The sequence below is a fragment of the Hibiscus syriacus genome, unplaced genomic scaffold (genome assembly GCF_006381635.1).
Source record: "Hibiscus syriacus cultivar Baekdansim isolate YM2019G1 unplaced genomic scaffold, ASM638163v2 tig00002840_pilon, whole genome shotgun sequence".
Classification (NCBI taxonomy): domain Eukaryota; kingdom Viridiplantae; phylum Streptophyta; class Magnoliopsida; order Malvales; family Malvaceae; genus Hibiscus; species Hibiscus syriacus.
This window is the reverse complement of record NW_024061947.1, coordinates 3,424,823-3,496,911: the sequence shown is the minus strand read 5'-3', so window position 1 is coordinate 3,496,911 and position 72,089 is coordinate 3,424,823. Positions and strand designations below refer to the sequence as shown.

Genomic DNA, 72,089 nt, shown 5'->3' with positions numbered 1-72,089 from the left:
ACCCTTCTTAACCTATAAAACAGTTTAATAACCAATTCTTTTGATTCCCTTGTTTAGTAAAAGAAGTGGGGGAAAGTTTTCAAGCAAGGGATAAGGAGAAACTCACATTGGGTTAAGCCTTTGACATCCCTAGCAGCTTAGAATCATTAGGTAACTCACTTTTATCTTATCTATACCACATGTAGTTCATTAGGCAAGATTTGGGTATGTGCATAAGCTTGAAGTATGATCATGGTATATTGCATTGTTTGAGTGTTTTCAATATGCTCACAGACTTTTTATGACCCCTAATATCAAATAAAACAATTAAACATTAGTTGGGGACCTCAAATTAGGGTAGAAAAATTGAATTTTTCGTGCCAAAATAGGGCACCCCGTAGCAATGGTATCAATATTGTAAGAACAATATCAATATTGTTCTTCAGCCAAGCAGAAAATAGGAAGTTTTAGAAGGATAGTATCGATATTAATTCATAGAGTATCGATACCACGGTCGGAGTATTGATACCGAGATATTTTTCAAAACATCGAACCGAAATTTGGTATCGATACTCAGTCAAGTATCGATAACTCATCACCATAGTATTGATACTCATCCTAGGGTATCAATACTGCCTTAATCTAAAAGCCACATCAGTCAGGGGTATCGCTACCAACATGTGGGTATCGATAACAAAGGTCTGGTAGCGATACTGAATGGTTAATATCGGTACCCACGAACATATTTGGATAAATAATCCAAGTGTTAAGGGATCAGACTCGAGGTACCTATATACTCAGAATAACCTCAAATAAGACTTCAAGTGATAACAATAACTAATATCGTAATAATAGAAACAATAACAGCTAGGTTATATAAAACTAGCCTTGTTTGATGCTCGAGAAACAGTCAGGACACCCAAGTTCCTCCTTAGCAGAATACGACAGTCAATTGATATCTAAGTTAGTGCCAAGGCATTTCAGTAGCCGACTGGGCGCAGATGCCCCAAGACTCGACAAAGTAAGTAGGTGGGTGTACTTTTCCGATGCAGATTTCGGATCTCACCCTGATGTACTGTGAGTATACAGGCAGTGTTAGAGGGGCGTGAGCTCCGAGATGCAGATCCCTCAGCTGCATCATGATGCTAGCCACAGTTAGCAGTTCAGTAGTTGCATGTTTCAGACCTGTTCCACTAGCCGATTCATTTAATGAATACATGTAGTATAATACAATTATTAGTGGGACACTGCGCTCATAAGCTCAACATTCGAATGTGTTTCTGTACGCAGGTTATTAGGGGCAGTACATGGGGAGTTATCGTCACTAGACATTCCAATACAACAGTTTCAGACCAGCAGAAACCATCAGAGTATGCCTCAAGTCATCAGCAGTACATGGGGAGTTATGTATTTTCAATCATAACTTTGGTTTATACTTGGTACTATATTTATTTTGGATGCTCCCCATCATTTTTAAACTCATATTATATCCACGTTTTATTTTTATTACTATGGATGATCTACTTTCAGTGATTTATAATGCAATTTTAAAGAAAAATTTTGGGTCACTATTTCGATAGTCCTGTGTGACATTGTAATCCATAGATCTTCGGGTCGAACTGGATTAGGGTGTTATAATTGTACTTCAGGAATCATCGACGAATAAAGCAACAAGCAATGAAACGGTGATGGGAAGCAATCAGAGAAAAAAATAAAGCAATATAGAACAGTAGACATCAAATTTGAACAATAACGAGAAGAGAAGCTAAATAGACAAACGAAAATAATGCAACAGAAATTGGTGACTGCAACAATGACGGATCTAGTTAATAAGTTTGCATATGATTGCGATTGCGGTTGAGAATGCCAATCATCAAGGAAGAAAATGACATCAAGATAATCGGAAATGAGCAGTAGTGACAGAAGGAACAACGTTTATCAGATCGAAAAACATGCAACAAAAAAATTGTGGCCAAACTGGGATAAATGGAGCGAAAAAAATGAGTTCAAGATCTTTAACGAATGATACCATGTGAGAAAGTTTCCATTGATGGCATGGAATGAAGAACGACCGTGGCCAGAGTGCGTGAAGAAGTGAAGAGTGGCGGTGGTTGTATTTGGGGTTTAGTTTGTAAACAGAGAATGGAAATGTGGGGATTTATTATTGGTAAAAAAATGATTACAATGCTTGGTTCAAAACCCTCTTCTCAGCCATGCTTTATAATTATATAACCCAAATTACCATCAAATATTAACTAATTACGACTAACAAACTTCCAACTAATTATAGTTACTTCTATCTATATTCGAACACTACGTGGTTTGCTATTATTCAACTAGAGCGCCTTGATGATTTTCTCCATATGGACATGGTCGATTGGATTCGAACCAATTTCGACAATACCAGGTCTTTCCTGATCAATGCCGAGGACTGGGATATGTTCTTTGGTTCGATCCTTTCATGTCTTTGGACTCTGAGAAATAAACTTATTTTTGAGTCGGATGCTGTTGATGGGGAGATTGTTATTTATCGTGGGCACAAGCTATGGATGGAAGCTCGACATGCTGATGCTAAACTAAAATCAAACCATCAAGCTATATCACGATCTCAGCGTGACTCTATTCATTTGAGATTGTCCCCAGAAAGTTGGTTGAAATCAATGCTGATAGTGCTAGTAATCCATCATCAGGTCTATCCGCTTGTGGAGGGGTTCTACGTGATTGTATCTTAACTGATTGACGGGTTTCTTTAAGGCTCTTGGTCGGTGTTCGGTGCTGAATGCAGAGTTCTAGGGTATTTATGAAAGCTTGACAATAGCTTGGGAGTTAAGATTGCAAAATATCATTGTTGAAACTGATTGTCGAGAGGCTTTTACTCTTATGCTGCCAGGTAAAGATATGGAAAGGATCTCCCATATCATGCCTCATCTTATTGAGCTTTTATCTCGTAGCTGGCAGTTTCGGGTGACACGTGTTGCGCGGAATGTAATAAAACTACAGATGTGATGGCAAAGATCACTTGGACACAACCTCTTGGAACGATTCGATATGCCCAGCCTTCTTTGACTATCAACTCCCTGCTGAGTGATGATATGGCTATGGCCACTGGTTTTTAATCTCTTTTGATTTCCCTTTGGTATTTAAAAGAAAGAAACAACTTAATGATTGTGATAAGTTTCAATCAATTAAAATCTATTTTCAAGAAGTATATTTAGAAAATAACAACGTAATAATAATTTAATAAGAATCAAGTAGGATTTAATCAAATATTAATTAATTTGAATCTATCCCCTAACTAAAATTAAAAGTTGAATAGCATCAGATATATATCTTTGAATTAAATTTTTTTTCTTTTAATATTCTCTTATAGGTACGTGGTTCACCCCTTTTCTTTTCATCTTTATTGATCGGCGATGACACCAACTTTAATATTAGTTGTCGATAGTCAGTTTTCTTTATTGTCCTTTTATATTCTTTTATTTATTTATTTTCAATAAGTCTGCTTGTATAATATGTTTTTATATGTCTTTATGACACGTTTTTCTCTGTCTTTAGCACGCTTTTCGATCGTTTGACCGTTTTCACTTATCTTTCTCTGAGGATTGATTTGATGTCGTTACAACTGATGACGCTTATCTGTTATATTATTGATCCTCTCAACTTTTGATCATCAGATTAGATTTTGATACCCATTATACGTTTGTGGATAACTTTTCACGTTACTCGAGTTTAATTTGCGGTTTGTCTGTAGTCTTTCAGTAGCTTGATTCTCTTTTGTGTTTATATATGTCTTTGTTCGAGTTTCTTGGTTAGGTTTTAATCTTTTTTTGTATGGTTCTTATGTGATCTTAAGTTGCTAGTTTTGTTTCAATAATTATATAAAATTGTCTTAATTATATGCTTAATTCATGATTATGATTGTAAACCTTTATTATAGTTGAGGTATTTCTTACTTTGAATAAAATTAGTGGCTTCTATAAAAAAAATATTAAATTTGTTATAAGCTTATAATCTGTGACTTGGATTCGAATTTCAAAATTTTGAAATCTCTTTTATTAGATTTAATTAGATCAAACGTCCTCTAAATTGGTCCTTAAACTTTTAAATATTTTGATTTAATCCTTAAGCTATGACTACATTCTAAATTAGTCCTCAAACTTTTGAACATTTTAGTTTTATCCTCAAACTATATCCTTCGTTCTAAATTGGTCCCCAAAATTTCAACATTCAATTTCATCCCAAATTATATGTATACACTTGTAGACACTCATTTTCGTCCGGATTTTTTATTATTTTATTTTATTGTTATTATATATATATATATATATATATATATATATATTAGTATAGTATAATTTCTGAAAATATTTTTTTAGAAAACGATTTTTGAAAATGTATATATTATATAGATTTTGAAAACATTTTGAAAATATATATAATATATAGTTTTTGAAAACATTTTGAAAACATATATATAATATATAGTTTTTGAAAACATTTTGAAAATATATATAATATATAGTTTTTGAAAACATTTTGAAAACATATATATAATATATAGTTTTTGAAAACATTTTAAAAACTTATATAATATAGAGTTTTGAAATCATTTTGTAAAACTTATATAATATATAGTTTTGAAATCATATATAATATATAGTTTTAAAACATTATTGACAACTATATAATATATAGTTTTGAAAACTTTTTAAAAATATATATATAATATATAGTTTTAAAATATTTTTTGAAAATATATTATTATTATTTATTTTATTTTATTTTATTAACTTTATTTTATTTTTATTTTTTGGTCCAGGGTCAAACAAGTCCAACTCCAGGTCCAGCAAGGGTATGGGCTACCCAACCGGATTTGGGCCTAACCCAGCCCAATCCTGGATTAGGGTTATACATTTTAGCAAGGGCGCCGCATGGAGGAACAGGCAACGCGCGTGGTGGCCACGCGCCCAAACGACCAACAGTTTTCGGTTGAAATCCCCGGGACTGAACCATCCTAGGGTGTTCGGTCAACCAACAACGCCGAGATCATCGGGACCTAAAACATCCCATTAGAATGCTATAAAAGGGACATCATCGAATGATCTGAGGACGGAATAGAACAACCAAGAACCCAAACACAATCGGCCACAACAACACAATCACACCACAAAAGAAAAACCAAAAAATATTCAACGATAACCAAAGTATTTGGAGCAAAAGAGCAAGAGAAAATCAAGCAAAGGCATAAAAAATACCTAACCAAAACCCACATGCAAACACAACAAAGACATTAAAAATCAGTGCGCGTTGAAACTGAGAAGAGCCAGTCGCCAGAAGTCGAAGGGTTTCATCGGAAAAAGGTGGGAACCGAGGGTTTTTTTAGATCTACGATTATTGGGGTTGATTTTGGAGATTTGGAAGTTGGATTTGGGTTCACAGGCTTGAGGAGAGTATTTCGAGCTAGGTTAGTATTTTTCAACCGTTGCAGGCGGTGGCTGGAGCGGTGGTCGGTGGAGGTCGGCATGGTGGGGGCGTCACTGGAGCAGAGACTGACCCTTGGCCAGATGGGGAGAGTTGAGAGGATTAGGGGAGATTAGGGAGATGTTTTTTTTAGAAAATGAGGTGAAATGGGGGTTTTGACCCATTTATATACGGGAGACTAAGTTGCAATTAGTCAATAGTTAAACCCTTTATGCCGTCCCCCAACTTTTGAAGTGTAATTAATTTTGGTCCCTATGCTCAATTTGCCCACTGAATTTTCAATTTATTCAATTCGATCCCTATTTATAATTTACATTTTCTATAATCTAACCCCTCTAACTCTTTATTTTTCTCTTGCAGCTCATTTTTAGTACCAATTTAATCCATTACTTTCCATTTGTTTCAATTTGATCCTCTAACTTTTTATTTTATTATTATCTTATTATTTTTTTCTATTTTTAAAAATTATTATTATTTCTTTTTATTTCATGTTGTTTTATTTTATTTTTTCTTGACCTTTGATTTATTTAATATTTTTTATTATTATTATCTCATTTTTCCTTCGATTTATTTTTATTTATTTATTTTCTATTTTTCTATTTTTATTTTGTCCTTTGATTTATTTTTTTATTTTTATTTTCATTTTCATGTTTTTTCCCATTTGATTTTTTTAACATTTATTTATTATTTATTGTCTAACATTTTTGACATTTTTTAGAGAAATTCCAACCAATCAGAGGTAAGTAATTTAAATTGATTTTTTTATTTTTTATTTTAGTTTTAATTTTTGCTATTAAGACAACTGACAAATTAATTGGTACCGAAAGGGCAGTACAAGGGTGCTAATCCTTCCTTGACTGTAACCGACTCCCGAATCTGACATATTTCTGGTAAAACGCATATCATGTAAGATGGTGTCCGATCAACCTAAAATTATTTTTAAATGATCGGTGGCGACTCTATCATATTTTTCAAGTCAAAGCCCAATTTTGGGCCCACCCGAAACACGGCCGCGACAACACTAATCACATTTCATGTTAATAAAATTGTTAGGTCAAGTTATACTATTATATGTTTGAAAAAATAAAGTGTAAGTTAAATTATTGTTATAATTAATTACATATTTGGATGAATTTGATAATGAAATTGAAAGGTTTAAAAGTCTAGGGACTAGTTTAGAATAAGAATCATAGTTTGAGGATAAAATTAGAATGTTCAAAAGTGTAAAGACTAATTTAGAATAAGTAATATACATATAATAGAAAAGATTAACTTTATATAGTGAGAACTGGCCAAAAAAATCTTGTGAGAAGTATAAATAGATTAAAAAAACTAATATAAAAAATATTATTAATTATTATTTAAAAAGTGATTTTTTAATTAATATGATATTTAATTAATTACAATGCTAATTGAATCGTTATTTTTTTAAAACAGAGACCAAGATAATAACGATTCAATATTTTTGTAATCACTATACAAATTTTAGCAGGTTAATAATTTATTTTATTAATATATATATGTAATTTGATGTAATATTTTTGTAATCAAATTATATTCTTTCTCTTATTACACTCACTGTATTTTTAATTTTTCAGAATAAAAAATCTCAAATTTTCTTCTTCCACCACGGTTCTACAACAAAATCTTCTGGAACCGAAAGGACTCTAATCCTAACCAAGAAAGCGTCTTGTGGGTCAAGTGGTGCGAGAAAATAATGCTTACCCTTATAGAACTCTGGTGGAGACGGGAAGGCAAATTAGTTAAATAAAGATAACGTAAATGGTGGTGGGGATTTTTTTTTTTTAGTTTTATAGAACTTGTTTGATTTTCACTTTTAAGATTTTTTTCACATACAGTATTGCTTTAGCATAAAAAAATCTGATCATTTGGATCCATATTCATATTTACATACCCACACCCTTAATTGGATTTGAACATCCGATGCATTAACCCTAGAGGCTTTCTATGTCGTGTTAGGGAGAAAACGATAAAGTGAATATAAAAAATCAATGTATTTAGTGATTAAATTAAAAATAATTAAAAGTGTCATAACATTTCTTCGGGGATCCGTTAGACTTAAAAAATTTGTTTTCGGGGAGCGATGAAATATGATTTGGAAAACGGTTTAATTTTGGAGTTGCCACCAACCTTTAAATTAGGTAGGTTGGAAACCTTAAACGAAAAAAATGGTTTGCGTTTGACCAAAAATTCATTTTTAAAGGTTCGGGAGACGGTTACGTGTGAGAAAGGGTGAGCACCCCCACAACGCCCAAATTTTAGTGTCTAAACGATTATACGATATTTAAATATTGGGAATTACAAACTCGAAAATATATTTAAATTATGATTATTTTATTCATTTGAATTTATTCAAAAAAATTTCAATTTCCTAATAATTAATGCCCTTTTGTGTGAGCAATATTCGAGAAATCAATTCCTTTACAGTTAAGAGACTTTCCCATAGATTACCCTTCACAAAAAACATTATTTTACATTTTTCGCAAAGATAAGATAAGATAATATAAACTAAAATAAAATAAAATAAAATAAAAGTGAAAAGATTTGAAAACTAATCAAAATAAATAAATGTGGAACAAAGATAATTATCGAATACAAAACAAACATTTATGCGAAAAATCCTCGAAAAGACACCTTTCCTTATAGTCGGGAGATATCTTCGTAGATTTCCCGCACAATGAAATTTTCCGTTGATATACATACATATATGAAATTATAACGATTGATAAAAACAAAGTTACAAATTTGGACCAATATACACATTTACAAACATGATAAATTAAAATACAAATAAAAATAGACATGCTTAGTAAAATAAAGGACTAAATAGCAAAAAAAAACATAAATTTACATAATTAAAACAAAAAAAACAAAAACTTAAAGGATTAAAATAATAAAAACAGAAAGTTAAAGGACTGAAATAGAAATATAGAAATTTGAAGGGATAAACAGTAAAAATAGAAACTAAAAGGACTAAAACAATAATTACAAATAAACCATAGCCCAAATAGCAAACATTAAAAATACAGGTACTAGCAACAAAAATAACCCATAAATATCATTAAGGACTAAAATAAAATAAACTTGAAACATGGAGTATAAAGTAATAATTAAACATATGCATTCATACCAAATCAGTGACCAAAACAAAAGATGCACACATCTGAGGATCAAAATCGAACACCAACCAAAATACACAACACCAAACATCAGTGACTAAAATGAAAACTTTAAAAATTATGTCCTCAAAGTAAAATATCAACATGCATATATTAAACATACAAGTTAGGACGAAAATACAATGAAAAATAAACATGAGGCCAAAAGTTAAAGAGTTCAAAATTTCATTAATGATCAGTTATAGAACATTATAAACGTGGGGGGACCAAACGTGTTATTTTCCCTTTTATGCTTGAAAAACACGGTGAAAGGGGAGCGCAAAACGACATCGTTTTGATCCTAATATATATATATATATATATATATGATTTCAAAGGACAAAATGGCTTAAGCTTATCATTTGTTCCCAACTCAGAAAAAAAGGAGAGAGAGAGTACATGAACTCTCTCAACTGAAGAGAGAACGGCCACGGTGGTCGGCGGGCTCCACGGCGGGGCCTATGACAATGTACGACGACGCACAATGGCCGGAGTGACCCCAAAACCCTCAACATAATCCTCTCAACTCCCTCCACAAGGATCTAACCTCCCCATAGCCTAAAACTCACCCTAGCATAGTAGATCCAATATTTTACCTTTTTGAAAAACAAAAGGGACGGTGGCCTTTGAACTTCTAGCCTCCCTTAAACCGAGGTAAGGGTTTCAGTTTTTATTTTTATTTTTGATGGTTCTCTTTGATGTTGTGGTTTTTCGCTATGTGTTTTTCTCTCTAAGGGTTTTTTTCCTGAAATTCGTTCCCGAGTGGTTCCCCTTGGTTTTTTTGTTCTCACTCAAACCCCAAATCTATTTCTCTATCCCCTCCCCTTGTTCCCGAATGGTTCCCCTCTTTTATCTCCCCTCACTCTCTATTTTCTTTTGTTATTTGATAGACTTGAGAGATATATTTGAGTGCCTCGGGATAGTGTTTTATTTTGTAAGATTTTCCTATTCTTTTCTTTTGTTGATGGACTGATGACTGATGAGTTTGATGACTTGCAGTCACTGTTCGGTGATAGTAGCGGCGTCAGAGGCAGTCAGTGTTGGCAGCAACAAAGGACGACAGTGAAATAATAAGCTACCTAGGGTTATAATAAAACCCTAGGTAGAATCGGGTCGGGTTAACTTGGCGGTTCGAGTCGGATCTGGGTCATTCGAGTTTGGGTTAGCAACTGGGTCAAGGGCAGCAGGGTCATCTGAGCCTGGTGTTGGGCTTGGCTTCTGGGCAAGGTCTGCTTATAATGAGTTTGGCTTATGCATTTGGGCTCTGGGGCATTATTAGGCTCGGGTTTAAGCCTGCAAAATATGTAAAAATAATAATTAATAATATATAATAAAATAACGATAATAATAATATAATAATATTTTTAGACCCGAACAAAAACAGGTATCTACAAAAAGTATAGCGAGTGAATTAAGAAAGAGTAAAGTTTAGTTACTAAATTAGTAATTTACTCTATTTTTTTAACATGTTTTTTTTATTTATCATATGTATTTAAACTGATAAAACGGAAGTCAACTATATCCCGTTTCATGACTTTCATCTGGCCCCGTTGATCTGTCGCTTCTCTCTCTCTTGGGTTGCTTCAAGTTTAACCCTTTTGTCTTCTCCAACTCGCTTTTTAATCCTACTTGCTTAGCCTTCTAACCCACGAGTCTCTCTTTTTCCTTCAACCTTCTTCGTTCATCAAACTCTTATTTTTTATTATATAAAGGGACACTTTCCCTCCTGTCTCTGTCCCCCAAGAGTTATTTTCCCCTTCAAAATCCAATCAACTTTGCTATAATATGATCCTATAATGATAATCATCCTTTAGAGATGATAAATCGATAGTTTGACACAAATATTATCCTATAATACGCGTTAGAATTTGTTATCAAAATTTTATATTGATCTCATATGAAAAGTTTATAATGAGAACTATTTGATAAAGAAATAATTTTTTATTAAAAATTTTATTTTCAATTATAAACTTAATATTTTTATTAAATTTTAAAAAATAATACATAACTTTAGTTGTTAAGTTTTAGTCGTAACATAAGTAAATTTAATATTATTTTTATTATAAATCTAATATTATTTCCTTTATTTTAGTTGTTTTCTATTATATTTATTATAAATATAATATTTTTATAACAAGTAAGATAAGTAAACTTTATTTATTACTGTTTTCAATTTTACAATTAAATTCTTAGTTTTATATTACTCTTAAACTTTCTATTATTTTATTATAAATATAATATTTTTAATAAATTATCAATTTTATTTAAATTAATTTATTATTGAAAATAACTTTTATCAATTTCAATCTGTTCGGGTTGCTTTCGGGTCGGATTAAATTTAGTTCATGTTACTTTCTGATCGGGTTAAAATTCAGTTCAGGTTTCTTTCAGTTCAAGTTAATTTCGGTTTGGGTTGCTTTCAGTTCAGGTTAATTTCGGTTCAGTTTGCTTTTTGTTCTAGTTAATTTCGATTTCAGTTCAGGTTAATTTCGATTTTGGTTTATTTCTGTTTCGTTAAATTTTGGATTGTGTATGGTTCAGGTCGGGTATGGATCGGGTATTACATCAAATTTGATTATTATGTTCGGGTTAATATTAGATATTAAGTCGGATAAATCGATATGGGTAATCGAGTTCGGGTCAAGTTTGTCATTTAGTAAGAATTGGGCAAGTAATTGTGGTTCGGGTTCGGACATCATTCTTGAATCTTGCTGAATATGCATATGCTGTTGAAGATAAAGAGTTTGAGCTAAAAGTACCCCTCACACTCTTCACTCTTCGTCGGTGTTACTGAGCTTGGTCCCCAACTCTATGTATGCCCCTCTTTAAAAGCTATTCATTTATGTTTTATGATATTCTGATTATTAAGGTGGTGTTTGTTTTTGTAGAGGTAAAAGGTTTGTAGTCTGCGGACCACATCTGTAGGCATCTGCAGCAGAAGAGTGGACCAAAAGTTTGCAGTCTACAAGAAGAAGACTGTTTGTTTTTTAACGTCTGCAGACTGCTAAAATAAACTGAAATATAAATAAATTGTTTTTTAAAGAGAAAATAACCTCAGTGACCGAGAATGCCTTATAATATACGATTTTAACCAACTTTTTTTGGATTTGCGAAAATGACCAACAAATTCGCAACGCGAACTCCTATTTCGCAACCCAGTTTCCAAATTCGCAACGTGAATATGTAAATCGCAACGCGAATTTGGAAAATCACAACGCAAATTTGTAAATCGCAACACAGAAGTCAAATTCGCAACACAGAATTCAAATTCGCAACACAGAAGTCAAATTCGCAACACAAAAGTCAAATTCGCAACACAGAAGTCAAATTCGCAACACTGAATTTCAAATTCGCAACTGAATTTCAAATTCGCAACTGAATTTCAAATTCGCAACTGAATTTCAAATTCGCAACTGAATTTCAAATTCGCAACTGAATTTCAAATTCGTAACTCGATTTTCGAATTCGCAACACGAATTTACTTTCGCAATAGGTTTTAGTTTCGCAACACAAATGTTTTGGGTATATAACTACGCAGCAGCAACAACTCATAACTTAAATCCCTAAATCACAACTCATTCCATCTCCATCTATCACTCTCTCCGACGACATCCGTTTCTATATCCAACCACATCCTTCCCCATCTCTAATTTTTTTACATAATTTTATTTCTATACAATTTTTCAATGATTTCTCTCCCAACTTATTAAAGGTATGTTTTTTCTCTAAGTTAGTGCTGATATCTAGTTTATAGCTCGTTTGTTTAGTAAATTAATTTACAATTTGTAGAATGAAATCATCTAATGTTGATCATGTTTGGATAGATTTGTGTTTTGGAGAGTCATGGGAGAATGTTCATGGCGTTTTACAATATGTGTCTTTACCCAGGAATCTTCAACTAAAACTGTCATTAAAAAAGTTAACTTATGAAACTCTAATGTTACGTGTTGCAAAGAAATTGAATTTAGAGCCTCTAAGTGGATTTAGGCTATCTTATCAGAAAAAAGGTAAAGTTTATTTGTTAACCGACAATAAAGATGTTGAACGATTTATTGCTTACATTAGTGTTTCGCAAGATAATGTTACATTGTATGTTGTTGAACCTAAAAGTAGTGAAGTTGGGTCAGTAGCGGGTAGTAATCAACTCAGTTCTTTAACCCCAGTTTATAGTGCTCATAATGTATAATGTTGTTATCAACCTCAAAATTTAATGATTCCACCACAATTTCATCACCAAGAAAATTTTATTTCACCACATTTCCAATACCAAACACAATCTTAAAACCCACAACCTTTTCCTAATCCAAATCCCAATGAACTTTCAGCACCAAATTCTGGTTTTCGTATTGACCAGTTAGACAATTATGAGCCAACATAAAAAATTGTGAGTACTAGTCAGTATTCGAAATTTGATCTTGGTCAATACCCAGACTTTGATCTTGGTAAATACTCGGATTTTGATGATGTTTCAGAAGAAGAAACAGACCCTGCGTGTAATGATTTTGATATTGGTCAATACCCAAATTTTGATGATGAAACAGACGCTGCCGAGGAAGATGTTAATGATAATGAGGAGGAAGTTACGATTGTGAATGAACATGTTGAACATCCATTCTGTAATTCATATAACCCTAAAGAAGAAAAAGAAGAAGAAGAAGTCCCCGAAGAAAATAAAAAGAAGAAAATGCCACGGGAGTATAACTGAAATATGCCAGAATTACTTCAGATACCGAAAGAAGAGTTGGTAAAGATAGCAGTTGATTGTTATACAAAAGTTATTCGTATCAAGAAAGATGATTGTTTTGATACAAAGGAAGACTTGAAGATAGCTTTGTATACAAAATGTGTGGAAGATGGTTATCAACTAAAAGTTAACAAATCAAGCAAAGATCGTTTCGAAACAAAATGTATGATTGACAAAAATTGTACGTGGCGTATAATTGCAAAGAGAATAAAAGATTGTGAAATGTTTCAAGTTAGGACTTTTATTGATAAACATACATGTTCAAGAACCTAAGTTTTTCCTCACCATAGACACACAAAAAGGTTTGGGTGGTTTTTCTGGCTGAGTTAATGTTTAGAATGGCAGAGTATATCGGGGACATGAAATTATGACTGACATAAATGCTCGGTTCAAGATTAATATCTCATATTCTCAAGCTTGGAGAGCCAAATGTTATGCCTTGGAATTGTTGAGGGGGTCTCCAGAAGCATCGTTTGCCCAACTACCGGCTTATTGTCACAATTTAAAGCTGAAAAATCCTGGGTCGTAACTCATATCAAAACAGATAGAGAGACGCTTTGAGTTGCTGTTTATCTCCATTGTGTTGCGGTTAGTAAATCAATATAATTTTGTTGACTCATTTTTGTTAGTTACATGCATTTCACATTTAAATGATTATATTCTTGTGTATATTATTTGTAGATCGTTCGTTTATTACTTGCATGCGCCCAGTTATATAGTTGACAGAGCACATTTGAAAGGTCGATACCTTGGAGTAAACTTATTAGCAGTAGCAATGGATGCTAACAATGGGATACTGCCAATAGCTTACGGGGTTGGCAAATCTGAAACCTCTGATTCATGGACATGGTTTATGGGGCATCTTAGGGATTTCATAGGTCCTATTAGCAATCTGAAAATCATATCCGATAGGGCAAACTTTGAAAACGCTGTAGAAGGTGTTTCCCAGATGCTTTTCATGGACTTTGTGGTGTTCATTCGTACAGAAATCTAAAATCAAGGTCTGTTGGTATAAAAAATCACAAATGGACATACTGGAAGGCTGTAAAAGCTTATCGGGAAGTGGATTTTAATAAGCATATAAATTGTTTAAGACGTGTTTTGCCTCAATATGCTCAAACACTAGAAGATGTCGGGTTTGAAAGATGGTCAAGAGTACATCAACTTGGAGCAAGATATGGTTTCATGACGTCTAATAGTGCAGAATCAATCAACGCTCTAAGTCGTCATTCCTGAAAATTACCCATTACTATGTTAATGGAGTTTTTTCGAGCCTCTATTCACAGTGGTACTACAAGAAAAGAAACCATGCAAGTATTATTTCTTTAAATTCATAACTTATCATATATTTTACTAAGTATTATTTATTTAAATTTACAGGAACATTGGAACGTCGTATTACACCATGGACTGAAAAAAAGATCACTAAACGTGTTGTGAAGTCAACGTCATGGATAGTTGAACCATGTTCAAACACTTTGTTTGAAGTATTGGATAATAACTTAAATGGGCTTGTCGATCTAAATGCAAAAATGTGTAGTTGTATGAAATGGCAAACATTTGGTTATCCGTGTGGCCATGTTATAAAAGTTGCTCTTCATCTAAACCAAGATGATTCAAGCGCATACGCTATGGATTGCTACACTACAGAAGTATATCGACATACTTATGTCGAGATTGTCTACCCTATTCCACATCATTCTAAGTGGGACATACAGAATGACTTACAAACAGTTTTGCCACCAGTCATGGACAGCAGGCTACCTGGCCGACCAAAAAATCACGATCGTATACCGTCTAAGGGTGAAGAGAAGAGGATATCGACATGTAGTCGGTGCAAGGAAAGTTGTCATACAAGGTTGACATTTGGATCACCAGTGCCATCACAATCATCTTTTCCTCTACCAAAATATGGATCATCATCAAAATCCAAAGCTCATATGGTGCCAAGCAAAAGGAAATCAAAATCGCAATCAAAATCAAAATCCCAATCACAATCGGCTTCACCTTTTGGGATTTATTAACTTAGGTGATTTTTAAATGCAAACTTTGTATTATGTGTATTTTATGTGTGAATACATACATTTTCAGTTAGACATTCATTAGTAACTTGAGTTTGAATATTGCTATGATATATTCAGTTGTTATCACTTATCAGATTGTTGTCTGTTATCTTTTTGAACGTGTTTTCCTTGAATTCGCAACGCGAAAGTCAAATTCACGTTGCGATTGTTGCGAAAGTTAAATTCGCAACGCGAAAGTCAAAATTGCAAATCGAAAATCGCAACGCGAATTTGACTTTCGCGTTGCGAATTTAACTTTAATGTTGCGAATTTGACTATCGCAATGCGAATTTGACTTTTGTGTTGTGAATTTGACTATCGCAACGCGAATTTGACTTTCGCGTTGCGAATTTGATTTTCGTGTTTTCAACAATCTTTTTTGCCTTCAACATAATGCAGATTGAATTTAAACAAATCAACTTTTACAAATCAATGAAACAAGTAAAAAATAATTCTTATTTACACATCAATTAAACAAATCAACTTTTACAAATCAATAAGCAAAAAATAATTCTTATTTCCTCAACAAATCAACTTTTACCAAGAGAACAAATAAATGTAAAATTCAATTAAACAAGGAAAAAAGTGTACCCCATACAGTTGTTTATGCACAAATACATCAATTTCACGCAGCTCACGTCAGGAATAACCTGCAAAAACCAAACATTTGCTCAAACAACACTTTCTACACATCTAAAACCAACAAACAACAAATTATTGAATTCTAGGTACTTAACCAAATATTTTCAAACCAACAAAGAATATATATGTTAACAACACTTGCTCAAACTTACCAATTGTTTATGCAAACTTTCAGCATGCGGATGCAGGTAGGCAACTTCTCGTATATATCGCTCGAGCCATAAAATGCCGAAACCATAAGCCTACTGCAACTCTATCTCTATCTGTGGGAGGTAGAAGGTGTTTACTTCCTGTCGTCAAACGCTCCAAGCACATGCATACAAGAGGACCACAATCCCCTCTGGCTCCCTCTATTTGTTGTGGCGCGGTATCGTCTCTGATCATTGTAACTTTGAACTTTTTTGGCTTCTTGTTTCCAGAATTAGTCCAATAATCAATCGCGTCCAAGTATTTCGTCAAATGAGCGCGCTCCATCCCTTACAAATAATATCTCTCAAATCAGACAATGGTATGTAATTCAACATGCTGTCATATACCATTGTCTTCAGGGATGGGAGCTGAAGCTCGATGAGAAGCCAATGACGACGTTACAAAATAGGGATAAACACCTGCAATCATAAATAATTGCGCACATCAAATAAAATTTATGAAAACCTTTAAAATATTCAAAAAATAAATACTAACCTTATCGACCTCCCACCACGCAGGATAAAGTTTATCTTTTCCATTACCCAACGTATATGAAGCATCTCTCGGATCCTTCAAGTGAGCTACGTGAAAAGACGTCAGCATAATAGTCCATCGAGTATTTCTTATTTTCCTTAATTTCCTTATTATTAGAAGACGTGACACCCATGCATCAATATGTTGTTTTATAAAAAAATACATATATTAGTGAATTTATTAATAATTAAAAAAAAAATTAATCAAAATGCAATATAAGAAGAATATAAGACTTACCACCCCTTCGAGATAGCCATTATCTTCAACCCCTAATAAAATACCCCACCAAGACCGATCAAGAAACAAATGCATAACATCGTCGAGTTTGCATAGGTCAAAATAACACCCCTTGCTCCGCTCATATAGATAAAAATCAACTGCGGTCTTAGCCCAAAGGGTATTATCCGTAATTATGTCCAGTAATGTTTCCCTCTCCTGCTGAGGAATGGTACTGGCCGGTAACACATACGAAAACCAACTCGTATTCATCATATCAGGTACGGGAGGGGGTTTATCAATATGTCAACATATGACGCCATGTGAATCTGGCTCTTGAACGGCGGGTGGGACTTCTTGAACGATGACAGAGGCCTCTTGAACGGTGGGAGGGGCCTCTTCAATGATGAGAGGGGCCTCTTGAACGATAGGAGGCGCATCTTGAACGATAGGAGGCGCCTTTTGAACGATGATAGGTGCATCGGACTTCTTCTTACGGAGTCTTGGCACTAGTGGGGTGAACGGAGACGTAATGACACGTGCACGACATCTGATACGTGAACCCCGTCGTGCAAGAAAAACCTGACGTAAAACATCTACCTTATCGGCCGCTGAAAATAAATTAATACATAAATCATAAATAAATAAATAAATAATGCCGAAAAAGGTTATTTGCATTTTTAGTATAGTATTAAACAAATTTATCTCATTGCGTAGAGTATGAACCTCATTCTGCAATAATGAAACAATCTCGCGTAGAGCGTCAACCTCATCACGTAAAATAGATACCTCACCATGTAGCGCACCATTGTCATCGCGTAAAAAATCCACCTCCCCACATAAAGACCGAACCTCATCACGCCATGCACCATTGTCTTCACGTAAAGTACCGACCTTATGACGCAAAGCACCGACCTCATCATGTAACTCCCATAACTCATCCCGTGGAGGTGGAGAACAGGGAGATAAATGTCGTGGCCTCTTTGCCGGTCACCTATCATGAGGTGATGGTGGAGAAGAGGCTCGATGATGTGATGGAATAGGTGATGTTGGAGGTGAAGAAGAGGCTCGATCAAGTGATGGCTCTGGGTGTCGAGCTGTAGAATCGGCCCAATCAGGTGATGGCTCTCGAAGTAGGGGGTGCTCATCATCCGTCCCATCAAAAAACTGCTTACTAGCTTGCCACCAATCAGTGGCAAGCTCAGCCTCTGTGGGTGTCAGCCTCTGTAATGGATAGTTTGCCTCCTAACAATATAAAAGCTCAAACAAAGTTAAACGTGTACTAGTAATAACTTGTTTATATATGGTATTATTTGTGTGTTAACTTACATCATTCATCATCGTATATGGGAGTAACTCTTCCCAATCCAACATGCGGATTCTCTTCCAGGTAATAGCCCTAGGAATATCATTTGATTTTTTTATCGTATATGTCTACATGTTGGGGAAAGCCTCAAATATCCAAATCTACAAACAATAATATAATACACAAACATTAGTAATTGTTAAATAATTAATTATAATTTTGGAAACATTATATAGAAATTCTTACCTTAAAGGCCCAAGTAAAGCCTGTCAAAATGTATTTAGAACCATCGCCCCATAAACTTTTTTGATCCTCAAAGGCAAACGACAACTTCTTCCAGGTAGCTATCCATAGATATGAACCCCACGGAAATAGGTTCCATGCATTTAGGTCCTCTACCAATAATATTAGGTCCTCAGAGATAGATTGTCTGCCCTCTTTGCCTAAAAAACTGCATGCAAAAGTAATAAATGACATACTCGGACAACATCAAGGTCATCCATCCGAGTAAAACCATCTTTAACAAATAATCTCTTCAAGTCGTCGACGTGTAAACTCGACTTCGACTTTGCCAACTCAGGAAAAACCAGAGATAACCATGATGGGCGGGAGATATGACTAGTGTACCGGGTTACATCATCGTGTCCGAAGCGTAGACCAGTGATTAAGAAAAACTCCTCCCGCCCAAAACAAGTATACGCCGGAGGAAAATGAAACCATATCTCTTCATCACCACGTTGTATCCTCTCGGTTAGATCGTTAGTCATGGTCTAAAGAAAAAAATGTGTCAACATAGCATCTCCACACGGATGTTGTACTTTCATCCATGGCCCGAAGCAAGTATCATCGAACAATTTTCTTTGTAGAGGTGTAAGCGTCGACACAATTTTAGTGGCTATGCTTAATATATTCCTTAAAGTCAATGCAGCCGAAAAAAAAATTTCTACAAAAACAATAAACATACAAAGTTAGATATACCAAAAACTACAAATTATACATTATAAACAGACATGATATTAAATAGTGAAAACAAAGCCAAATATGTTTCAAACTAGCACGGTATTCACCCAAGTCATTATTCCATCATAGTTCACAAAACATCATATAACATTCAAGAAGTAAGCACTTATATAAACATTTAAAAGGATAACATATAGGTTTAGTGCAGGTTCAAGGACAACATAAAGAGTAGTAGTTTATTCTTGAAACTTAAATTCACAACACTGTGAAGTTAGTATTTGTCTTTGTTTTTTGGTTGAAGTAATCCAATTCATTCAAGTTTCAATTTGCAGAATAAGAGTAGTTTCTGAAACTTAAATTCGCAACGCGAAAAATGAAAATCGCAACGTGAACATGAAAATCGTAACGCGAAAATAAAAATCGCAACGTGAAACTAAAATCGCGTTGCGATTTTCATGTTCGCGTTGTGATTTTTATTTTCGTGTTGCGAATTTAAGTTTCAAAAACTATTCTTCTGCAAATTGAAACTTGAATGAATTGCATTTCTTCAACAAAACGATAAAACATAGACAAATACTAACTTTACAGGGTAGTATTGGCAGCAGCCGAATGAATTTACTAAACAATCTAAGTGAAATGGTTATAGATTATATATTGAAATTACCAGTAAATTTATCATCAATATCAGAAAAATCTAATAATAATACAACAATTTCAAAATAAAAATAAGAGATTAAACTAACCCTCGGTGGTTGATTTTCCATTTATGACCGTGAATGGTTGTGAGGGTTTCTCTGAGAGATGGAGATAGATGGATTTCGCCGGAGATGGGGACGGATTTCGTCGGAGATGGGGACGGATGTCGTCGTAGAGAGGAGTGATGGAGATATGACTGAGTTGTAATTTAGGGTTTTAGGTTATGATTTATGATAATACTGTTTACATTTGTGTTTCTCAATTAATATGTGTTTTGAATTCGAAAATAAAATTCGCATTGCGAAAATAAAATTCACGTTGCGAAAATAAATGCGCTTTGCGAGTTTGACTTCTGTGTTGTGAATTTGACTTTTGTATTGCGAATTTGACTTTTATGTTGCGAATTTGACTTTTGTGTTGCAAATTTGACTTCTGTGTTGCGATTTACAAATTCGCGTTGCGAATTTGGAAATTGGGTTGCGAAATAGGAGTTCACATTGCGAATTTGAGATCGCGTTGCGAATTTGTTGGTCATTTTAGCAAATCCAAAAAAAGTTTGTTAAAATCGTATATTATAAGGTATTTTCGGTCACTGAGGTTATTTTCTCTTTTTTAAACTATACTCAAATAACCATTTTTTCTATTAATTTTTTTTAAAATTATAAAATTTCATTAAATTTAATGAATTATTACAAAATAGTCACTATAATATTGTAATAAATTATAAAAGTTCGATAATATAATAATTATTTTATAGTATTTAGATAAATTTATTAATAATTTTATAATCCTTTAATAAATTTAATAAGTATTTTATAATTTTTTAAACTTTATTGACGAAAATGATCATTTGTATATAACTCAACGATATCTAATATAATTTATTTGAAAAAATATATTAAACTAAGTAAAAAAATATTATACAATTAAACTTAGTAAACTTTTTTTTATATAAAACTTAGAAAATCACGGGGACATACAATTATTAGCATTAAAAGACAAAATAAATGTTTTAATAAAAATATATTCACATTATTGAAAAATCTTATTCTTATCATTTAATTCTAGTAAAGTATGAAAGTCCCTTTATACATAATAAATAAATAAATAAACAAATAATATATTTTTTCTAAATAGAAAAATACTAATTGATGTATATTATATGGAGTATATATTATATATATTTTTTGATGTTACTAGAATCGGATTGTACCACTTGAATAAATTAAGATGATTTAAATGATATTATAAAATCGAGTATTGATATATTTGTGAATCGATAATAATTGAGAATTAAAATATAATTTTTTAACAATTACTTAAACCGAAACAAACAGATTGAATTAAAATCAAATTGATTTCATTATCGATTGATTTAATAATAATTTTTAAAATGATATATAATATTAAAACCAAAATCTAATAATCCGTAGATGTAATAATTTATAATAATAAAATTCGTATAATATTTATTTAATATATTTTTTCAAATAAAGTATATTAGATATCGTTGAGTTATATACAAATGATCATTTTCGTCAATAAAGTTTAAAAAATTATAAAATACTTATTAAATTTATTAAAGGATTATAAAATTATTAATAAATTTATCTAAATACTATAAAATAATTATTATATATTATCGAACTTTTATAATTTATTACAACATTAAAGTGACTATTTTGTAATAATTCATTAAATTTAATGACATTTTATAATTTTTAAAAAATTAATAGCAAAAATGGTTCTTTGAAGAGGTTAGAAGAGCTTTGAAGACATAAGTCCACGTTTGCGCCAAGAAGAGGACGCGTAGACGTTAGAAGAGCTTCTGTCTTCTAAAACAACAAATGGTCTGCGAAGCTCAATGTCTGCGCGGCGCAGGCATAAGAGATTTGAAGACCTTAAACAGTGAAAATAAACACCACCTAAGTTATCCTTCATCATGCAGATATCACTTAGGTTTTTGGAACTTAGAACTGCTCAAGAAAGTACTGAACCGGAACAGAGAGCTGCAGTGCCGATTGCATCACCTCTCCAGTCTGAAAAAAGTGTCACAATGGAAAAGGACGAGCTTTCTGCGATTAAAGCTGGTCTTAGAAAAGTGAAAATCTTTACGGAGTATTTTCTAACAGGAGAACGAAAACGGCTTCTCGAGGGGATGATTGCAATGTGTCGCAACCGTCTTTCGGATGGGCTCGGAATTGGGCTTCGACTTGAATAAAATCGTTAGAGTCACCACCGATCATTTTAAAGAAATATTTATGCTGATCGGACATCATCTTACGTTTTACCAAAAATATGTCGGGCTCAGGAGTCGGTTACAGTCAAGGAAGGATTAACACCCTTGAACAACTCTTTTTGTACCATTTGATTTGTTGGTTATCTTAATTGCGAAAATTGAAATTGAAATTAGAATTTAAAAACTCGATTCAAATTACTTACCTTTGATCGATTAAAGTTGTTCCTAAAAAAGTCAAAATAAATAATAAATGATAAAATAAAATTTTATAAAATAAATATATAAAAAAAGTTAAATACAACAATATTAAAAGTGAAAAGAAATAAAATTAAAGTAAACTAAAAAAATTTAAGACAAAAAAAAAACTAAAAAAATGTTAAATTTTAAAAGAGAAAAAAGGAAAAAATGTTAAAAGGAAGAAAAAAAGAATGCTAAAAAATATAAAAAAGGACCGAATTGAATTAATTATATCTTTATGGCTTTGAATTAATATTAGAAAGTGTTATGCCAAAGAAAAAAAAAGTTAGGGGATGAAATTGTAAAATATAACAAATATAAATGAAGGATTAAATTAAATAAATTGAAATTCGGAGGCAAAATTGAAACATGTGACCAAAATGAATTACACATCAAAAGTCCAGGGACTACAGAAATAATTTAACTATCTTATATTTGCACAAAGGTCCCTCTATTATAAATAGCTAAAAGTAAAAAAAAGTCATTTCATTCTAAACCCCAAAAATACCTTCTCTTCTTCCTCAAACTCTCCCAACAATAGACCTTATTCTTCGATGGAACCCCACCGCCAACCACAGTCCGAACACTGCCTTTGGTGGCCGGAAAAAACCAAACTTCCCCCAAAGCTTCCTCTCAACATCCTAAACCCAAAACCGAAGCCCAAACACCCAAAAACTATCCCCATCGGCGTAGATCTAAGAAACAAAATCTCGGGTTTACCTTTTCTGATGAGCCTCTTCACTTTCCGGCGACCGTTCTTCTCCCGAGCCAACACCGGTGTTAATCCTTGCTTTTTCCAATGATTGTTTTCCTTGTATGCTTGTGATGTTGTTTGATTTTTTTGTGGTTTTTTTTTTATTTTTTGTATCCTTGGTTATTGTGTTGTTTTTTGGTATATTTGTTGGGAATTTGGCTCCGATCCTTTCTTGATGTTTGCTCCTGTGTTGGTTATTCTACTCCAGTTCCCGTTGTGTTTCGTGATCCTTGATGGCTTGTTGGGGGTATTTATATCCCCACCATCGGATATGTTTATGATTATCATGGTTACTGCTCTTTATTGGCCAAGAATTTCAGGATGGGTCAGTCCCAATTTACTTGGCCGAAAATCTCGGGGTCTCCATTCACCATTGAAACGCCCATTGGGCACCTCTGGTGAAATCTGGACCGTTAGATCAGAGGGCTAGATCTAACAGCCCTCAATCGATTATGCCTTGGATAAGTTTTAAAACCCTAAATATATCTAGGGTCCCTTGTTTACCCGGTTTACCCGCTGGGTATTCGGGCTTTACCCGATCTTTGCTTGCTGGGTCAAGCAAGCCCTCACTTAGACCCTTATTAGACTTTTACTGGACCTGAAATAAAAAAATAAAATTAAATAAATAAGTAATAATATAATAAATAATAAATAATATAAATAATAATAAAAATAATATTATTTAATATATATATATATATATATTATATTTATTTTTACAAAATGTTTTTAATACCATATATTATATTTATTTTCAAAATGTTTTCAAAAACTATATATTATATATATGTTTTCAAATGTTTTCAAAAACTATATTATATATATATATATATATATATATATATATATATATATATATATATATATATATATATATATTCAAAAGGTTTTCAAAACTATATAATATATATTTTCAAAAATCATTTTCAAAACTATATAATATATATTTTCAAAAACTATATTATATCATTATATATATAAAAAAAACTCCGGACGAAAATGAGTGTCTACAGCTGCCCATCTTTGTCTTTTTTCGTCTAACGAAAAATAGGACAAAGACAGAAGGACACAAATTTTCGTTCGGTATGAAAGGGTCTCTGAGTCTAATATCTTCCCTTGTGGAGTTGAAATTTGACTCTGATAATGCAATTAAGAATAACTCCCTGTTAAATTGAGTTGCGGACGACTCGTCTGTCACGAAGTTTAGTCAGTCTTGAAATGATATCCTTCTTCATGAATTTGAAATCGGAATTCGAAATTTGAATCGGAATGTGACTTCTTATTAACAAATTGTAATCAACCTTGGTATTCTTCTCGATTTAAAGACCTTGGTTTGAAAATTCAATCAGAAAGTAATTCCTCGATGCTACCATGTGGTTGATATGCCTTTGAGTTGAATGAAATTGAACTCGAAGGTTTTTGTTGACAAATAACCCTTCTCTCCTTGAGTTATGCTAAACTAGGCTAAGAGATTGCCCCATGTCTTCTTCTTGACTTAAAGACCTCGATTTAAACTTCAACCGGAAAGTAGTTCCTCGCTGTCATCGAGCTGATAGAATCGAACTCGAAAGTTTTCGTTGACTGATAGCTTTTCTCGACTTAAGCTATGCTGTAAATTTGATATGCTTTTGAGCTGAATGGAATAGAACCCAAAGGTTTTTGTTGACAGATAGCCCTTCTCACCTTGAGCTGTGCTGTAAATTTGATATGCCCTTGAGCTGAATAAAATCGAACTCGAAGGTTTCTGTTGATAGATAACCCTTCTCACCTTAAGCTATATTGTAATATGCTGGGAGATAACCCCTATTATTACAGATGACTCATTTGCTGTGAAACTAAGTCAATCCACTTGGGCACGATATCCTTCGCTGTGAAGTTGAAATCGTGGATGGCTCATTCGCTATGAAGTTGATCTTTGAATTGGATGTCCTTTGTTGTGAAGTTAAAATCCAAAATTACATTGCTTTCGAGTTCAATATCTTTCACTGTGAAGTTGAAATTGACTCTGAATGAAACTGGTTTTTCATTTTTATGTCACAGATGACTCATTCGTCATGAAGTTTGGTTAATCTTTTGGGTACGATATCCTTCGTCATGAAGTTGAAATTGTGAATGTCTCATTCGCTGTGAAGTTGAGCTTTGAGTTAGATATCCTCCGTTGTGAAGTTGAAATCCAATCTCGAGTTGTAGTGCTTCACCAAATTGGCTTTGGGTTGGATATACTTCGTTGTGAAGTTGAAATCCAATCTTGTATAAGTTGTATGGTTTCAAGTCCAATATCTTTCGCTGTGAAGTTGAAATCTAACTCGAAATCTGAACTGGAAAGTTATTTGTTGATAGACAGCTTTTCTCGACTTAAGTTGAGCTGTAAATTTCCTTTAAATGAAAGATGGCCTCCCTTCGTGGGTCTAAGCCGATCATACATCTTTAGATGACTCCCATTCACGGGAAAACGAAGTGATATATTCTGTCGGTCAGATATCATCCGTCGTGGAGTTAAAATCTATCTTGAAAATGTTAACTGGAAACTAGCCACCCGTCGTTGAGTTGAGCTGAGCTGGATCCGTTTTGAATTGGCACTCGAGCCCGTCTGAAGTTGATTCTAAGATCTGCCGATTTTTTAATATGTCAAGTTGGTTTTGGGTGTAGCTCCTCACCACTGAGTTAAGCAACCACCATCGATTTTCGAAGGTGCTTTTGAATCGAGTATCCTTCGTCTTGAAGTTGAAACTTGAATATAAAGTTGCAAAAATTATGTATGCGAAAAAATGATAAATGTATGCAACATGAATTAGTTTTGTTTTATCTCCTGGATTGAGCCTTATTTTTGTCTGCTGGTTTTATCCTTGGAATCGGCCATGCCTCAGTTTCTTCTTGGGTTACTGACAATGTCGCAAGGGAGTGTTGCAAGTTCTATCTGGTCTCTCGGATTACTTGCTTTCAAGAATGTGAAATGCACCATTATTCTGGCATTGTTTGTTCATTCTTCAATAGAGGCAAAATGAGCTTCACCAGCTTTAAGGACCTTTCACATTTGAGACTGCCCTGTTTAAATGTTTTTCTCATTTCTTTTATTTTACGAAAAAAGATTTTATAAAGTATTTACCTTTAATTCAGACTTACAATCAAATCACATCATAAATAAAGAATATCAAAAGAATCAATAGCTTTTTAATGCTTTAAGAGTTATAGCTTTTTGACAAGTATCAAAATTGATGAGTTGGCTACAGGTTGCCTTTCTATTTTCTAAGGTCTCGGCCACCAAAATGTCATTTCTTTCTCGGTCATTTTGAACATTGCAACATGCCCCTATTTCTTAGCTTGGTATTTTAATCGGATGTGGACAAAATGACGCAACTAGCATAATGAATTACTAGACCTTCTATTTCAATTCTATGAAATCTTCTATTTGTTCAAGCTTTATAGACTCCTCTAACAAAGGTAGTACAGAAGTATTGGTCTAAAAATGAAATTCCTGAGTGCTCATGTGAAATTGACTATAACAGGTGTTCCTTAACTCCCTTAGTCCATTTTTACCGAAACTCCTTATTTGATTTAATTTGCCATTGTTTGGTTAGCTGAATTTTATCCATAAAGCCATGAGTTCAACCAATTGCTCTAGAGGGACAGCTCAAAATTATAATCACCTTTTTTAGTCTAATTAAAGGGTTCATCTCTTCACAATGTCTTCGACCTGACAATTACAGTGGAGTAAACACCGAATTACCAAGTATCCGAACAATGTCATGGTTTGAATATAATATATTCATAAAACCAGAGCTTTTGAGTTTCCTCTATAACCAATTGGTGGAATAGATCAGCTTTATGGTATACATGTATAATTATAATCTAGGTATACAGATCCAATTTCTTAAGATTGTCAAGAAGAACCTATTATAGGTGTTGTTGAAAGTAAAAAATTCCATCTTTAGAGTTCAATTTCCAAGCAACTGACATAAACTAAATTCACCTATGCGACTATTCCATCTGTAAATATCATGATCATTATTGAACGTCCTTAAAAAAAGTATAGTAATGTCATACGCAAGGGATGCCCCATGTTGTCCGCTCCTATGCATACCTAATACCAAGCCTCTTGTTCATTCCCTTATGAGAGGAGATGGCTATATCGATTATTGCAAGAGAATGGTATGGTGTTTGAGCGTATGTTCTAGGGTAAGGGCAAGGTCCTTGTTTTATCAAATTTTAATCATGTCATTTTGCCAAAGATCTATAACTCCAATCATTTATAGAGTTTTTTTAATTCATTTGATATTCAAAGAATTTCAAGTTGTACATTAGATTCAATGCTCGCCATATTTAATGTAGAATAAATTCATTTAAATATCCTTATAGAAAAACATAGAAAAGATGAAAAACAAATTCAAACAAAATACTGCAAATGGAATAAAATGACCTTCTTTCTTATTAGGATGCCTCTGAGTTGTTGAAGTCGATCCAATTCTTTTTACTCATCATTTGCACGATTCTCTTAAATGCGAAATAGTTCTCAATAGTGTGCCCTGGGATACCGCCATCATATCCGCAATGAGCATTCTCATACCACATGGGGTATGAGGGCTTTATGGGTTCCACCGGGTATGGTGACACTACGTGTGTATAAAAAAGTTGTTGATAAAGTTCTTCGTAGGACATGGGAATAAGATTGAAATGTTCCCTTTCCCTCATAGGTTCTCTTGAATCTTGTCTAGAAGTACCGGACGGTACAATTACAGTTGATTTTGGGTTAGAGATTGTAACACCTTTATTAGAGTTACAGGTGTTGACGTTGTTAATCTCTCTATCCCTCTTCTTCATAGGAGGTTTCTTAATAGCCTCCACTTCCTCAATCTTGCCTTGATTTATGACCATTTATACCATTTCTCCAGTCATGACTAAGTCAGAAAAATTTCCTGATGTGATTGCCACCAGGTGCTCGAAGTAAGGAGCCTTCAGTGTTTGCATGAAAAGCTTCATGGTTTCTTTCTCATCCAAAGGTGGATGAACTTGCACAGCTAAATCCCTCCATTTCTGTGCATATTATCTGAAACTTTCATTATGCTTATTCTCCATGCTTTGTAGCATAACTCGATCTAGCCTCATGTCATTGACATATTTGTATTGTTCCAGAAATATCTTGGCTAAATCCTTTCAAGTCTTGATACGGAGTCGACTTAGCTTATTGTACCACCGGATGGTTGAGCCCAACAAACTCTCTTGGAAGAAATGGATCAGGAGTTGGTCGTTTCCTACATACCCTATCATCTTTCGACAGAACATGGTAATGTGGGTTGACGGACAACTGTTCCCATCAAACTTTTCAAAATCTAGGGACTTAAATTTCAGAGAAAGAACCAAGTTTGGGACTAAATTGAGTTCTGCGGCATCGACTTCATAGTAGTCATGGTCTTCTTTAACCACCTTTATTTGGTCCTCTAATTGTTTTATTTTCTCCTCCATCTTCTTTGCCTTGTCCTCTTCGTCCAAATCCGGTATATGATAATCACCCGGATTATTCTCAGTGTTAGATACAGAAGTTTGTATCCTTACAGTAGACGAGACCTTCGCTTTTATAGAGGATGAGTCCCCTTGATGTTCTGGTAAAATTCTAGGTGAGATAACCAACTATGGGGTAGGAGGCATAGCTACCCCATCAGACGAACTGCCCCGGGTACATTTGCTTGATGTAAGCCAGCTAACTTGGCAATAATCTGATCGACCAAGGACTCTTGGCTCTTAGTGATCGTATCCAGAGTACTTTGATTATTTTGGCTTATCTTTTCTTCCAACTCTCGTTGCAACCTCAGCATGTTCTCTTCGAGCTAAGTAATTTTGGCTTCCATATTCTTCTTCTTTGAACGAGTGTTATGTGGATAAGTTGTGTCCAATGCTCGAGGGGATATCTCCAGTGTTTGTTCCCTTTTTTTGATGAGACATTTTTCTGTTAGTTAATGCAAATGTAAAGAAATGAAAATAACAAAATGCAAGATATGTTTAAATGCATGATGCATGAAATGTTCGAGGCATTGATCCAAAAACACGTATGTTATTATAAATAATCCTTATTGGGACAAAAGTGTTATTTCTTAAGAGACAAAAACCCCCTAAAGGTACATTCTGACTAAGTCTTCTAGACCCCGAACATCTTTTAACAGGTTGACTAGTTTTCTGCCTTCGTCTGTCACTGGTTGAATACCCTGTCGAACAAGTCTGACTTATCTAGCTAAACCGTGCAAGTGATGAGCCGCTTTCGGAAATGCCATTGGAACCCTCCATCGATAGGAGCTATCCGAAGTTTATTTGCTTGTTTCTTGAATTCGTCATTAATGGCCTCCAGTTTCAGCTATCGTTTTGCCATCTTATTCTTGTTGTCTTTGAAGGGACTCTCCAGGTCAATAACCTTTTTCTGATCTGCCCCTGTAACTTTTGTCAACTTAAAAAGTTAACTTTTGATGTGCTCGATGTAAATCTTGGTCCATTCTAAGTCTTTTACAATGCAACAGAGTGGTATACTCTTTGATTATGGGTACCACGTCTTCTTGATTGAATGTGACACATAATTGCCTTGCATATTGTCTTTCTTTTCTTTCTGAGTCTTTTTTGACCATAACCAGACCTCTACGTTTTTCACCTCTTGTATTATAACCCCTTTGTCCATTAATGCAAATTAATTATGTTAACAAACATGTTTTTTGTGGATCAACACCTCTTTTGAATGATGTAAATGATAAAAAATAAATAAAAGAAGAAAAAAATGAAAGGAAAAAAGTTAGTTAGATAAAGATAATAATCAAAATGATAATGAAAATAAAAAGTCTTAGCCCACATTGTATCTACCCAACATGCATTAATTCTTACCCATATATGCTTTCTACCCCGCATGCTAATTTTAAGCAAATCCTAACCGTATATTTTTCTAGTTCGTATGCTTTGAACAAAAAGTAAAATAGCAGATAATTCAAGCATCCTAGTTTTTAAAATGGAGTTTCGGGGTGGGCTCTAATTCCCTGTAGTCTCCCGGTTTAGGTTCTAAAGAATGTACCCGAGTTCTCTTTGGCGGTGCCCCCTTGGGCTTGCCAGACCCTTAGTCCTAAGCCCATTACAAGATTATGTGGACTAAGTTAAACTCGAGAGGATACATTTCCTTATGTCCACACGGAGAATAAATTCACATGAAGACATAAGGTATATGAATTATGAATGTTACTTGCTAGGCCCCGTACGGAGAATAAATTCTCACGAAGGCGTCACTTTCATCTCCACTTAAAAAGGGTTCAGAGCTCGGGTATAGAGCCAGAGATGAAAAATTTAAAAATCTGAAATCATTGAAAAAACGTTAGTACAACTATTTATTTGAAAAAAAGAATCAAAGATAAACAATATGAATCGAATAAATAAATTAAAATTTAAACTTGTTTTTTCACTTAAAAGACAACTGAAAATTAATTCTGGCCTGACTCACTTACCTATCCCCAACGGAGTCGCCAAGCTGTCGTAGCCGTCTTTTGGGTGGGCCTGGAATTGGGTTTTGACTTGAATAAAAACGTTAGAGTCTCCACCGATCATTTTAAAGAAATATTTAGGCTGATTAGACACCATCTTACCTAATTTGCGTTTTACCAGAAATATGTAAGGCTCGGGAGTCAGTTACAGTCAATGAGTGATTAGCACCCTTGAACTGCCTTTTCGGTACCATTTGATTTGTCGGTTGTCTTAATTACGAAAATTTAAATTTAAATTAGAATTTAAAAACTCGATTCAAATTACTTACCTTTGATCGATTAAAGTTGTCCCTAAAAAGGTCAAAATAAATATTAAATGATAAAATAAAAAATGTTAAAATAAATAGATAAAAAAAGTTAAATACCAACAATATTAAAAGTGAAAAGCAATAAAATAAAATAAAATAAAATAAAATAAAGAAAATACTAAGACAACAACAAAAATGATTAAACTAAAAGAATGTTAAATTTTAAAATAGAAAAAAAGGAAAAAATGTTAAAAGGAAGAAAAAATGATAAAAAATAAAATAAAAAATGACCGAATTAAATTAATTATATCTTTATGGCTTTGAATTAATATTAGAAAGTGATCTACCAAAGAAAACAAAAAGTTAGGGGATTAAATCGTGAAATATAACAAATATAAATGAAGGATTAAATTGAATAAATTGAAAATTTAGAGGCAAAATTAAAATAGGTGACTAAAATGAATTACACATCAAAAGTCCAGAGACTGCAAAAATAATTTAGCTATCTTATATTTGCACAAAGGTCCCTCAGCTATAAATAGCTAAAAATCGAAAAAAAAAAATTCATTTCATACTAAACCCTAAAAAAAACTTCTCTCTTTCCCCAAACTCTCCCAACAACCGACCTTATTCTCCGATGGAACCCAACTGCTGACCGCCATCCGGACACTACCTCTGGTGGCTGGAAAAAACCAAACTTCCCCCCAAAGCTTCCTCTCAACGTCTCAAACCCAAAACCAAAACCCAAACACCCAAAAAATATCCCTACCGTCGTATATCTTAAAAACAAAATCTCAGGTTTACCTTTTTCAACGAGCCTCTTCACCATCCGGCGACCGTTCTTCTCCCGAGCCAACACCGGTGTTAATCCTTGCTTTTTTCGATGATTGCTTTCCTTGTATGATTGTGTTGTGGTTTTATTTTTTTGTGGTTTGTTTTCAGTTTTTCGTATCCTTGGCTATTGTGTTGTTTTTTTTGGTATATTTGTTGGGTATTTGGCTTCGATCCTTGCTTGATGTTTGCTCATGTGTTGGTTATTCTGCTCCGGTTCCCGTTCTGTTTCGTGATCCTTGATGGCTCGGTGGGGGTATTTATATCCCCTCCATCGGTGGCCGTTTTCGATTATCGTGGTTACTGCTCGTTGTTGGCCAAGAATTTTAGGATGGGTCAATCCCGATTTACTTGGTTGAAAATCTCAGGGTCTCCACTCGCCGTTGAAACGCCCGTTGGGCACCTCTGGTGAAATCTGGCCCGTTAGATCAGAGGGCCAGATCTAATGACCCTCAATCAGTTGCGTCTTGGATAAGTTTTAAAACCCTAAACATATCTAGGGTCCCTTGTTTACCCGATTTACCCGCTGGGTATTCGGGCTTTACTCAATCTTGACCTACTGGGTCATACAGGCCCTGACTCCCTTATTAGACTTTTACTGGATCTGAAAGAAAAAAATTAAAATTAAATAAATAAGCAATAATATAAAAATAATAAATAATATAAATAATAATAAAAATAATATTATTTACAAATATATATATATATATATATATATATATATATTATTTATTTTCAAAATTTTTTCAAAAACTATATATTATATATATGTTTTCAAAAAATATTTTCAAAAACTATATATTATATATATGTTTTCAAAAATATTTTCCAAAGCTATATATTATATATATGTTTTCAAAATGTTTTAAAAAACTATATATGATATATTTTTAAAAATATTTTCAAAATTATATATTATATATATTTTCAAAAAAGTTTTCAAAACTATATAATATATATATTTTCAAAAATCATTTTCAAAACTATATGTTATATATATATTCAAAAAGGTTTTCAAAACTATATAATATATATTTTCAAAACTATATGATATATATTTTCAAAAACTATATTATATCATTATATATATAAAAAATAAACTCCAGATGAAAATGAGTGTCTACACAGTGAATGATTACGCTCAAAGCTATGATGGTGAGTATCCACTGGACAAGGATTCACTTGACGATTTTTAAGGAAGGAGAATCGGATGAGGTAAAAGATGACACAACCATAAGGAAGTCGTTTAGTTATGGTACTCTTGCACATGCAAATTATGTTGGGGGATCATCTTACTCCTGCAATGGAACCAGTGAGGATTGGGTGTACTACAGCCTGAGCCATCGGAAATCAGATGTAGGTTGCTCAAACTTTGAGGATTCCGCTGCATTTGTGTCAGAGTTATCCCTTCTGCAGACTTCAAAGCGCAGCATTTTGCCTTGGAGAAAAAGGAAGCTGAGTTTCAGGTCTCCTAAAGTGAAAGGGGAACCACTCCAATGGAGAAGAAGGTGGGGATGACATTGATTTTGACCGCCGTCAGCTTAGTTCTGATGAATCATTTGGGGTAAGAATAATTTCTTAATTTTTTTAGTTTAATTAACATTTAATCTTTCTGAACATCTTCCAATTGCTTAGATGAACATTTCTTTTTATCACGTGGTTTCCTCACAAATTCATGCATCTGTGAAGATGCTATTATTTCTGTATCAAATTGGGGATTCGGATATCTGTCATTAACATAACAGCTCATATCTTTATAATCTCGTCTAGTTTGAAAGGTTCCCTTTCTTCATTGACTTAAAATAATACATTTTGAAGGCCATAGTTGGGTTCTATGTTAAGAAATGATGTTTTATCAACTCCAATTGTTTGTTCCTGCACAACCTTTACTGGATTAATGTGCATTAGGATCTAAATAATATGTTCGTTTGTTTTGGCAGTGGCACAAAACTGACGAGGATTTATCAAATCGTTCATCAATTTCTGAATTCGGAGATGACAATTTTGCCATTGGCTTATGGGAACACAAAGAAGTGGTAAGCTGTGATGGACACTTGAAGCTTCAAGCCCAAGTCTTTTTTGCATCTATTGATCGACGGAGTGAACGAGCAGCTGGTGAAAGAGCATGTACGGCCCTTGTTGCTGTTATTGCTGATTGGTTTCAGAAAAACCGTGATTTGATGCCTATTAAGTCTCAATTTTATAGTTTGATTAGAGAAGGCTCATTGGAATGGAGGAACCAATGAAATCTACAGGGAGCAGTTCCCTGACAAGCACTTCGATCTCGAGACAGTTCTCCAAGCTAAAATACGTCCTCTTTCTGTAGTGCCAAAAAAAAACCTTTATCGGGTTTTTCCATCCTGAAGGTATTGACGAGGGAAGATTCGACTTTTTACATGGTGCAATGTCTTTCGATAACATCTGGGATGACATTAGTCATGCAGAATGTCCGAACAGTGCTGAACCAGAAGCTTATTATATCATCGATTCTTCGGGAGAGAGGCTTTACGAGGGATGCAATTAGGCTTACATCTTGAAATTTGATCGAGATACCGTAATGCACAAGCTGCCAAATGTTGCTCAATCATCAGATGATAAGTCGAATGGCAACCGGTAAATAATAGCAACCGAAGGAGGGTTCCATGGCAGAGGTTGTAGTTACCAAACCCGAGGAATTGGGCAAGAGCGAGGGTACCGAGGAGGTTGTTTGCAGAGGTAAGGAATCCTGCAAGGAGTACATAAAGAGCTTCTTGGATGCTATATACCTATTAGGGAACTTCAAGCAGATATCAAGAAAGGTTTGTGAGAAAGGAGACATAATAACCAGAAGATGAAGGAAGGTAAATGACAGTGAATGAACATGAGAAGCTGTGAAAGAGGCAACTCTGTTTACTAAATGTGAAGAAATGAATTACAAAATGCTTGAGTCTTTAACCCATTACAAACAACACTTATATAGCACAACTAAACCAAGTTTAACAACTTGATCTAATAAACTAACCAACCTTTAACAAACTCAGTTAGTTTTGACTAACTCAATATCAACTAATTACATTCTATTATATTATATTTCTAACATTCTTCCTGCTTCTTCTTCTTGATCTTGCTTCTTCGCCCTTCTTGAAATTCACCTTGTGATTTGAGAGTTGATTGAACAATGTTGCAAGCCTAGTGAGTTAGAACCATGAGCTAGAATTCATGTACATTGAACAATTTTTTTTTCGTTGAAAGAAGCTTTCTTCAGCTTCTCTTTTCTTCAAGAGTTTTTTCCCCTTGTTCTTCATCTTTACTGCCATTCTTCTTCACTTATTCGGTCAATCTTTTTATTGGAAGCAAGGTTGTTAAGCTTCAAGCTCCCGAGTGTAATATGAAGCTTCTCTTGAGCAAGAAAACACCCTATTTTGTCTGGTTAAGGAGAACATGTTGGTAATGCTCAATCCCACATAGTATTGGAAACACTATTGGGAATGGTATTTAAGGCTTGGCTTTCCCACTTCCTTGTTGAGTGATAGAGAACAAGGGGGACTCTCGCGCACCGCCGCCGTCGCCGTCTCATCTCGTCGTGGTCGTGGTCGTGGTCGTGGTCGTGGTAATACGTGTCTTCGACACGTCCGCGCGGATACTATCTTTTTAGAGAAAATTCTTGAGGAATTTCTCTTTGAAAGAAACAAATGGAAAATGTGAAAGATTTCAACTGATATTTATAGGCTGTTTAAATTTCAAATGATAACAACTAATTTATGAGTTATCAGAAATTAAACAGCTTTTTCCTAAATTAAATCAAAAACGTTAAGATGTATCTGGACTGATTTCCAGCTTTGTACAGTGGAGACAAGCTGTTAATATCAGGAGTTACAAGAATTATTTGATTTAATTCCAGGGGTTACATGATATAATTTCAGGAGTTATAACAACTGAATAATGATGCAATGAACCTGGACTATTTTTGAGTCAGGTTCATCTAGACGTTTCAGTTGTTACAAAAGAAGAGATTTAATCCTGAAATTTTATGGATGATATTAACCCTATTTCTAGCCTATAAATAGATAGCTATATTCAGCTTCTCAACTCACTCTCAAACATTATAGAAGGTGGTCCCAAAGAATCCTGATATTCTTCGAGCAGCTTGATCTTGACTATGTGCTGCTCAAGCCACCACCTACCATGCCGCCAACCCCAGCTGCTGGTAATGATGCAGATGTGGTCCTCAATGATGATGCCTTAGCAACTGCCACCTCCGCTCTCGCTATCTACGAGAAATACGAGAAAGATAACAAGACGGTGCGAGGACATCTGCTCAGCCACATGTCAAATAAACTATTTGATATGTTCCTTAGAGAAAGGAGTGTCAAGGCAATATGGGACACTCTCGACAAAAAGTATGGTGCGGACGATGTGGGCATCAAGAAGTATGTTGTTGGCAAATGGCTCAAATTCCAGATGACTGACGACAAGCCAATAATGGATCAAGTCCATGACTATGAGAACTTAGTTGCTGCCAACATCGCTGAAGGGATGCAAATGTGTGAGGTGCTTCAAGCCAATGTACTCATTGAGAAGCTGCCCAAGTCCTGGTCCGACTACCGCAACTCTCTTAAGCATAAGAAGAGAGACATTTCTCTTGAAGAACTTGTAGGCCATATGAAGATTGAAGAAGCCAACCGTTTAAAAGATAAGCTTACTAATTCTATGAGTAAATTATCTTTTAAAGCTAACTTGGTTGAGTCTAAATTTAAGAAGATCGTGAAACGTGGGAATCAAGACAAGAAGATGAAACCACAGAAGGCTACCAACTTCAAGAAGTCAGGAAAGGCCAAACCGGAAGGAAAGACGTTCAAGTGTTATATCTGCAGTTTACCCGGCCATAAAGCTTACCAATGCCAACACCGCTCAGACCGCCAGAATAACAACAAGCCACAGATGCACGTTGTAGAAGAAGATGATGAGATCATTGTTGCGGTGGTCTCAGAAGTTAATCTGGTGGAGAACAGTTCAGAATGGGTAGTTGACACTGGCGCTTCGAATCATTTCTGCGCAAGGAAAGAGTTTTTCACCGAGTTCGAGGATGGGAACACTGGTGAACGTGTGTACATGGAGAACTCTAGCAGTTCTGAAGTGCTAGGCAAAGGAAAGGTTTTACTCAAGCTGACTTCTGGTAAAACTCTGGCTTCAAATAATGTTATGTATGTACTTGCCTTGCGTAGAAATTTGATAAGTGGTGGGCTTCTGAATAAGGCAGGCATTAAGTTAGTTTTTGAGGCAGATAAACTTGTACTTTCCCGAAATGGTGATTTATGTGGGGAAAGGGTTTTTAAGCAATGGTTTATTTGTCATAGAAACTCAATTTAATGAAAATAAAGCTACCACTTCTGCTTATATTGTTGAATCCATTGATATGTGGCATGCTAGATTAGGACATGTGAATATTCATGCTTTAAAGAAATTAATGAATATGAATGTTCTGCCTAAACTAGACACAACTAGCTTTAACAAATGTGAGATTTGTGTAGAAGCTAAGCATACTAGACCTCACTTTAAGACTGTTTCTAATAGAAAGACTGATGATCTAGCAGATTTTAGAAACACTGAAAGTAAAGGAGGAAAACACTACTACATAACCTTTGTAGATGATTATTCAAGATATACAAAAGTTTATCTCCTAAGAACTAAAGATGAAGCTGAAAACTTCTTTTTTATTTATATGGCAGAAGTAGAAAATCAGTTAGATAGGAGAATCAAATGGGTTAGATCTGATAGAGGTGGTGAATATGGATCTAATTTCTTAAAAGATATTTGTGAAAAGAATGACATAATTCATGAAACTTCAGCCCCCTATTTTCCTCAACATAATGGTATAGCCGAAAGGAAAAATAGAACTTTAAAAGAGATGATGAATTCTTTACTAATAAGTTCAGGGTTATCTGATAACATGTGGGGGAAGCCATTCTATCGGCAACTCATATCTTAAACCGAGTTCCTCATAAGAAATTAGATTCTACCCCATATGAATTGTGGAAATGATACGCTCCTAATTTACAATACCTGAAAGTGTGGGGGGTGTCTGGACAAAGTGGGTTTTCCAGACTTTAAGAAGTCCACCATCGGACCTAAAACTGTTGATGCAGTGTTTATAGGGTATGCTACGAATAGTGCTGCATACAGATTCATGCTTTTACAAGATTATTCTATTTGTGAGTCAAGGGATGCTGTTTTCTTTGAAAATAATTTTCCTTTAAAGGAACTGAGAATGAATATTGAAACACAAATAGAATATATTCCATCCACTTCTTCTAGTAATCCTGCTAGGTCTTCTGAACAAATTGATTTCGAGCCTAGAAGAAGTAAAAGGCAAAGAGTTGAAACCTCTTTTGGACCAGACTTTATTACTTCCTTTATTTCTGAGATAAATGATTTAGACTCCATTTCAGATCCTATAGCTCAATTTTTTCTGTTTGATGAGGATCCTAAAACTTTTGAAGAAGCTATAAGATCTATCGATGCTAGTTTTTGGAAAAGTGTTGTTAGTGATGAACTAGAATCGATAATGTCTAATCATACTTGGGCATTAGTTGACTTGCCTAAGGGATTCAAACCAATCTCCAACAAATGGGTCTTCCGGAAGAAACTAAGGCCAGATTGTTTGATTCAGCGGTACAAGGCAAGGTTAGTCGTCAAAGGGTTCACTCAAAGGTTTGGTTTAGACTACTTTGATACATATTCTCCCATTACAAAAATCTCAACGATTCGTGCATTATTTGCACTAGCCTCTATTCATAAGTTGCAGATACATCAAATGGATGTTAAGACTGCTTTCTTGAATGGAGATCTAGATGAGGAGATTTACATGGAGCAGCCACTAGGTTTTGAAGCACCTGGTATGGAAGGCAAAGTCTGTAGACTCAAAAAGTCACTCTATGGACTTAAGCAGGCTCCTAAATAGTGGTATGAGAAATTTCATAAAACTATTCTTAGTTTTGATTTTGTTGTGAATGGTTCGGATGCTTGTGTGTATTCGAAGATGTTTGACACTGAATGTGTTATCATAAGTCTTTATGTTGATGACATGTTGATTTTCAGTTATAACATTGAGTCCACTAACAAAGTTAAAAATTTCTTGTCCACTAAGTTTGAGATGACAGATTTGGGAGAAGTAGATGTAATCTTAGGAGTCAAAGTTACCAAAACTGAGAAGGGATTTTCTTTATGTCAAGCACATTATATAGAGAAAGTGCTAAAGAAATTTGACAGTTTTGATGTCGTCCCTGTTCGAACTCCTTATGACCCTAGCATACATCTAGTTAAGAATAAAGGAAGTAGTGTTTCCCAAACTGAATATGCTAAGTTAATCGGAAGCTTAATGTTCTTAATGAACTATACTCGGCCTGATATTGCTTATATGTGTGTAGACTGAGTAGATATACTCATAATCCTAGTGGTGAGCACTGGATTGCTCTTAAACGCTTACTGAAGTATCTTAAGGGTACTTTGGATTGGAAACTTGAGTTTGTTGCCTTTCCTGCGGTACTGGAAGGATATTGTGATGTCAACTGGGTTTCTGATAATGATGAGGTAAGCTCTATGAGTGGGTATGTTTTTACTTTGGGTGGAGCAGTAATCTCGTGGAAATCATCAAAGAAGACTTGTATTGCTCGTTCTACTATGGAGTCAGAGTTTATAGCTCTTGACCTAACTGGGCAAGAAGCTGAGTGGCTCAAAAGTTTGTTAGCAGATATTCTACTGTGGGGAAGACCGACTCCTCCAGTTTCATTATTGTGTGATTCACAAGCTACGATATGTGTGGCTATGAACCAAGCTTACAATGGTAAGAAAAGACACATTCATATAAGACATGAGTCAGTGAGACACTTAATAAAGAATGGAGTGCTCTCTTTAGAGTATGTGAAGTCGGAAAGGAACCTAGCAGATCCACTTACCAAAGGGTTAAGTCGGAAGCTGGTCCTAGATTCGTAGAGGGGGATGGGTCTAAAGCCCATTGATTGAGGAATTCATGGTGGATACCCAACTTAGTTATCTAAGTTCCATGTGGTCAAACGAAACCATAGAAAGACTCATAGTGCACATTCCTACTGCCTATCCCTATGATGAATAATGTGCATGCCCAGGATGAGCTTAATTGTTCTTAATAAATTCATAGCCCAGGCTTTGGGTGGTCTTAGTGAGAAAGACTTGATGAATTTACCAATTTTGGCTGAATATCTATTCTTAATAAGTTCATAACCCAGAGTGAGTGGGTAGGAAATGATGAACTTACCTACAGAAAGGTTTAGTTTGTTAAACTCTTAATAAATTCAAATCCAAGTATTTGGATGGTTCTAGTGAGAAAAACTTATTGAATTTATCGATAAATGAGGTTGAATATTTATTCTTAATGACTTCTTAGCCCATAGTTTGGGTGGTTCATTAACAATGAACTTGAAGAAAGTCACCATACCCTTTGTGAGGTTGAGCTATTATAAAAGCTCTTAATTATTTCATATCCCTTTTTAAAGGGTGGTTTATGTTGAGATAAACTTGATGAAATAACCTATGTAAGTAAGAAGGGTTAGCCGCCTTCTATGAAAAATATTGGGCCTTTTTTCTAGCACACTTACTAGAATCCTGAGGTAAGATGGCCAAATATATACTTTGTATATATATATCTTACACATCGAGGACTCAGGTGGATGAAGGGGTTAGTTGTGTGTTATGAGTTTACCCTGATCTTAGAAAGTTCCAGACTAGTTTCACTTATCTAAGAGAAGGATTGCTCATCATCACTATGTACTAGTTCCAGATACGTTTACTAATGCTTAAGCAACTAATCTCGCTATTGCTCTTCTGGAAAGTTTGTTTTCGAGTTTCAAAAGATTTCTTTTGCATTAGTGGGGGAATGTTGGTATTGCTCAATCCTACATAGTATTGGAAACATTATTAGGAATGGTATTTAAGGCTTGGCTTTCCCACTTCCTTGTTGAGTGATAGAGAACAAGGGGGACTCTCGCGCACCGCCGCTACCGTCGTCCATCTCGTCTCGGCTCGGCTCGGCTCGGCTCGTGGTCGTGGTCGTGGTAATACGTGTCTTCGACATGTCCGCGCGGATACTATCTTTTTAGAGAAAATTCTTGAGGAATTTCTCTTTGAAAGAAATAAATGGAAAATGTGAAAGATTTCAACTGATATTTATAGGCTATTGAGGGCTGTTTAAATTTCAAATGATAACAGTTGATTTATGAGTTATCAGAAATTAAATAGCTTTTTCCTAAATTAAATTAAAAAACGTTAAAATGTATCTGGACTGATTTCCAGCTTTGTACAGAGGAGACAAGTTGTTAATATCAGGAGTTACAGGAGTTATTTGATTTAATTCCAGGGGTTACATGATATAATTTCAGGAGTTATAACAGCTAAATAATGATGCAATGAACCTGGACTATTTTTGAGTCAGGTTCGTCTAGACGTTTTAGCTGTTACAAAAGAAGAGATTTAATCCTAAAATTTTATGGACGATATTAACCCTATTTCTAGCCTATAAATAGATAGCTATATTTAACTTCTCAACTCACTCTCAAACATTCACAATTCACTTACAAAAGTGTTTTCTACAGTTCTCTCTGTGAGTTCTCTCTGAGTGCTTTCCAATCAGAAGAGCAATACCACCAGCAGTCTACTCCGGTTTCGGGTGTACGGAATTCGGAGCGACCGTGTTAACCTCGGGGGACGGTCCTCCTACTGCAGCGATTACACACATCGGGGCAAATTCATTTCTAAGGCAGTGGTTTTTGCCACGACACGGTTTACGAATTTATTCCTTTTAATTACTGTTTATATTTCCAGTCAGTGCTAACGGTGTAGTTTTGCAGTTCATATATCCAACAGAACAAGGTTGTTAAACACTTGACTTTCAAGTTCCATGTCAAACTTTGGAGAAAAAATAACAGTCAATGTAGAAACTAAAATGTCAATAGCTGAGCAAAGCAACATCGTACCAATGGCCATTATTCAACATCAACTTACAACACTAGTTTCCAACCAGCAATGCAACACATAACAAAACTTGTCCTTAACGACAACAAAGAATTGGACTCATAGTAACATCACTGAAGCATTTAGTCGAACACATTGGAGGCATGCACACCAAAAAAAACTGCAAATTCTTTGTCACTTAAAAAACCAAACACTAGAGGATCAATTGAACCGTTCAACATGAATGATTATTCAGCAAGCTCAATTGAAGCATAGAAGTGCAGAACAACCAGGAATTAAAGTGACGTATAGCAAGTGGGAAACTATAACAACACCAACCATTGGCAAACAATTGATGAAACCACACTATGAAGAATGAAAATCAGATATTAATCAAGCCAGAAAACTAAGAACACATCACCATTCACACTCATCAAAAGATGAATTTCAACGGTCAAACTGATTCAGATTCGAAACTGCCGACAGAAAAATCGATGTCAAGGAAGAAGAAAGTAGCTCGTTGATGCAGGAGTGACACTTAATGATCGAAACAACAACACTATCAATGACGGTGGAATAACAATCTCACTGTGGCAGCAACGGTGTGAGAGAAAGGAGTCTGATCGTTAATCGATGGTGCAACAGCAGAAAAAATGGTGTCATGATCTTTTTAGCGAATGATACCATGTGAGAAAGGAGACATAATAACCAGAAGATGAAGGAAGGTAAATGACAGTGAATGAAGATGAGGAGTTGTGAAAGAGGCAACTCTGTTTACTAAATGTGAAGAAATGAATTACAAAATGCTTGTCTTTAACCTATTACAAACAACACTTATATAGCACCACTAAACCAAGTTTAACAACTTGATCTAACAAACTAACCAACCTTTAACAAACTCAGTTAGTTTTGACTAACTCAATACCAACTAATTACATTCTATTATATTAAATTTCTAACAGGGTTTAATGGCATCGACGTCGCTACATCACCGACTACAGATTGAATTCCACTACAACAAGTTCTTGCAACCATTACAGGAGACTTCTACTGTTCAAACCACAACCACCTTGCCACTCTCAGATGTTCAATTCTCTGAAGTTGTTGCTTAGGAGTTACTGTCAATTCTAGGAGAGACTGTGATTACTCTAACTTGTTCTTTTTTATTTATTTTTTGCTGTGAGAATCTATGATGTGAATTGGGTTTAACAAATATGAACCAATTTGATCCTTTTGTTGGCTTTATCCCTAGTTTGCTGGAAATAGAACGTTAACCTTTTGTGATATTTTGGAGACAATTAAATTTCCTTTTTCCCATATGATTAACCTGTTAATTATGGGTGAGAATTTGATCGAGTAGAGTTCAAAAGATTTGAACTATTTTTTGACAAGTTGTGTTTTATAACCTAACAGGTAAGTATCGACAAAATAAGATTTTGACTTATTATTGTCAACATTTTAGCTTCGTTGGGTTGACTTTTAGGCCAAAGCATGTAACCCTTAGAACAAAATTCCGCATAGGGAAAAACAATGATGGGCGTGCATGCCTTCTTTATTTCAATGTTTTGCCACCAAAAAAAGGCTAACTAAAATGGTACGCTACAATTTTTAAATTTATTTTTCTTTGAAATTGGAACTGAAGAAAAAATCAGATAAAATTGAGGGATTAAATTAAAAAATAGAAAATATGTTACCAAAAAGATGAATTGAAAGTAAATAGGTATTCTATGATGGTTTAAGAGCATATGGTTCAAAATTGGTAAAAATTGACTTAAAATGAAGGTGGAATTGAAGGAATAAGAAGTCATGGACCAAATCTCAAATATGTGAAAATACTCATAAATTTTTTTGGTTTTACGAGTTACTCAAAATTTTAAAAATTCAACTCGACTAAGGACCCAAAGGCCAAACCCAAAACTGAAGACAAATCTAAATTATAACTGAAACAACCTTAAATTTTCCAATCTTCATTCCAAACACCCAAAACTGAAGACTAAGGACCCAAAGGCCAAACCCTAAATGCCTAGACTAACCCTGACTTTTCAGTTTCTCATCCATCGACGGCGTTATTAACTCAGAATACCCCTCATTTCCAACTAAACTCCTTTATATTTTAATCGAACCCTTAAACTAAACCCCAAATCCACATACAAGACTCAACCTAAGCGTAAGAGTCCCTTGACTCGACTTCCTTCCCTGGCGTTCATCTTCGGTGACTACCGGGCTTCGATGGGAAGACTCAACCCAAAAGGTATACTTAAATGACTCTCCCCTTTTTTATTCTTATACTTTGTCCGGACGAAAAACGAAAAAAAAAGCCTCTTAAAATGAGATTAAAGAAAAACCTTGAAATGTTTTTCTAATGGGGGAAGAGATCCCTTTACATCTTTTGTGTGGGGGGTTTTTATAACCCGTATTACAAATAAAAACAAAATTGCATTCTTTTTGTTGCTTTGCATGTGAACTTACTAATGAGACGAGTGTTCGATGCCCTGTCATCCTGCCACCAACCGAGAAAAATCATGGGGAGGGGACCACATCATTCATGGCTATTATGGTAAGGGGATACTCACGTAGGAAGCTGAGAGGGCATGCGACGACACTGAAGGCTTGTTCCATTAGGGTTTCCCAATGTTGCAAATGTTTAAGTCCATTTGAGCCACTTAGAGTATGGGTGATATGTTATAAATGGGTTATCGATTTGGATTGTGTAATGGGTTTGGATTTATGGGTTGTGATTAATATGCTATGGGTTAATGTTGTATGAAATGGGTATTGTAATCGTCGGTTAAAAATGGACTTTGGACAATCGAATAATTTATTTTGAATTTGATTTAATGCTTTGGTATTTGGGAAAAGGTTTTAATTTGAGCTTTAAATTCCAACATGATCACCCAACCTAAGTAACCCAATTAAGCAAAGTCATGCCACTAATGTTATCAATGCCACTTGGATCAATGTACAAACATACAATTGATCTTCAATCACCTTTGACTCGATTTGAGTTGTCTGGGTAAAATTAGGATATTACAAGGACTATTAGTCACCGAGGCAACAAAGCAAAGAAGTAAAAAAAAAAAAAGGAAACAAAATGACAAAATAAAAACTTTTACGTGTTTCATTTCTTTGAAGGAATAGAAATAATGTAGCGATTACGAACGAGGTGAATAGACCTCTATTTATAGTTAAGTTCCTCTAGATCCAATGGTCAAGAACTCAAGATTAAATTACATCGACGTTTAAGGTTGAACCTCATCTAACAAACTTCTTATCTTATTTTGTCTAAAGAATTCAAATTCAAATAAAATACTATCCCAACATGATCCTTTAATTTAAGTAATTATCTTAAATTAAATGGGATATATTTCATCCTCCAATGATCAGGCGAAGTCTAGTGACCTAAGCAAGCACGATATTGCACACAAAACCTTCTGCAGACTTTTGCACACATGCCGCTGACTATAGACAGTAACATTCTCCCCCATCGAATCTAGCAAGGCTCTAGTCGCTCCATTATAACAATATTAGAGTTAATCACGTTGGATACTCCTCGTCTTCTCGTGTGGAAATGACATCTTGTTGTTGTGCAATCTCGACTACTTTTCCACGAACTAACTTGACCACCATAACGACTAGATCGAATGCAAACACTCACCATGCTTGACTATAATTGTAAGTTAGCTCGATCACAAGTGTCCTCGATTCACTTTGATACCATTTGTCACAATGCTAGAATTTGGACAGTTGATTCATGCGACCTTAAATGCTTTCTCGGTTAAATGGGCGTATAAGTAGCCCTCACCACGTCCTTGTGAAACTTTAACTTACCAAGCGACAAACAAACACTCCTGATTCGATCAATATATGGAAGTGCAAACACTGTTAGGGCTATCTAAGCCACCAAGAGAAGCAACCAAGCACAAAAAAAAAAAAACAAAGATTTCAAATTACATGGATGTTTTATACTAAGTTTGAACCCATGCTCCTTACCACTATAGAATATATATATATATATATATATATATAATTTCAATTCATTTTTCTACTGAAATGTACTCTCTTTTTTCAATTTAATCACTTAATTTTGCATTTTACTCAATTTAATCTTTTGACTATAATTGTTTACAAATTCTTTTTTCACATAAATTCTTTCTTCACATTTTCTTTGACTCCTTTATACTCCCATCAATATTTTATCCTCAAAATACCCTTCTTTGAAATATAATATTATAATATATATTTTATAATTTTAGATTGTATATGATATATTAAATAACATTATACTATGATACCATAATATTGTAAATAATTACCATTAAATTTGTATAGAAACTCGAACATCTCGACTCTACCAGACTCGAAATTCTTATACTTAACTCGAAAAAATTTTAAGTTAGGTTCAAATCATAAAATACGACTCGTCAACTTGAATAATCAAAATTTTTCTAATCAACTTGACTCGACTCGATCGAATTCTCACCCCTAATTTATATTTTAAGTAGGGATAGGCACAAGTCTGGTTTGGGTCGGGTTTCAGTCAACCTGACCCGACCCAAAAATTTTACACCCTCCACCCGACTCGAATATGACCTGACTTTTTGAGATAAAATCCGAACCTGAACCGACACAAAATAATACATTTATTAAAAAATATTATTGTTATTCAATAAAAAAATAGGGATTTAATTGAAAAAAATAACATATAGAGGGACATTATTATAATTATCCCTAAATATATAAAGTAAAATTATATTTTTTTAGGGTCGGGTCGATTATTTTTTTCCCTAAATTCGAACTCGACTTGACCCGAACACAACCTCTAAAATACCCGACCTGAATCTAATTTTCTTTTAAAAAAAAACCCACCCAATCGGGTTGGTCAGATTAGAACCCGTCGGGTTCGGGTGCCATTTCCCTCCTTAATTTTAAGTCATTCCTTAAATCTAAATCTCGTTTTCTAATCCAAATTGGGTCCAAAATATACTCGAAAGAGCTCAACTTGACCCAAATTAACATTTTAAGTTTTCTTTTTTAATTTTAGGTTAAATTCTAAATTTTATCACTTAATTTTATTTTAAATATTAACATTTAAAGATTTTAATCTAATCAATTAACTTTAATATTATTTTTGTTTTAATCACTTAAACATTAAATTAAAAACAACAAAATGCTGTGGCCAATTTTTCACTGATGTAGGATCGTAGACTGTTTGATGATGTAAAAGCCACGTGTATTTTATATTTTTCTCTACTCGAGCCATTGAAACTGGGGCTTAAACCGTCAGCATTTCATTTTACTGGCCACAGTTAGAAACCGGGGATTTCAACCAGATTTGATTCATTTGAAGGATGATCGCAAGCCTTTAAAACAAATATATTCGGCTTTTGTTTCGCACTAAAAATTTGTCATTTTGGTAAAATATATAAGCGATTATATGATAATACCTCGTTACTTTCTTAATATTTTTACTATTAAAAATTATAAAATGACCACTCTATTATAAAATATTATTTTGTTAAATCATCTAACTATTAAAAATAACAAAATGACTATTTAACTATTAAAAGTAATAAAATGAAGCCTTTAAAGAAACTGGCTCTGCTAATATTCTAGGAAAATGGACCAAACTCGTTTGAGCAGTGTTTGGAGGAGGAGAAAAAAGAAGAATAAGAAGAAGAAGGAGGAGGTTAACATAAGTTAAGTGTCATATTAGCAAAAACTAATGGGAGGTAACGACAGAGACCTTACTAAAAAAGAATTAAAAGTTTGATGACTGTATTGTAAGTTTCAAAAGTTAAGGGACCAAAGTGCAAGCACTCTAAATGTTCAGGGACTATTTATATACTTTACCCTATTAATAATAATAATAATAAGAATAAGAATAAGAATAATTATAATGCTAATGTTACATTCCATTCATCTTATTCCAAATGTAATTAAAGTTTGGGTAAACTACAAAGTTGATCACTTTTGTTTCATTTTTTAACTCTATGATCACTCGATCTAGAAACATCAATATGTGGTTACTTTTGTTGAATTTTAATTAAGACGTGGTTGTTGAAATGTTAGCTGCTGTGAGTTGGATGATGTGACACATTAGTTAAAAGGTTTAATTTTTATTTTAACCCTTAAACTTGAGATAAATTACTAATTATATGTTTTTTCGTAAACCCAAAATAATTCAGGGATAAAATATCAATTTACCCTTTCTTTCCATATGTTTACAACAAACCTGAAACCTCCATGCTTCACCCCCTTCCACAACAGCGACGAGGATGTTCACACCAGTTGGGTTTGGTTCGCAAGACTTCGGGGAGCACATGGATGGTGACAGTGAGACCTCACAGTGACTGGATCGGCCGAAATTTGTTGATAACAGTGCGATAGATTTGAGTTCTCCGACGAGTTTTCCACGTCGAACGAAAGTGGCTCACGGGACATTCTCAACGGGGTTTTGATCGCTGTGATCAGGCGCTCACGATGACATCGGCGGTGGCAGTCACTGGAACCCGAACAATGGTGGGGGATCAATGGAATTGTGAAGGGATTAAAATGAAATTTGGGGGTTTGATTTAAGGGATTTTCCATTTCTGATTTGGGAATAAAACATATGGGAAAAGGGGGTTAATTGTTTTTTTATCCTCATATTATTTTGGATTTACAAAAAGACCCATAACTAGTAATTTATCTCAAGTTTAAGGGCTCAAATAAAAATTAAATCTTTTTACTAAAGTGTCACATCATCCAACTCACGTCAGCTAACATTTGAGTAAAAAATTCTTAATTAAAACTAAACAAAAGTGACCACGCATTGATGTTTCTGGATCGAGTGACTATAGGTTTACAAAAATGAAACAAAAGTGACCAACTCTGTAGTTTACCCTTAAAGTTTTAAAACTTCCTACCCACCCACCCGATTCCTTCCCCCCAACTAGTTCAGTAGATCCACCCAAAAACAAATAATTTGAAAAGCTATGTCGAAATCGGTGCTTTACTTTTTTCCCTCCTGGTGACGTTGCTGCTGGTGGAATCAAGCGACGACACGAACCGCGCCTACTTCCCTTGCTCGGACACGAGAGTCCAAGTATCGGATGGGTTCACTTTTGGGATCGCTTTCGCACCAAGGACATCGTTCTTCTTCAACAGCACGCTTTCGCGCCTACTTTTGCGATCGCCGGCTCTCGCTTTCGAGCTCCGGATCTCGCCTGGCTCTCTTTAGACCTAAAGTTGATGAGATCTCTCTCCTCACTATCAACACATCATCTTTTCGTCCGGTCAGCTCTCTCTATTATTCTAAGATAATTTCTTTATTTTTTTATTATAAAATTTCGGGGATGATGGAATCCGAGTATTCATGGTTAGAATTAATGTAATTTGTGAGTTTACTTCGATATTTAAGGTCCCGTTTTTGTGCTTGCTTATTGCGCAAAAGCAAATGCGATTAGAGAAAAATCATAGTTGACTAAAACTGAGAAAACGATTGAAGTAAAACGGGTTTAAATCACACTTATTGAAAATAAATTATGCTTGTTGCAAGTAGTAAAAGGGACAACAAAATAGTGCCTAGTCAAATTTATTCTTAACAAGTCAAATCCAATAATTCGGAGCATTACCTTTATTGGGAAGCTATGTTGCACGGGTACGGCAACCCAATGCGGTTTCAAGTACCCAATAGGTCCTCGAGATGGATACGGGACGAGTCCAAATTGGGTAGTACCAGGGTACTTCTGGATTGAGATGTCTTCCTACGAATGAAGTAAATGTCTCAATTGGATCTCGAAAATTCAAGATATGCCCGTTTTAACAAAGATAATGCAAGCAGAAAAGTGAATATGGGTCTAATATGTGATTTTATAGTAAATTTTGGAAATTGTTGTTTCACGTATCCGTCCCCGTATACTTGTCGATGCAACATAGTTGGGAAGTCACAGATTTGTAATTCTATCACTTGAATATGATATAATGTCTGAAAGCTTTGAAATTTTCAGGACTCAGTTGGTGGTTATATGGTTGCATTTGCTGGTCGAAAATATGCAGCAAGGTCCTGCCTGCTTTTGTTGCAAACGGAACTTACACTGTAACAAGCTTCACTCTTGTAAGGAGCAAAGCAGAAACATTTTTCTTTTCTATGTTACAGGGTTTTCAAATTGGTTAATGTCTTCAGAAACTGATGGTGGTTTCGTTTATGCAGGTGCTTGAGTTTAAGAAAGGCAGGCTGCAAAACTTGTTTTGGCAAAGGGATGGTTGTGCACAATGTTCGGGGAAATCAAATTTTGTGTGCCTAAACAAACAAGATTGTGCAATTAATACAAACAACTGCAGAAGCCGTGTAGGTTCTGTCGATTGCAGCATTGGTATACAGCTAGCATTTTCCGGAACAGATAAGCACTCTGCCCTGAACTCATGGTATGAAGTAGAGAACCTTCGGCAGTACTCACTGTTCGGCCTTTATTCTAATCTCAGAGATTCTCTCACTAGCCAATATAACAAGAACTTTTGACGGTGCTTTTGATAGTTAGGCATTTTCTCTTAGTTATTCGTAAGCTGTAATTATTTTTCCTCGTGCTTTTCAATTGATGTTATGTCTACATCTATCATTGCCTCTATTCCTTTTGGGTGAAACTGCTGCTCTTACAGTTTGAAGAGAGTTATGTGGGTATATTATGTACAATTGTGTTTTCTTTTTGTTTGTAATTACAAATCTAATTCATATGGATGCTTTGTTCTTCATGCTATCTAGCTTTTAGCTTTTGATATTGTTAATGTTAGCTAACTTCTTGAAAGATTTTCTCATTTGGTTGGATTTTGATGTTCTGTTTGTTATTAACTGATCTTGCAATTAGCCTATGTGAAGTCGCTCTTTTCACAAAGCTAGCATTACCTTTTTGTTTTATCTGTATCTGTTTTCTCTCTTGTTCAATGCGACATTTTCCATAGGTTTCATCCTTTTATATGAGCAGCTGTAGGCGTTGGTCTCTCTTCTTGTCAGCTTATTTTTCATCATTCATTTTTTTCATTCCTTTTCTCCCAACCATTGGAATATCGATATCCGAAGTGTACTTTTCGTTCATAGTCATAAAGTGCTGCGAGTATTTCTTAAATATTGCAGATCATGTGGGTAACATTATTTGTCAATTTCATTTTTCTTCTAAATGATTTGGTGAAAATCCCAAAATCATTACAGTGTGTTTTTTCTTTCTATCTAATTCTCGCTGAAGTTAAATTATCAAGTTTCACCCCCGGGTCTCCTTCATATCTGCAATTCAATGTAAGTGGTAATAAATACTAATAGCACCAGCAGTATTGTACGTTCTGGGAGAATACAAGCAGTAGTATTTTACATCCCAGGACAATTCAAAGACCTCTAGTTTACATTGTACGAGAATACAAGCACAACTGGTATTTTACATTCTAGGAATGCAAAAGTTAGTATTTTACAGGGCCGGAGAACAGAAGCAATGGTGGTATTTTACATCCTAGGAGAAGAGAACAAAAGGGAACTTTGCATAATTACTCATTCATCTCACCTGGTTAAAGCTTTGTCTCTCTCATTCTCTTTAGTTTTGTTTTGCAACTGTGTTTTAAAGCTCTATAAAAATCTCAAGAAATCTATGGTTGTGGGTTCTCTCTCTTGCATTGAAGTTGGTTCCAGAGTCAATCCCAAGTTCAAGTCTAGACTGGGTGTTTCAATATTGTAGCTCCGTATATCTTGAGTATTGCTGTGGAAAGTTGGTGTTCGCTTCTTGTCAATGCTGGATCTAGTTGCAGCAGTCGAACCCCTTGTTGTAGTTGGTTCCAGGGTCAATTCTAAACTCAAACTCAGTCTAGGCCTTTTTGTCATGTATCCTGATGTATCTTGGGAAGTGCTATGGGTGGTTGTTATTTTCTCCTCCTCGATCCTAGACGTTGTAGTTGCAGTGGTTTGACCTAGTTCATGGTTTACGACATCTGCGGAATGATCCTCAAAAGGATGGAAGATAGCTGGTGATTCACTGGAACTGTTGTGGCTGGTTGAACCCTTGTTTCCATCAAGGTTTTGGTCCATAAAAGGAGACCAACGAGCTTCATAAGGACTGGTACATTTCTTCACTTTAATTCTATGCTGCATCGAACCTGTTTCATCTTGCTCTTTGTAGATGATCACTCTGTCACCCACACAGCTCCTTGCTTCGAGCAAATAGAATCCATTCTTTGATGAGAACAGGCTTAGGATGTTTTGGCCGATCCAAGTCGTCTCTGATATTACGAATAGAGCAGCAAAGGCTCCAACGACATCAGCTCTCATCTTTGACATCAAAATCCACCCGAGGATTGCCTTCTAAACTTGGCCTTGGCCTCGGGAAACCTTCCATTTTGTAGTACTTCATTGGAACTGCACATCTCCTGCAGATATCCGTCTCGCTGAGCATCTTCGAGAATATTATCATTTCTAAAGAGCTATCATAGAATTCACTGCAAGGCTGCTTCTTGAATTAGAAAGACGCAGTAACTACAATATTTATAGAATTTGGATGGCCATAATAAACAGGTACTGTTGTAGTAGCGCGAGTGAAGCTGGGCATTTCTTTACGACCAAACCATAGCGATAACATATGAAGAGTAATTTTTATCACAAACACTCGACAGAGATTGGTTTTCAGTCGATTCTCCCCCGTGGACTGGCGCGCGCACCCATCACTGGCGTTATTTTCTGATTTATACCCACTTCACACTATTATAAACCTACCTATTGAACGACTTTAGTAGTTAAATAGAGTGTCAATTATTTTATAGGTTTTGGATCTAAACAATTATATCTACAGTGTATGTGCGTTGTCTATCGTTAAAAAAGATTCTGAACAAATATTTACTATATAATCATTTTATACTATTAGAAAAAATAAACTTACTATACTCTGAAAACAGTGTCAATATTTCCCTGGGTAACGTGCATTGGCGCGCGTGTCGTGTTGTAAGAATTTCAGATCGCTTGTTTCTTTTATATTTCTACTTTTTTAGTTTAGGTCACACAAAAGAGAAGTGGGGTTTTTCTTTTGGGTCGTGCGGCTTTTCAGTGAATAGCGTCTGGATCAGTAGAGTAATGGTGCCGCATCAACCTTCAGTTAATGGCGCGGTTTGCACTGCCTTTCTAACGCTCGTTGCAGCATTATAGTTGGTCAACTCAACACCAATAAGTGCAGATTTTGGAGATAATATGATTTTAATAGAATATATATATATATATATATATATATATGGACATTATATAATCATTTAATACAATTTTGTGTTCTTTTTTTTATCTCTCTTAATAGTTTAATTACATTGTGGTCTTTTCATTATTATTGACTTGATTGATTTCGCTAGACGATTTAATTTAAAAACCAATTAAACTTATATGTTTACAGAAGTTGGCTACTCTTCTGCACATGGATCCTATTGAATCCAGTTAGAGATTAGATGTTTACGCATTAAAAAAGAAGCTTCGGATAAAATCTACAAAATGTCTCTTTTGTTTCGTTTTCCCTTTATTTTGATCCCTCAACTTTAAAAAATTATATGTATTAATTTTAATTTTTAACAATTTATACAACTTTAAGAATTATATACATATATTGTATAATTCTAATATATATATATATATATATATATATAAAGACTTGTAAATTTTATTTTAAATGCTCAAGTGTCATTTTGTCCTTATTGTGAACTCAAATTAGTAGTTTGTTCATACTTTTGAATTGCATTAATTTTGTCGTTTATCCGACATTTAATTTTATAGTTCTTTTATGACGGTCAACTATGTTGACACGACGATGATGTAAAAAACGATAAGGTTTTTTTGTGATTAATGGATTGGTGGACACTCTTTTCCCTATATAGGACCCCAACCTTGTGTTGGTAGAAAGGATTTTTAATGAGATCAGTTTTTTAAATAAATTATTTTCTAGTCAAGTTCAATGATATACTTAATTTCATTAATAGTTAGAGGATTTATTTAATCTTTAAATAAAAATTCAGAATATAGGAAATTATTAAAAATTTAAAATTTTAATTAAAAGTATTTCCCATTACTAGGACGGAGGCAACCCAACTTTATCGGCTAGTATTAGAATGAATATATAGAGGAGCAGAGGCATCTTGACACCATCAGCCAATTAGATGAGACAACTCAGTTTGTGACAATGCACTACAACTATTGAAGAGACATCTTCACACTTTAAGAAAATTCCACAAGTGTGACAGAGACATCTTTGCTTTGATAGAGGCGAATAGTTGAAATATCTTTGGGTAGGGAAAAAGACATTTCGACACTTGTTAAGTGTAATACCCTAAACCGGTTAGACCCGATGATCCGTGGATTACAATGTTACATGGGACTACCGAAATAGTGACCCAAAAAATTTCTTTTAAAACTACTTGTAAATCTATGAAATTTAGACATCCATAATGTAATATAAAAACATAGTAATAAACTGGGTTTACAAATAATGGGGAGCTCCCAAAATACATCCACAAAAATAATACAAAATATTGAGTTCCAAAAAAGAGTTACGACTGAAAACATAATAGGGTCCATAACAGTACATGCCCTCTAAAGATGACTCAAGACGTATTCTAAAAGATCTCTGGAAATATGAATTTGCTGCACTAGAATATCTGTTGATGATAGCTCCCCATGATCTGCTTCCTAAGAACCTGCGCACAGAAACACATTCCGAACACTGATCTTACGAGCTCAGTGCCTCACGAAAAACTATACTATACTATATGCATTCACTAAATGAAATGACAAGTGGAACAAGTCTGAGTATACAACTACTAGGCTGTTAATATGTGGTTAGCATCATGGTGAAACTAAGGGATTCTGCATCTCGGAGCTCACACACCCCTCTAGCACTGCCGAAGCACCATCGGGTACTCTTGGGTGAGAATCAAAATTCTGTATTAGAAACGTACACCCACCGACTTACTCCGTTGAGTCTTGGGGCATCTGGCACCAGTCGGCTACTGTAGTGATGTGGCACTGAATTGGATCAATTGATTGTCGTATTTTTGCTAAAAGGAACTCGGGGGTCCTTATTGTTTCCCGAGCGTCAAACAAGGCTAGTTTTATGTAAACCTAGCTATTTCTGTTTCTACTGTTATGATATTAATTATTGTTCTCGCTTGAAGTCTTAGTTGAGGATATACTGAAGTGTTGGGGTACCTTAAGTCAAATTCCCTTAAAAACTAGCATTTTTGTCCAAAATAGACTAAAAATAATGATACTAGCCCAAAAGTATCTTGAAAAGTTTCGATACTTTATGTAAGTATCGATACTTTAAAGTAGTCTGTAATGCTCACTTTCGATACTTTCTGGGAGTTTTGAAACTACGACCTAAAGTATCAATACTCTTGAAAGAGTATCGATACTCTTGCCTAGAAACTCATGATTTTTCGCAAGAAGAAGAACAAGTTTTGATACTATCCCTCTAGTATCGAAACTCAACCTGCAGAGAGCATAAAATATGTGCAAAAACTCCAATTCTACTATCCCAAAGACCCTAGTGAGGTCCCCATACATTATTAATGTTTTATGAAGATACAGAGGAGCATAAACATGGCTTTAAACATGTTTATAACTCTAAAACATGAAATTTACCATGAGAATGCTTCAAGCTTTTGTAACCTACTACATTTCATCTAAATGACTTACATATGGTATAGTTGAGTCAAGAGTGAGTTACCTTAGATGCTAAACTGCTGAAAACACTCAATGCTAAACCAATAGTAATTTTTTTCCTTTCTTTTTGTTATGGAGTTCTCTTTAACTTCCGTCACTATAAGATAATCAAATGCATTGATTATTAAATGATTTTAGGGGTTAAAGAGGGTTTAAAAACACTTCTTAAGACTAGAAATATTTAAAAAATAGGTTGGAACCATCTAATTTCTTAAACCCTTCTAAAACCCGTTCTTGAAAATTATGGTGAAATAAGTGGTTTGAGATCTTGAACCAAAGCTTGAGATGCAAGAGTTATGATTCTTACATTTAGAAAACTGATTAGGGATTGAAAAATGAAAATTTTCACACCATTACCTTGCAAGGGAAGAGAAAAACGGAAAGAAGAAGATATGATGAAGACAAGGAATGAAGAAAAGGATGAAGTTTTCTCAAACATTGATATCACCCAGTTTTAATGATATTCAGCTTTATTTTGAACAAGGGTAAAAATACTTCCTTGGTACATCCAATTCTGACTACAGATTAAAAGCACCCTTTTTATTCACTTTGGACCAAATCCAAGCCCAATGTCACTTGTTTTTGGCTTTAAGCTTCCAACAAACTAGATATTTAATCCAAGGCATATATCGGGTTAGCCCAAAACTCCTAACTTGGGATCTGGGGCATTATAACTCTCCCCTTCTAAAATGAAATTTCATCCTCGAAATTTATCTGAGTAGAAGAGGTGGGGGTACAGATGTTGCATGTCCTCCTCTATTTCCCATATTGCTTCCTCGACGCCATGGTTTCTCCATAGCAGTTTCACCAAAGGAATCCTCTTGTTCCTTAACTTCTTCACTTCGCTCACCAAGATTATGATTGGTTCCTTTAAATAGATCATATCTGAGCTGACCTCAATTTGTTCTAAGGTACGACGTGTGAAGGATCGGAGCGGTAGAGCTTAGATACATGAAACACATTGTGAATCCATTCCAACTTTAGTGGTAAAGCTAATCTTTAAGACACTGGTCCAATTCTCCCAAGAACCTTGTAAGGTCCTATGAAACGAGGAGTCAACTTGCCCTTATGCTTGAAGCGGAGCACATTCTTCCAAGGGGAAACCTTGAGGAATACCTTGTCCCCAACTACAAGCTCGAGGTCCTTACGCTTCAAATTTGTGTAAGAAATCTGTCTGTCTGAAGCTTTTTTGAGTCGATTGAGAATAAATAGAACCTTTTCCTCGGTCTATTTGATTAAGTCTGGACCTACAATCTTACCCTCACTAAGCTCAGTCTAACAAAGCATAGTCCTAAACTTATGCACATATAAGACCTCGTACGAAGCCATCTGAATGCTTGACTAGAAATTGTTGTTGTAGGCAAACTCTGCTAATGGCAAGTGGTCCTCCCAACTACCCTCTAGATCAATGATAGTATACCTGAGCATGTCCTTAAGAATCTGGATAACTCATTCTGATTGACCATCTGTCTGAGGATGGAAAGATATGCTGAAGTGTAGTCAGGTGCCTAGGGACTCATGAAGAGCTTCCCAGAAGCGAGAAGTGAAATGAGGATCACTTTCTGAAATGATGGAAATCGATACACTATGCAACCTCACTATCTCACGGATATACAATTAAGCTAACCTCTCTAAGGTATAATCCATCCTAACTGGGAGGAAGTGAGCTTATTGTTTAGGAGGTCTACTATGACCCAAATTACGTCATGTCTCTGTTTGGTCATTGGTAACTTGGTTACAATGTCCATGGTTACCTTGTCCTATTTCCACTGAGGAATCTAAATGGGTTGAAGAAAACTTGAGGGAACCTGGTGTTTCTCCTTAACCTATTGACACACTAGACATCTCACTACGAATGCATACACTTCTCTTTTCATGCCCAACTAATAGAACAATCTGTGAAGCTTCTGGTACATCTTATTACTGCCTGGGTGAATGGAGAGTGGACTACATTGTGCTTCGTAGAGAATATTACTGTGTAAATGAGCGTCTATGGGTACACATAACTGACCCCTAAAGTATAAAACTTCTCCATCGCGAAGCTTAAAACTTGGGGCCACGCCCTAACGAACCTACTCGATCCGAGATTTCAACCGATCATATGAACTCTGTAACCTCTTAACTTCCCCTACTAAATCTAGTCTAACTCGTAGCTTGGCTAATAATCAACCATCACTGGATAAACTCAAACATGCTAGGAGGGCTCACAACTCAGTCATTGACTTCATGCTTAAGGCGTTTGCTACCACATTTGCCTTTCCTGGATGATAATCTATTACGCTGTCATATTCCTTAAACAACTCAACCCATATACGTTGTCTGAGGTTCAACTCTTTATGAGTGAGAAGATACTTGAGGCTCTTATGATCGGTGAAGAAATGACACTTCTCGCCAAAAAGGTAGTGTTGCCAAATATTCAGGGAAAATACCTCTGCTACTAGCTCCAGATCATGGGTAAGGTAATTACGCTCGTGAGGCTTAAGATGAATGGACACGTAAGCTACAACTTTACCTTATTGCATTAAGACATATCCAAGTCCATTCAAAGAAACATCGCTGAAAATTGTGAAGTCCTTACCCGACTCTGGTTGGGTCAACATTGGCCTTGGGTCAAGATGATCTTTAACTGCTCGACGCTCTTCTATCGCTCTTCATCCCAAAAAAAGAACTCCCTTCTGAAGCAATTTAGTTAACGTGGCTACTATCATCGAGAATCCATGAACAAGCAAACGACATCACCCAACTAACTCGTGTAAATTGAGTATCTTTGACACATTCTTAGGGGGCTCCAACTTAACTATAGCCCAAATTTTCCAAGGGTCGACTCTGATGTCGTTGTATGAAACGACATGACCCAAAAATGTTACATCCAATAGCCAAAACTCGCACTACTCAAATTTGGCATACAACTATCTATCTCTGAGGGTAAGGAGAACAATACAGAGATGCTGATCATGCTCGTCCTCTGATCGGGAGTACAACACCACGAACTAGTCCAAGAATGGTGAAAGACGCGATTCATTAGGTCCATGAATGCCACTAACGAGTTGGTGAGTCCAAACGGCATAACTAAGAACTCATAATGATCATACCTCGTTTTGAAAGTTATCTTCGACATATCCTCATCCTTGACTTTCAACTGATAGTAGCCTGATCGCAGATCAATCTTTGAGAAGACAAATATCCCTCTGAGCTGGCCAAAGAGGTCTTCATCATGGGGAGTGGGCAACGGTTCTTGATGAATAAGACCGACGCTCCCTAAGGAGAGATGTTTATAGTCGATGCACAACCTCATTGATCCATCTTTCTTCTAAACGAATAAAACCGATGCTCCCAAAGATATATGTTCGGTAAAATAAAACCCTTCTCTAGTAGCTCCTAAATCTGAGCTTTTAACTCATTTAGTTCATTCGATGTCATACGATAGGGATCAATTAACACCGAGGTTGAACCTGACATTATTTCAATGTCAAATTCCAATTCACGCTCGGGTGGAAAACTTGATAACCCTTTTGGGAACATATCAGGGAAATCTTGCACTTCTCGGATATCCTTTAGTGTGGGTAATGAGATTCGGGTGTCGACTACATGAGCCAAGAAGGTCTCACACCCAGTGTCGATCATCCTTTCGGCTTGCAAAATTGATACAATCCTCTGGCGGGATCTCTCGCTGGTCATCACTAACTTGGTTCCATCGACTACTTTAAGCTTAAACGTCTAGATTTTCACCTCAAACTAGCATTGTGTTTGGTTAGCCAATCCATCCCTAAGATCAAGTCAAACTCCCTGAAGGGTAACTCCATCAAGTCCACTGAAAAAATCTGATCCTGGATTCTCAGTGGATAACGTATGAAGTTTTTTCCACAAGGACATCTAAACCTAGTGGGCTCAAGACTCGCACACCTATCTTTAGGTCCTATGCTGGAATTTCTATTTCTTGAACTAGGTTAGAGAAAATGTAAGAATGGGTGGAACTGAGGTATATTAATGCGATAAATGGAAGGGAGAAGACTGTAAATGTATATGAAATCATATTTGGCGCATCAACCTCCTCTTTGGCTTGCACCGCATACTGTTTAGCCCCATGACTCTAAGTCGACCCCAGTCTCAGATCTACCCATCCCATGACTCTGTCTCCTAGACACAACGCTACCTCCTCTAGCTATCCCTCGACCTCTCTGCACTGATGTTGTTGATCGTTGAGTCACTGCTGATGTTGCGTCCTGAGCTCATGGGTAGTCTCTAGTGAAATGACCCATGAAGCCGCAACTGTACCAACCTCCATAGCCCAACTGGCATGTCCCCGAGTGTCTCTTCCCATACCTAGAACATGTCTCTTCCCAACTAAAGCAATCTCTAGTCATCTCACTAGAAACATTCCTAGACGCAATGTTGTAGTAATGTATACTGTTTGCTTTTAATTATATGGCTTCTTAAATCACAATATTGACAGACATGGTTAAGAAGCTATAAAAGCAGGGGAATGTAAGAGCTGAAAGATGCAACAAATCTATCTTGTGTCTATTTTTGTGACAATCATATTTTTAAAAAATGCCTCAAAATCTCGATTCCATGTATTTTATAAGAAGATACAATTGGTATGACAATGCCTACATCTATGAGAATACCTACAATCTGAATTTCGAGAATCATTTTGATCTATCATGGGGAATTCAGAATGTAGCCTACTATAATGAGGCGTTGTAATCATATTTCGAGAATATAAAACCACAACATCAGTTGATGTAACAATATGAGAAATAATAACTAATGTCATGACATCAACAAATGTATCATCAAGCAATGCAACTATAACAATGAATAAACCATCAGAGTTATCATGAGCAAATTTTTAACCAAGATTCAACATCTTTATCACTTGATTCTCTACTGATGGAGCACATTCAAAGTTAGACAACATCACTGAAAGCATTAGAGAATCAAGTTGGACAGTTGACCAATGCATTGAATGTCGAACAGTAAGGAGCATTTCCAAGTGAAACTGAAGTTACTTGTATCTGCTGTCACAACGAGAAATAGACTCCAACTTGGGAAGAATGATAAGAACAAAAAGAAAGAGGATGATGAGAGGCTTATGTAGCAAGTTAAAGGTAAGAAGTTGGAGGTGAATATTGAGACACATGTTTTAGATATCATAACAAAGTATATAGGACAGTGCAGTAATTCTAATATATTGCCACCAGCAATGCCAACAACAATACCACCTACGATGCCACCAAAATTACTGCAACAACCTAAAGGAAGGTCACCACCTCTATTTCTTCAATGATTCCAATACACCAAGGAGGACCAACAATTTAAGAAGTCCTTTGATGTGTTGAAGTAATTAAGGATCAACATCCCATTGATTAATGCCTTGGAACAAATGCCAAACTATGCCAAGTTCATGAAAGAAGTGCTTTCCAAGAAACGTAGCATTGACGAAGTTTGAAACCATTGCACTCACTGAAGGGTGTATCACCATGGACACGAGAAAATTGCCACCAAATTTGAAGGATCCAAGGAGATTTACTATCCCTTACACTATTGGCAATCAATTTATTGCCATAACAATGTGTGATTTAGGTTCGAGCATTAATGTTATGCCTTTGTCTATTTTTAGGAAATTTGGGATTGAATCAACATCCACTACTGCTACGTTACAATTTACTGATCAATCTACTGAACATCTCGAAGGTAAAATAGACAATATGATAGTACAAGTGGACAAATTTATTTATCCAACATACTTTATTATCTTGAACCGTGCTGCCGACAAAGATGTGCCAATAATATTGGGCAAACTTTTCCTTGTTATATCATGAACATTGATTGATGTCCAAAAAGGGGAAATTACAATGCAGTCAAATGACCAACATCTTACATTCAATATTTTGCAATGCGATGACGATGCTGAATACTATGCTGTGGGCATTTTTGAGGGAACAAAGCAATAACATTTGGATGAATGTTGGAGCATGTTTAACGTGCAAAGAAGGAAACACTATGGTGGCAATATACCATAAAGTGTTGTTTCAATTTGGTTCTATGAACTCAAGCCCGATTAATTTAACTTTTTATTTTATTTTATTTTATTTGTATTATTTTTATTTTATTTTATTTTCTTTTCAGGTTATGTTTCCATATTGATCATCATACTATCAGTCAACACATGTTGCCTTTGCTTTACAGCATCAACGAGAATTACAGATAGTCATTACTTCTGTATCATCTGCTAGTAAGAAGAAAGTATAGCTGAAAGAGAAGACATCAACAAAGAAGACCCACCCAAATTTGCCCAGCCCAAGAAAGACTCGCTAGGGGAGTATTGCTTCCCTTCTCCCATTTACTTTTATTCACATTTTTAGTGTTTTCTTGTTGTTTGCTTTGAGGATAATGCACATCCTAGGTTTTAGGGTGTGTTATCCATTTATGTTGTTTATATTGTGTTTTTCATTTATGTTGTTCTTATTTGCATTTTTCATATGACATTTCATATGACATTTGTTTGTTTGAAGTGTGCATTGATGTTTATATTGTTTAGAGCATTTAGGATATTGCATATATAATGCTATATGTATAATATTGCTAGATTAATAAATTGTTTATGAATTTTTTGATGATGCTTGATGATGAACAATTAACTGTGAAATTTCATGGGAATGTTTTAGATATTTGTTAGGATTGAAATCCTTTAGATATTTGTTAGGATTGGGATCCATAGAAAATGTTTTACACTATAGGTGTATGAATTCAATACTTAGAGAAATTCAAAATTTTTGAACATTAAATATTATATATTTATTAGATGTTGTAGCAATTTTTGAAAAAAAGAAGAGAAAAAGAAAAAAGAAAAAGAAAAAGAAAAAGAAAAAATATATTTAGTGAATAAGTTGGAAAAGCTGGTAATAGCTCCAACATTTTAGGAAAAAAGTTGGAATGCTCCAACATAGTTTTATGAAATCGAATAAGTTGGAATCTCCAACATTAGCTTTAGGATGATTGCCACAACATTGAAGATCATTAATCGAGTAGAAATTGTTTTTTCTAATTTAGCAAAGTATTGACTTGATACTTCTAATTTTGATAAGTTGACATTACATTCCCTAATTAGAGATCATTTGATGATATCACTTTTGTGGCAGTAATAAAAAAATTGAGAGCTAAAAAAAAGAAAATAAAAAAATTGATTTGGTTTGGTAGCATTATTCTGCAACATTATTATTTAGAAGTAGTTGAATTTCATGCATGTTTTTGCTTGAGAACAAGCAAACACTTAGGTGTAAGGGTGTGATAACTCTCGAAAAGAGTTATCTTCTTATTAGCTTTTTCATCTAAGTTAAGCTTGAACTTTAGTATCATTAGCGTCATATTAGGATCATTTTTATATTTTTTTATTATTTGCATCATGGGGAGTGAGTTTATGGAATTTGGGTTGATTTTAATGTTTTATGCTTCAAATTGGTACTCTGATGTTGTAACATTGCTTAAAGATGCAGGGGATGCTGAGCGGATACTGTAGTAACTGCTGACTCAACAGAGAGTTATTGAATTTTGTGGATTTGGATAGCTGTCCAATACGGTTGTAGAATGACTGAAAAATATAGGAAAACTCATATTTTTTCTTATTGGAGGATGCTTTGACTTGTTGGGCTTATAAATAGGGTTTCCCTTCACACTTCTGAGACTTCTTATTCAACCTTTCTTCATCTCTATTTTATTTTATTATCTCCACTGGCCATGGAGATCTGAAACCACCGAGGAATGTAGTAGCAATCGAAGCAGTAACGCCGACGTAGCAACGGTGACCATTTTGAGTTCAAGCTTCTTAATGTCTTTACTTCAAAGAGGGAAGAAACTTTTTTTAGTTTGAATGTTTTAATTTTTATGGTGTTGTTTTGATTTGAACATAAGGTGTTTGATGAAATGTTTGATTTATGATTTTTGCTTGAAACAATATTTTTATTTGTTGGTGATTTATGCAATATTTTTAGAAATAAAAATATTTTTATGTATTTGATTTTGATGATTTTTAGAGATGGAAAATTTTGAGTTTGCATGCTACTTACGTAAAACATCTGTAATACCCCAAATATTGGTTCGGTGACCATAATGAAAGGATTTAATATGTGGAGGATTTAATTGAATAAATGGTAAAGTACAAGAAATGATTTAGAAAATTGTGTTTGAGACTTATTAATAAGAATGGAAGAATGGAGGAGTAATTTAGTCATTTAGAGGGAATAAATTTAATATTCATTTAATTGGATTATTTAACTAAGTGAATAGGGGAATAAGGGGATAAGTTATGTTGGTTATCTCCTCCTCTTCTTCTTCTTCACGTCTCGAGCCCTCCATAGCTAAGGTAAGAATTTATCAATGTTGTTTTTTTTCCCATTTTGGTTTGGTTTTAAAACCTTAAGTAATATAGAGGCTTAAGGAAAGTATCGATACCATGGATTCCAGAATGCAGAAATAGTATCGATATTGAAGAGAGTATCGGTGCCATAGTATAGAAGTACCGATACTATAATAGAGGTACCGATACTATTGAGTTTGGAAATTTTTGATAGGGTGAATCTTAATAGAAATTGAATATAATAGTACATTTGAGTATTATTAAAGAATAAATGTTAGAAAGTATAATAACATATGTATGGTATGTGTAAATAATGGATGTTTGTGTAGATTGTCACCAAACTCCAGAGCCCATCAAGAAAAAGGGCAAGAATAAAGTTGTTGAATAGTCTGACATCATTGCAGCATACTAGTGAGGCATACCAGGTGAGTGCATTATTATGTACATTAAGAGTTATAGGTGCATGTGGTTAAATGCTTATGTTGCATTGTTATATCAGTACTGTGTACTATCGGCAATAAGTGTGCAACCCACATAATTCATAATAAGTTTATGAACGACCGTATCGACACTTATGAACGACTGTATCGACACTAAGTGTGCAACCCACATAATTCATAATAAGTTTATGAACGACCGTATCGACACTAAGTGTGTAACCCACAAAATTTATAATACGTTTTTGAACGACCACATCGGCACTAGGTGTGCAACCCACGAAATTCATAATAAGTTTATGAATGACCGTATTGGCACTAAGTGTGCAACCCAAAAAATTCAAAATAAGTTTATGAACGACTGAATCGACACTAAGGTGGTGTTTGTTTTTGCAGAGGTAAAAGGTCTACAGTCTGCGGACCACATCTGCAGCAGAAGAGGTGGACCAAAAGTCTGCAGTCTGCAAGAAGAAGACTGTTTGTTTTTTAACGTCTGCAGACTGCTAAAATGAACTGAAATATAAATAAACTGATTTTTTAAACTTAAAAGAGTTTTGCAATACTGAGATTTAAATAATTTTAGTTTTACAATACTGAAATTTAAATAATCCATACAACTACAATAATAAATTATTTAAAATAAATCAATCCATATTTTAAAATAAATTAATCCATACTAATAAATTATTTAAAATAAATCAATCCATACAACTACAATAATAAATCAATCCATATTTTAAAATAAATCAATCCATACTAATAAATTATTTAAAATAAACCAATCCATATTTTAAAATAAATTAATCCATACTAATAAATTATTTAAAATAAATCAATCCATACACCTACAATAATAAATCAATCCATATTTTAAAATAAATCAATCCATACTAATAAATTATTTAAAATAAACCAATCCATATTTTAAAATAAATCAATCTATACAACTATGATAATAAATCAATCCATATTTTAAAATAAATCAATCCATACTAATAAATTGTTTAAAATAAATCAATCCATATTTTAAAATAAATCAATCCATACTAATAAATTATTTAAAATAAATCAATCCATATTTTAAAATAAATCAATCCATACTAATAAATTATTTAAAATAAATTATTTTAAAATAAATCAATCCATATTTTATAATAATTTATTTTAAAATAAATTATTTTTTAAAAAATAACCTTATTAAATTATTTAAAATTATTTTAATAAATAACAATATTTTATAATTGTTCTTGAAGAGGTTTGAAGACCTTTGAAGATATAAAACCATGTCTGCACCAAGAAGAGCTCGCACAGACGTTATAAGAGCTTTTGTCTTCTAAAAAATAAACGGTCTGTGAAGCCTAATGTATGCGCGTGGTCTGCGCGACGCAGACATAAGAGGTTTAAAGAGTTGGAACAGTGAAAACAAACACAGGCTAAGTGTACAACCCACGATATTCATAATAAGTTTATGAACGATCGTATCGGCACGAAGTGTGCAACCCATGAAATTTAAAAGGAGCTTATGAATAATCATATTGACACTACGCATGTATTTCACAGAACTTCTAATGATTTGAAATAATTAATTCAAATATTGATAGTTACGATATACTTATGTATTGATTTCACCTCATTATTGTTATTACCTCACTAAGTAAATACTTAGCGTGTGTTGATTTCACGCGTAGGTTTTAGCGATTGGAGTAAGGAGTGCATCTGACATTGTCATTCAAGGGTCGCATCATCAGTAACTATACAAAAACTATGTCCACTTTTGATGTTGTTAGCTGACATGTAATAAATTTATTATAATGCTCTGAAAAGTATTTTGATCTATGATGATATAAAATTTTTAAAGATGTTCGAACCTTTAAGATCTATTTACATATTATAAGTAAATGAATGATTTAGTTTATTAAATTAAAACGTTTTATGATTTGAAACAAAATTTTTTCTTGTTTTCTTTAAAAGCAGAATGTTTCGAAAGTTATTTGGCATCCGTGTCTCGTGTATGGAAATATATACGGGAAATGAGTGTTATATTTATTGGTATCAGAGTTATAGGTTTAGCCGATTCTCGGCCGAAATCGGGTGTATTTTACTATAAAAAGGGTTTACATGCCACTAAGATGTCAAGGTTATTGATTGGTAAAGTTAGAATATGATTGATGTCACTCCTTACTAACTTGAGTGTGATCATTATGTATGTTCTATTTGATGTCAGATTCTACGAATTCGCGGAGAGTGACGGGTCAAGAAATTAGAGAAGGGTCGGGAAGCGAGTGTATGAAGCTAATAATGAGCACCCTATTTCGTTTAAAAATGCTAGTGCACTGGTACATCAGGGTTTGCCAGTGCGAGAGTAACTCGGGTATGTAGAAAATGCCTGATAAAGATTCAAGGGGTTGTGTTCCCAACAAACTTGATGGAGTTGCCCTTTGATGAGTTTGAAATCATTTTGGGCATGGATTGGTTGTCTCTACATCATGGATGGGTTGATTTTCGCCAGAAGCGATTATTTTTGAAGGATGCCGAAGGCTCAGAATATCAACCATGACTGCAAAGAAAATGATTTCAAAAGGGTGTATAGATTTTCTAGCTAACGTGATAGAAACTAGAGTCGCGAAAGAGAAGTTAAATGATATTCCAACGGTTAGAGAGTTTCTATTTTTTTGGAAGAATTACCGGGTTTACCTCTAGATCGTGAGGTGGAATTTAAGATTGAGGTTTAATCGGGTACTAAACCTGTTTCGATGGCTCCATATCGAATGGCTCCAACAGAGTTAAGATAATTAAAAGCCCAATTGCAAGGCTACTTGATAAGGGATTTATCAGACCCAATAAAGAATAGGTATCCTCTTCCAAGGATTGATGATCTGATCGATCAACTAAAAGGCATAGTAGTGTTCTCTAAGATAGACCTGAGGTCGGGGTACCATCAATTAAAGATTAAAGAGGATGATATTTCAAAAACAACTTTTCGGACTCGATATGGACATTACGAATTTGTGGTAATACCATTCGGATTGACTAATGCTCCTGTAACATTTATGGATTTGATGAATTGATTATTCCAACCTTATATGGATCAATTTGTGGTGGTATTTATCGATGATATTTTTCTATATTCAAAGTCAAGAGAGGAGCACGATGCTCATCTTTGGGTGGTTCTTCATACTCTTCGAGAGAAGAAGCTGTATGGAAAATTATCCAAGTGTGAATTCTAGTTAGCTGAGGTTTCTTTCCTTGGCCATATAGTCTCTGCAGAAGGAATAAGATTAGATCCCAAAAAGATTCAAGCTATATGGATTGGCAACCCCCAAAGAATGTGTCGGAAGTCCAAAGTTTCTTGGGGCTTGCTGGTTATTATAAACGATTTGTGAAGAACCTTTCAATGTTGGTTTTGTTGCTAACTAAGTTTCTACGGAAAGATGTGCCTTTTGTTTGTTTGGGGAAATGTCAAGGAAGTTTTGAAATGTTAAAGAAAATTGTAACAGAGGCGCCAGTGCTGGTACAGCCAGAGTCGGGTAAAGACTACATCGCTTTTAGTGATGCATCCCATAATGGATTGGGATGTGTGCTGATGCAAGATAGAAAAGTTGTGGCTTATGCCTCAAGAAAGCTGAAGAATCAGAAGATAAATTACCCGACACATGATTTGAAATTAGCAGCGATAGTGTTTGTATTCAAAATTTGGCGTCATTATTTGTATGGTGAGCAGTGCCATATTTATACGGATCACAAGAGTTTAAAGTACTTGTTGACTAAAAAAGAACTGAATTTGAGACAGAGAAGATGGATCGAGCTTTTAAAAGATTATGATTTGATCATTGATTATCATCCCGGGAAGGCTAATGTGGTAGCGGATACACTTAGCTGAAAGACTTTTGCCACTCTATAGGATTTAGATGCGCATATATCTTTTAAGGAAGATGGCGCCTTGATTACTGAGCTTAAGTTAAAACCAATGCTGTTGGATCATGTAAAAGAACTACAATGTCAAGATGTAAAATGATTGGCAAGAATTGCACAAGTAGAAAATGGGGAGGCTAAAGACTTTGAAATGAGGATTGATGGATGTTTATATTATCATAGAAGACTTTGCATCCAGGCAGGAATAAAATGTATCAGGATTTAAAGAGTCGTTATTGGTGACCTGGCATGAAAAGGTTGTATCAGAGTTTATTGCAAAATGTCTGACATGTTAGCAAGTAAAAGTTGAACATCAAGTACCTTCCAGATTGCTGCAACCGATATCCATTCCAGAGTGGAAGTGGGAACGAGTTACAATGGATTTTGTTTTGGGTCTACCTTTGTCACCCGGTAAAAAGGACTCAATATGGGTAATTGTAGATATATTGACCAAGATAACTCACTTTATTCCAGTTCGGATGGATTACTCGATGGATAAATATGTGGAATTATATATAAAAGAGATAGTTCGGCTGCATGGAGTGCATATATCGATAGTGTCCGATCGAGACCCAAGGTTTACCTCAATCTTTTGGAAGTCCTTGCATGAGGCATTGGGTACTCGATTGAATTACAGTACAACATTTCATCCACAGACAGATGGGTAGTTAGAACAAACTATTCAGGTATTGGAGGATATGATAAGGGCATGTGTGATTGAGTTCAAGGGATCATGGGAAAGGTATTTGCCTTTAGCAGAATTTGCCTATAACAACATTTACCAATCGGGTATTAAGATGGCTCCGTATGAAGCCTTGTATGGGAGGAAGTGAAGAACACCCTTAAATTGGTTTGAGCTAAAAGATCGAGACCTAGTTGGCTTGGATTTGATGAAAGAAATGTAAGAAAAAATGAAAATTATCTAGGATAATCTTAAGATGGCCTCCGATCGACAAAAGTGTTATGCGGATTTGAAAAGGAAAGAGATTGAATTTCAAGTGGGAGACAAGGTGTTTCTGAAAGTATCACCCTGGAAGAAAGTATTGTAGTTTGGGCGCAAAGGAAAGCCGAGTCCGAGATTCATTGGACCTTATGAGATTTTAAAGAGGGTTGGACCAGTTACTTATTAGTTACTTTTGCCTCATGATATGGATAAAATCCACAATGTTTTTCATGTGTCAATGCTCAGAAGGAATCGATCAGATCCATCCTATATTATCACACCAGTGGAAATAGAGATTCGACCAAATCTTACTTACAAGGAAGAACCAGTGCGAATCTTGGCTTGAGAAAGCAAAGAACTGTATAACAAGAAGATTTCTCTAGTTAAAGTACTTTGGAAAAATCATAAAGTCAATGAAGCTACATGGGAAAGAGAGGAGGACACGAGGAAGTAATTTCCACACCTCTTCGTATCATGTACTTCTTAAAATTCAAGGACGAATTTTCTTAAGGGGGAGAATCGTAATACCCCAAATATTGGGTCGATGACCATAATGAAAGGATTTAAAATGTGGAGGATTTAATTGAATAAATGGTAAAGTACAAGAAATGATTTAGGAAATTATGTTTGAGACTTATTAATAAGATTGGAAGAATAGATGGGCAATTTAGTCATTTAAAGGGAATAAATTTAATAATCATTTAATTTGGTTATTTAAATAAGTGAATTGGAGAAAAAGGCGATAAGTTCTGTTTGTTATCTCATCATCTTCTTCTTCACGTCCCGAGCCCTCCATAGTTAAGGTAAGAATTCATTAATGTTGGTTTTTCCTTTCGTTTTGGTTTGGTTTTGAAACCTTAAGTAATATAGAGGCTTAAGGAAGGTATATATACCATGGATTCCAGAATGCAAAAGTGATATCGATACTGAAGGGAGTATCGGTACCATAGTATAGATGTATCGATACCATAGTAGATGTACCGATACTATTGAGTTTGGAAATGTTTGATAGGGTGAATCTTAGTAGAAATTGAATATAATAGTACATTTGAGTATTATTAAAGTATAAATGTTAGAAAGTATACTAACAAATGTATGATATGTGTAAATAATGGATGTTTGTGTAGATTATAACCAAACTCAAGAGCTCAACAAGAAAAAGGGCAAGGATAAAGTTACTGGATAGTCTGACATCATTGCAGCATACTAGTGAGACATACCAGGTGAGTGCATTTTTTATGTACATTAAGAGTTATAGGCGCATGTGGTTAAATGCATATGTTGCATTTTTATATCAATACTATGTGTACTATCTGCACTAAGTGTGCAACCCACGAAATTTATAATAAGTTTATGAATAACCGCATTGGCACTAAGTGTGTAACCCACATAATTTATAATAAGTTTATGAACTACCGTATCGACACTAAGTGTGCAACCCACAAAATTCATAATAAGTTTATGAACAACCGTATCGGAACTAAGTGTGCAACCCATGGGATTGATAATAAGTTTATGAACGACCGTATCGATACTAAGTGTGCAACCCACGAAATTCATAATAAGTTTATGAATGACCATATCGACACTAACTATGCAACCAACATAATTCATAATAAGTTTATGAACGACAGTATCAACAATACGTTTGTAACCCACATAATTCATAATAAGTTTATGAATCACCATAACGACACTAAGTGTGCAACCCACGAAATTCATATGAAGTTTATGAACGACCGTATCAGCACTAAGAGAGCAACCCACGTAATTCATAATAAGTTTATGAACTACTGTATCGGTACAATGTGTGCAACCCATGAAATTTGAAAGGAGCTTATGAATGATCATATTGGCACCACGCGTGCATTTCTCAGAACTTCTAATGATTTGAAATAATTAATTCGAATCTTGATAGTTACGATATACTTATGTATTGATTTCACCTCATTATTGTTATTGCCTCACTAAGTAAATACTTAGTGTATGTTGATTTCACGCGTAGGTTTTAGCGATCGGAGTAAGGACTGCATCTGACATTTTCATTTAAGGGTCGCTTCATCAGTAACTATACGACAATTATGTCCACTTTTGATGTTGTTAGCTGGTATGTAATAGATTTATTATATTGATCTGAAAAGTATTTTGCACTATGATGATGTAAAATTTTTAAAGATGTTCGAACCTTTAAGATCTATTTACATATTATTAGTTAATGAATGACTTAGTTTATTAAATTAAAACGTTTTATGATTTAAAACAAAAAATTTATTGGTTTTCTTTAAAAGCGAAATGTTTCGAAAGTTATGTGGCATATGTGTCTCGTGTACGAAAACGTATACGGAAATGGGTGTTACAACATCGATATTTATGAAAGTAAATTTATGCATATAGAGGTATATGTTGTTGTTTGTGTTTGCTTTGTTAACTACTTGATTAATAGAGTTGGTGAAAATTGATTCTAGTTAATTAAGTGTTTAATTGTTGAAAGGAGATTAATTTGTTAATCATCACAAGTCAAATAAATGTATTGCCATAACATAATCATAGTGCCAATTGCCAAATGACAGTAGTAGCATTTACTGGTCCAGTGGCCTGTTTGCTCTCCTGATTACTATTGCATTACCTTCCATTTTTATCATGTTTTTAATATCATTTCTATATTTTTTATTTCCCAATCACTACATTTACCTTTTAAAATTCAAAGTTAGCAATTCAAAGTTGTAATTCCTTGCTCCTTGTGGGTTTGACATCCATAACATTAGTTTACTACTACTTTTTTACTTGGTTTGCGACACATATACTTGCGTAATTGCTACAACATCTTACGTAGCATCAAGTTTTTTAATATTGCACAATTACACAATTTTCTGTAGCAATTATGAAAGTATACATGTCGCAAACTAAGTAATAAAATGGTAGCAAACTAATTCTACAGATGTTGAACCCACAGGGAGCAAGGAATTAAAA

General features: G+C 34.6%; 2 pseudogenes; both read left to right on the top strand.

Moving 5' to 3' along the window:
- The first annotated feature begins 21,929 nt into the window (after positions 1 to 21,929).
- Positions 21,930 to 42,875, top strand: LOC120154493 (annotated as a pseudogene).
- A 5,368-nt stretch (positions 42,876 to 48,243) lies between these two features.
- Positions 48,244 to 50,570, top strand: LOC120154483 (annotated as a pseudogene).
- Positions 50,571 to 72,089: the final 21,519 nt, after the last annotated feature.